At 54.3% G+C, this 67291-nt stretch overlaps 19 protein-coding genes across 25 annotated transcripts; 8 read left to right on the forward strand and 11 right to left on the reverse strand.

Annotated features, from left to right (window-relative positions):
* Positions 1 to 6009: 6009 nt before the first annotated feature.
* On the forward strand, positions 6010 to 7836 carry IUM83_02459 (uncharacterized protein; the record flags this gene model as incomplete). 2 transcript variants are annotated; one of them, XM_067926378.1, is made up of 2 exons in its annotated part: positions 6319 to 6739; positions 6796 to 6809. In XM_067926378.1, 2 exons carry the CDS (start codon positions 6319 to 6321, stop codon positions 6807 to 6809), a joined length of 435 nt encoding a protein of 144 aa, XP_067796471.1. The 2 variants fall into 2 exon arrangements, with proteins under 2 accessions (XP_067796470.1, XP_067796471.1); XM_067926377.1 differs by having other exon boundaries at positions 6010 to 7836.
* Positions 7837 to 7851: 15 nt separating this feature from the next.
* IUM83_02460 (DNA/RNA polymerase) lies at positions 7852 to 9064 on the forward strand (the record flags this gene model as incomplete). Its single annotated transcript, XM_067926379.1, has 2 exons — positions 7852 to 8978; positions 9052 to 9064. 2 exons carry the CDS (start codon positions 7852 to 7854, stop codon positions 9062 to 9064), a joined length of 1140 nt encoding a protein of 379 aa, XP_067796581.1.
* A 2457-nt stretch (positions 9065 to 11521) lies between these two features.
* IUM83_02461 lies at positions 11522 to 13621 on the forward strand (the record flags this gene model as incomplete). 2 transcript variants are annotated; one of them, XM_067926380.1, is made up of 1 exon in its annotated part: positions 11522 to 13621. In XM_067926380.1, the coding sequence occupies one exon, from the start codon at positions 11522 to 11524 to the stop codon at positions 13619 to 13621; it is 2100 nt and encodes a 699-aa protein (XP_067796544.1). The 2 variants fall into 2 exon arrangements, with proteins under 2 accessions (XP_067796544.1, XP_067796545.1); XM_067926381.1 differs by having other exon boundaries at positions 12035 to 13621.
* A 1677-nt stretch (positions 13622 to 15298) lies between these two features.
* IUM83_02462 (Sulfate Permease (SulP) Family) lies at positions 15299 to 17373 on the forward strand (the record flags this gene model as incomplete). Its single annotated transcript, XM_067926382.1, has 2 exons — positions 15299 to 15928; positions 16009 to 17373. 2 exons carry the CDS (start codon positions 15299 to 15301, stop codon positions 17371 to 17373), a joined length of 1995 nt encoding a protein of 664 aa, XP_067796732.1.
* Positions 17374 to 18230: 857 nt separating this feature from the next.
* IUM83_02463 lies at positions 18231 to 20279 on the forward strand (the record flags this gene model as incomplete). 3 transcript variants are annotated; one of them, XM_067926383.1, is made up of 1 exon in its annotated part: positions 18231 to 20279. In XM_067926383.1, one exon carries the CDS (start codon positions 18231 to 18233, stop codon positions 20277 to 20279), a length of 2049 nt encoding a protein of 682 aa, XP_067796543.1. The 3 variants fall into 3 exon arrangements, with proteins under 3 accessions (XP_067796543.1, XP_067796542.1, XP_067796541.1); XM_067926384.1 differs by having other exon boundaries at positions 19764 to 20279; XM_067926385.1 differs by having other exon boundaries at positions 19995 to 20279.
* Positions 20280 to 20569: 290 nt separating this feature from the next.
* On the reverse strand, positions 20570 to 21817 carry IUM83_02464 (CMGC/MAPK protein kinase; the record flags this gene model as incomplete). The annotated part of the gene is made up of 1 exon (XM_067926386.1): positions 20570 to 21817. One exon carries the CDS (start codon positions 21815 to 21817, stop codon positions 20570 to 20572), a length of 1248 nt encoding a protein of 415 aa, XP_067796546.1.
* Positions 21818 to 23252: 1435 nt separating this feature from the next.
* Positions 23253 to 24730, reverse strand: IUM83_02465 (CMGC/MAPK protein kinase; the record flags this gene model as incomplete). Its single annotated transcript, XM_067926387.1, has 4 exons — positions 23253 to 23259; positions 23334 to 23542; positions 23627 to 24456; positions 24508 to 24730. 4 exons carry the CDS (start codon positions 24728 to 24730, stop codon positions 23253 to 23255), a joined length of 1269 nt encoding a protein of 422 aa, XP_067796788.1.
* Positions 24731 to 25057: 327 nt separating this feature from the next.
* Positions 25058 to 26017, forward strand: IUM83_02466 (uncharacterized protein; the record flags this gene model as incomplete). The annotated part of the gene is made up of 2 exons (XM_067926388.1): positions 25058 to 25093; positions 25196 to 26017. The coding sequence occupies 2 exons, from the start codon at positions 25058 to 25060 to the stop codon at positions 26015 to 26017; spliced, it is 858 nt and encodes a 285-aa protein (XP_067796683.1).
* A 442-nt stretch (positions 26018 to 26459) lies between these two features.
* Positions 26460 to 27977, reverse strand: IUM83_02467 (Serine/arginine-rich-splicing factor SR34; the record flags this gene model as incomplete). The annotated part of the gene is made up of 1 exon (XM_067926389.1): positions 26460 to 27977. One exon carries the CDS (start codon positions 27975 to 27977, stop codon positions 26460 to 26462), a length of 1518 nt encoding a protein of 505 aa, XP_067796733.1.
* A 2490-nt stretch (positions 27978 to 30467) lies between these two features.
* Positions 30468 to 32576, forward strand: IUM83_02468 (Sulfate Permease (SulP) Family; the record flags this gene model as incomplete). Of its 2 annotated transcripts, none has more annotated exons than XM_067926390.1 (1): positions 30468 to 32576. In XM_067926390.1, one exon carries the CDS (start codon positions 30468 to 30470, stop codon positions 32574 to 32576), a length of 2109 nt encoding a protein of 702 aa, XP_067796540.1. The 2 variants fall into 2 exon arrangements, with proteins under 2 accessions (XP_067796540.1, XP_067796539.1); XM_067926391.1 differs by having other exon boundaries at positions 31326 to 32576.
* Positions 32577 to 33508: 932 nt separating this feature from the next.
* IUM83_02469 (Sulfate Permease (SulP) Family) lies at positions 33509 to 35626 on the reverse strand (the record flags this gene model as incomplete). Its single annotated transcript, XM_067926392.1, has 1 exon — positions 33509 to 35626. The coding sequence occupies one exon, from the start codon at positions 35624 to 35626 to the stop codon at positions 33509 to 33511; it is 2118 nt and encodes a 705-aa protein (XP_067796731.1).
* A 556-nt stretch (positions 35627 to 36182) lies between these two features.
* Positions 36183 to 36852, reverse strand: IUM83_02470 (Large Conductance Mechanosensitive Ion Channel (MscL) Family; the record flags this gene model as incomplete). 2 transcript variants are annotated; one of them, XM_067926393.1, is made up of 4 exons in its annotated part: positions 36183 to 36322; positions 36407 to 36508; positions 36576 to 36665; positions 36750 to 36852. In XM_067926393.1, the coding sequence occupies 4 exons, from the start codon at positions 36850 to 36852 to the stop codon at positions 36183 to 36185; spliced, it is 435 nt and encodes a 144-aa protein (XP_067796757.1). The 2 variants fall into 2 exon arrangements, with proteins under 2 accessions (XP_067796757.1, XP_067796756.1); XM_067926394.1 differs by having other exon boundaries at positions 36407 to 36511.
* A 437-nt stretch (positions 36853 to 37289) lies between these two features.
* IUM83_02471 (uncharacterized protein) lies at positions 37290 to 38958 on the reverse strand (the record flags this gene model as incomplete). The annotated part of the gene is made up of 2 exons (XM_067926395.1): positions 37290 to 38191; positions 38256 to 38958. The coding sequence occupies 2 exons, from the start codon at positions 38956 to 38958 to the stop codon at positions 37290 to 37292; spliced, it is 1605 nt and encodes a 534-aa protein (XP_067796487.1).
* A 233-nt stretch (positions 38959 to 39191) lies between these two features.
* Positions 39192 to 41306, reverse strand: IUM83_02472 (Sulfate transporter 4.1; the record flags this gene model as incomplete). The annotated part of the gene is made up of 1 exon (XM_067926396.1): positions 39192 to 41306. One exon carries the CDS (start codon positions 41304 to 41306, stop codon positions 39192 to 39194), a length of 2115 nt encoding a protein of 704 aa, XP_067796699.1.
* A 997-nt stretch (positions 41307 to 42303) lies between these two features.
* IUM83_02473 (Large Conductance Mechanosensitive Ion Channel (MscL) Family) lies at positions 42304 to 43140 on the reverse strand (the record flags this gene model as incomplete). The annotated part of the gene is made up of 4 exons (XM_067926397.1): positions 42304 to 42443; positions 42514 to 42615; positions 42689 to 42778; positions 42882 to 43140. The coding sequence occupies 4 exons, from the start codon at positions 43138 to 43140 to the stop codon at positions 42304 to 42306; spliced, it is 591 nt and encodes a 196-aa protein (XP_067796440.1).
* A 460-nt stretch (positions 43141 to 43600) lies between these two features.
* On the reverse strand, positions 43601 to 44838 carry IUM83_02474 (Large Conductance Mechanosensitive Ion Channel (MscL) Family; the record flags this gene model as incomplete). Its single annotated transcript, XM_067926398.1, has 5 exons — positions 43601 to 43734; positions 43798 to 43899; positions 43962 to 44051; positions 44112 to 44400; positions 44716 to 44838. 5 exons carry the CDS (start codon positions 44836 to 44838, stop codon positions 43601 to 43603), a joined length of 738 nt encoding a protein of 245 aa, XP_067796430.1.
* A 588-nt stretch (positions 44839 to 45426) lies between these two features.
* On the reverse strand, positions 45427 to 48231 carry IUM83_02475 (Sulfate Permease (SulP) Family; the record flags this gene model as incomplete). The annotated part of the gene is made up of 2 exons (XM_067926399.1): positions 45427 to 47834; positions 47895 to 48231. 2 exons carry the CDS (start codon positions 48229 to 48231, stop codon positions 45427 to 45429), a joined length of 2745 nt encoding a protein of 914 aa, XP_067796609.1.
* A 273-nt stretch (positions 48232 to 48504) lies between these two features.
* On the forward strand, positions 48505 to 48976 carry IUM83_02476 (histone acetyltransferase p300-like; the record flags this gene model as incomplete). The annotated part of the gene is made up of 2 exons (XM_067926400.1): positions 48505 to 48600; positions 48677 to 48976. 2 exons carry the CDS (start codon positions 48505 to 48507, stop codon positions 48974 to 48976), a joined length of 396 nt encoding a protein of 131 aa, XP_067796432.1.
* A 5574-nt stretch (positions 48977 to 54550) lies between these two features.
* Positions 54551 to 55896, reverse strand: IUM83_02477 (PHD Zn-finger protein; the record flags this gene model as incomplete). The annotated part of the gene is made up of 3 exons (XM_067926401.1): positions 54551 to 54835; positions 54911 to 55641; positions 55737 to 55896. 3 exons carry the CDS (start codon positions 55894 to 55896, stop codon positions 54551 to 54553), a joined length of 1176 nt encoding a protein of 391 aa, XP_067796755.1.
* Between the last annotated feature and the right edge of the window lie 11395 nt (positions 55897 to 67291).

Below are 67291 nucleotides of genomic sequence, written 5' to 3' on the forward strand. Positions count from 1 at the left end.
TCCAAAACGTAGCTTGATCCAAATATGCGACTTGCGTCCCATAATCAAAAGTTCGGCTCGAAAACTTGATTCTTGCACATCGCAAGGATTTATAACCAATGAGGTCGCATGGTATACCTTCATTTACGACGGAGCAGTCATTGACCAGAACATCTACAATCCTGAGAAGGATGTAGGCTACGAGTTGGCCCTCGTGTGGGCTGAATTTTCCCAGCGAATCAGCCCGGTACGTGCTGTTTTTCGATGGTGGCGCCAGGGGGAATCCAGGTCTGGGGGGTGGTGGCGCGGCTGTGGTCCGAGTCGGAGAATCACTGGCTGACGTCCAAGCCTGCTGGTTGGTTAGCATGTCGTACGCATCGAAACACACTACCAACAATTTAGCAGCGAATATCGGACCTCTTGCCAGATTGACGGCGTGCCTCGCCCATCAATGGGCACCTAGTCATGTGGTTGGTGATAGCTTCATGATCATCCGCCAGCATTCAAAGAGAAAGCCCCCATTGTTCAAACATCTGAAGGACATTTACTGGGCAAAGCAGGCGGGTCGCCGAACGCATTGCGTGCTCTCGTGGCAACATCATCTCACAGCGCACAACACAATGGCTGACACCCTTGCGAACATTGCGATGGATTCGAAAATTACCGCACAACGAGCGCCAAACTCAATGGAGGCTCTCCACTCCCAGTGAAAAGCTGCTGCAGCTCATACCCAGAATGATGTGGGGCATTGGAGGGAGGTGATATCCGCAGCGCGCCCACTTACTACCTGCAGCGCGGGTGTACTATCCCGATACACAGAAGGACAACAATTCCCAAAAGTTGTAGCTTTTGTGTGAATGGCTGTCACTGCACACTCAAAAAGCGCCGCCTCGTCTGCCAGTCTTCAACGACGACATGAACATGCTTGGAAGCAACCGTCGTACCGGTGGGGTTGTGTCTACTTCGTCGACCACGCAGCTCACCTCGGCTTCACCCGAACGGCAACTGCACCAAGGGCAATTCTTGCTCCCATACACGGCTACGACGTCTACAGCCTCGTCTCAATCGGAATGGCAACTACAACAGGGACAGTACGCCCTTCCAAGGTTTCCAGCTTCATCTTGCTCCCAGCCTGGGTCAAATCAGTTGAGTCAATTACAAAATTCGCCTCCGCAATTGCAGAACCAACACGAACCAAAACTTTCCCGTCTGCTACCCCTTTAACTCCTTTGAGCGCTGTGCAACATGTTACGCTCCAGTCTAATGAGCTTATACCGAGTAGAAGCAGTTTCGCCGTGTGTCCTGAACAGCTTTATCGTTTGCCTTGCGTCGAGGAACAAGCGTTTGCATCTCCGGCACTATCGCAAAGGGCTATGAATTTGTACGCGCGAGAATATGGCTATGCTGTCGTTTACAAGGGCACTAGCAACGACAAATTGGGTGGGAAGAGACTTATCCGCTACGGCTGTGGCCGACATGGGGTTTTACGTTGGGGGGGGCTACAATGTCGGCGCGTACGCCCTAATACAATGACTCGAAAGTGTGGGTGTCCAATGGAGGTGTATCTCGTACGAAAGAAGGACGGAGTCAGTAACGAGATATGGGAACTTCAACATCGTGGTCGCGCATTATTACACAACCACCTACCGTCTTCTCATGCAGGATCGCATCCAATCGATCGCAGGGCTTCGCGGACTGAAGCTGTTCAATTAGCAATTGCTGTGGATAGCGAAGCCGGTACTAGCGCTAGACAGACGATTGCCCGATTGATACTTGAGCATCCCAATTTGGTAATAGTACCAAGAGATGTGTACAACGAACGGGGTCGGGAGGGGTTTGCCATTGTGGGTGGTTCATCTCGCATTGAATTCATGCTACAGAATTTGAAGGAAGGACCATTTTTCGTTGCTCATAAGTATGACGAATCTAGGCGTCTAACGCACCTATTCTTTGCCTTTGAGGGGGCTATTGATGTGTACAAGTACAACTACGATTTGATCTTGATGGACTATAAATATCGTACCAATCGATTCAATGTGCCTTTGCTGAACATTGTTGGCGTGACGGGAATGAACACCACTATTCATATTGGCCAAGCCTTTCTCAGTGGAGAGCCGAAAGAGGACTATGACTGGGCTCTTACTCAGCTATTTAATCTACAGAGAGAACACAATATCCCTCCACCCCAAGTACTTCTTGTGGACAGAGATCGGGCATTACTGAATGCCCTCGAATTGATTTTCGTTCGCATTCCTGTATTACTGGGCTTGTGGTATATCATTAAGGATGTCCAGGCGCATGCTCGTCGGAGGTCATTTCCAAGGGAGGTCGACGCAACTACAGGTCAGCTGCAATATTCAATTGCACATAAAGAATTGTGTGATGCTTTTCTGCGTGTTGTATATGCAACAACGGAAGAAGACTACAACTTCCGCATACAAGAACTTTATGTTCTTTCTCCGGTTGAAGCTGCATATATTGATAATATCTAGCTTGACATTTGGAAGCGAGGAATTGTGCGTTGTTGGACAGATGGAGTTACACATTTTGACACGCACGCGACGTCGCGTGTAGAAGGATATCATGCTACGATGAAGTGTTGGCTAGGTTCTTCGACGGGAGACTTGTTGACCTTTTTTATACGCATTCAACATTGGTGGCGGCAGTCCATCGAAAGACATTGGATTCTTGTTTCTAATGCAGACATTTATGTACCAAGGCGACTTCAGGTTAGTATGTTTGCCTCGGTCGTCAAAGTTATTCATAGGAAAGCACTACTTCTATGACTGGATGCAATGAACCGAGTTGATCATTTAATCCGCCCATGTGGTGGATCATACGAACGGACATTTGGATTACCGTGTGCGCACACACTACACCGCAAGAAGCCACGTCATTTTCTCTCCATCCGGGTGATTTTCATCCACATTGGTGGATCCATCGAACTCAAGCTCCGCTTAAGTTACCAGCTAGGTTACTTGAACCAGAGCGCATACAAGATCGCAGAGCCTTGGAGCGTAGATCCAGACAACACACGGCAGGCTCGGGTCCACAGGGCGCGCGTCGTATTCCGTCCGGTTTTGAGTATTAGTCGATAACCAATATCACCTTGGATTGATGAATTATCACCAGAGATAGATGACTTCAAATCGGATTCGTAAATTTATCAATGCATATAGATGACTCAGAAGTCGAATAGATGACTTTATTTTGAGATAGATGATTAGTGTTACGGATAGATGATAGACGGCTACCGAGGTGTATAGTTGACTTTTTATCGGGATAAATGAGTAGAGCAGGATGGATTGATGATCCGAATAGGTTTGATAGATGAATAGCAAAACAGAATGCGAGGATATCTGTAACGGGGTTACACGCCCAAGTGGCTGCAAGCCACTTGTGAATTTAACAGATAGGTTATCTGTTAAAAGTTTCGGATGCTTCCTCACCTTGGTGTAAGACACACCAATGGATACATTGAAGTGGGCCACCACAGTGAGTGATCCACACCTACCTAAAGATCCTATTGGTAGAAAGCAGCATCTTTCTACCAATCAGAGTCATGCATATTAGCGGGGCTCTGACAGCCAGCCGCTGTCAACCCTTTCATAGATGATAAACAGTTTTTAGCAGATTTTAGAGGAAGATCAATTTACAAGCAATACAGTTCTCATTTTACATAATCTAAGTCACTTGGAATCCTTTCTCACTTAACTTATATTTGTGTATTCAAATATAATTAACCTAAGTAATTACTAAGGACTTACGCTTCCTCATACACGTTGCGCAATGTGTAAGCTAAAGTAGTGAGTCAAGTTAGACCCACTACAATATCATCTTTGTTAATCGTCACCTTCTGTATCGTTGTTGCGGCGATGTCCAGGACAATCGTGAGCATGGTAGGTATTCTTCTTTCCGAAATGATGCTTGCAGTGCTTGCAATAAGCACCTTTGTCATTGTTGCGTTTGCGTCTCTCAGCAATCATTTTCTTGTCGGGGTTGTCAGCACAGTATTGGACATGGTTTGACAAACCCCTTGAGCCATCGCAGCGTTTCAAGCAATGCTTGCACCGGTAGAACGCCCCACGACTGGCTCGACAACTCGATCATCAGGGTCAACTCCATCAACGTTTACATAGGTCTGTACACGGATGTTGCCATTCTGGTATGGCACATCGGCATGGGGAAGATCTCCCCGATAAACCACGAGAGACCCCCGTGATAAGGCCCCCAAATTGCTGCAATTCGTTTTGGTGAGGCACCAGCAAAACCACCGGGCACAAAGATCAGGTCTGTGTCCTCCTCAAGCACCAATAACAACGACGCTTGTACCCATTCCGGTGCAATCATTGCTGCAGCAGTCTCACAAGATTGGGAATCTCGGCGTAGCTGCTCGCCCTTGCTACTCGGGGTAGAGACTCCACAACAGTGAAACGCCCCAGCAAGCTCCATGCAAGGTGTACTCTAGAGACAAACGCTACGAGGTGCTGGTAGGCTAGGCGAAATGCCGGGTGCGCAAAATTTCTGTCCGCATCAATAACCGCTTGACGGTGAGTTGGGTTTCTCAGCTCTCGAAGCCACTTGCATATATGCAAGCCTTTGGTCTCACGCAGAATCATCTTCACCTCGTCAATTGCAAAAAAAATATCCAAAACAAAATATTCATGGTTTCAGAATTCCGCTCTCTCCCTTTAATTGTCCATTTTATCCCCGTAAAGCTAGTCCATCGTCTTCGGTGGAACTGATCGTGTCTCGATACGCCACAGTTTCTCCATCTTCAATATCCTCTGCGAGAGCAATTTCACTTTCCACTTCATGAGCGTTCATGTCTCCATCTTTATCACCAGCGGCAGCACCAGCAGCACTACCACCGGCATCGTAACGGTCGGCCCCAAAATCAGTATCCCGATTGGAACCTGTTTGGCCTTCTGTTGGTGGTGCGTCGGGGCTCTTTCGAGCCTTCTTGGCCGGGGCATAAGGGCGTGCGGGCGGTGCCGGCGACTCGGCGGCCAGCGCCGGGGCACTTTCGGGCCTTCTTGGTTGGTGATGAGGGCGTGCGGGGGGAGGGCATGTTGCTTGTGCGGTTGGAAGCTTGTCGACAAATCCGGTGTCGCCTTTCATTTGGTGCCAACTTCTGTTATATTTGAGGCGTGCGGCTCTGAACCAGAACAGCCGATTGCGTTACTCGAAATTTGTATGCACGCGCGCTGCAGGTAGCAAGTGGGCGCGCTGCGGATATCACGTCCCGGCATTGGATAGCCCAAACCTTATCTGAGGGATCTTCGGAACCCGCGACTGCCGCGGTGTAAGTAATGGCGCAACTCTAGGCTGAGCCGGGAGCTACGGCTAGAGTTTCGGTAGATAACGGAAGATATAGAGGCTTCTGCTGGTACGGATATAGGACGTCGTTAGCTAGAACTAAGTGACATCAATGTACCTCACTGAGAAATAAAACGAAACGAATGAGATCGCATGAAACTCCATGTTTATGCGTCCCATAATCATGATTATTCTTGCCAGTAGGTTAGCATGTAACGAACAAAAACAATGCAATATTTTATTACGCTGTACAGCGTACCGTAAACCACGGGTTCACCGCAACGCACAGCCTCAATACAATACGTAAAAATTGTAAGGTTTTCGGCAAAGACGGTGCAGAGATCAGATATATGGGGGTGACACAACATTTTTATCTTAATATTTGTATGGAAAAGGCTAAGCATTTCTTCAATCCGCAAATTATGCAATGTGTAGTGTGTGAATCATTTGGCCATCCGTTTCCTGCAACGAGCATCGGATCCTGTAGTTGCAAAACCTCCGCCTGGTGGCAAGAGGCACTAGACGGTGGTTACCTAGGGAGCACTAGGAACAAGCATGGTCGAGTAGCTGCAGGAAAGGCTAACTTTTAAATGACATCTGAATTTGCATTCCAGATCTCAAGTCGACTAACAAGCAAGGCTGTCGCCGACTCAAGCTCTAGTTCAGGCTGTCAAGACACTACAAAGTATACTTTAGCTGTGTTCAAGTAGCATGGCGGAGCCAAGTCCGCCAAAGCGAAGCCGTGCCAACACGGACGGCGACGCGGGAAGCAGCAGTGTGAGGCCCAAAGGGGTTACGCTGCAAGAACCACCGCTCATCACAAGCTTCGCGCATGAAGCCCTGGTGAAGTGGAAGCACGAGCGGGTCCTGTATGAAGATGCAGTGGAAAATCGCTGTGCGGAAACGGGAGAGGCTATCGCCGCCGTGCGAAGGCCCGTGCTGAAGAGCATAAACAAGAGGTTGTTGAAGTCGTTCTCGGAGTTCGAGTTACGAATTCCTGTTGAGAACATCACCGAGGAGATGCTGACTGCAGCAATTGATCACATCCTTGGCAGCGTGATGAATGATGCTACGCCGGACGTGATGGGGATCATGGCACAACACTTGAAGCTGGACCTGGGGCAGAAGGACGTGAAAGCACGCATCCTGGACTACTTCGACCGTATGGAGGAGGTAATTGAGGTGCACGGTCTGGGCAAGATCCTAAAAAGCAATACGAAGTTGAAGTGCAAGATCATAGTGGAGAATCTGAGACCCGGCACACTCAAAGATCAAGTCAAGCGGGTCATCGAATATGATCCTGCTCTCAAGGCAGACTTGCACCGCCTTTTTGATGTCGTGAAGCATGAGGCCATCAAGAACCAGCAGGCCTTCGACTTGTACCAGCGCATGGATAAGCGGGACAGTGGCAACAAGGACAACAGACACAAGAAGCAGCTTGGTCATGACAAGAAGCAGTTCAACTATGACAAGAAGCAGGTCATCAATGACAAAAAGCAGGGCCACCATGACGATCGAAGACCAGCACAGAGGCCAGCGCACAGGAAGCGCGAAGGTCCACCGCAGAATGGTTGCCTGCACTGCCGACGTGGTGATCACTGGCTGGAGGACTGCCCGACTGCCGACGAAACGCAGAAGAGGGAAGCATTGAGGGCATACTTGGAGAAGAAGAAGGGTGGTCCTGAAAAAACGACGGTGAAGCGCCTAGCAACGAGTGAATGTATCGGTGATCGAGAGGTCATTTTCAACGATCTGGTTGTAATGCATTATTGTTTGGACAACGGCACGACCTACAACATCATTCCGCGAAACATCGTCCAAGAGTTGCAAATCCTGGACCCTACTGTGGAGCCTCTGAAACTTGACACTCCAGTTGAAGGAGTAGCTGTCGGAGGAGCTCTGATTACATGCACAGAGTTTGTAGATCTGGATATTGGACTGCAAACTGTTGCTGGACGCGTGAATTTGCGTGGGCTGACCTGCATTATCACCGAGACCCCTGAAGAAGAATTCCTACTGGGCAAGAGGACGTTGAAGGCTCTCGGCATCGACGTCGACGAACTTCTGGCAGGACTGGTCACCCGGGGAGTTGCTGATATTGATCCGTTCGATGATGAGCGGGACTACAAGCCTATTTCTGGACCTGATGCTGATGCCATCAAAGTGCGTCTTCGTGAGATGGTTACAGAGGCAGTGAACAATGGGTTTCCGGCTGAAAGGAGTGAAGAGCTGTATGCAATTGCATCAAAAAGGGACATTTGGCGTCTACAAATTAGCGATGACCCCCCAGCTCGACTTACACCGTTCACGATTCGACTTAAGGATGGAGCGGAGCCCTATCGCTGCAAGCCCAGGAAATATGCCCCTGCGCAACGAGATTTCCTGCGTCAGTTCAACGAAAAGCTAATTGCCATCGGCTGGGCCTACAAAAATCCTGAGAGTCATTGGGCATGCCCAGCACTGCCTGTGCGCAAGCCCGGCAAGGAGAACGAGTGGAGACAGACGATTGACTTCAGACCGGTTAACGCTCTCACGTAGCCACTCGCAGGTGGCATGACTAACAATGAGACTCATCTGGAGGATGTAAGGGGCAAGGAGCACAAGCAAACAGCGGATTTCATCAAGAGTTTTTTTCAGATGGCCCTTGCTGCTGAGAGTCAAGAATGCCAGTCATACATGGCTGCTGATGGTGAAGTCATCACGCCAACTCGCCTGCAGCAAGGATCTGTCGACTCCTCCCTGCATTTTCAGCAGTCTATTGAGAAGGTGATGCGTGAGAAAAATCTTCTGTTCGAGCACGTACTTGTTTGGGTGGACGACCTACTCATATACGCACGAACAATTGATGAATTTCTCGAGACTATTGATTTGATTTACTCGCAGTTGGAGAAGTATGGCCTGTTCCTAGGAATGGACAAGACTTGTTTGTACACCAGAACCGCGAAGTGGTGTGGCCGTGTGCTGACCAAGGATGGTGTGTCGTACGACTCGAGCAAGATTCAAGCACTGATTGACATGCCCGTGCCCACCACTGCTGGGGCACTGCAACAATTCTTGTGTGCTGCCGGTTGGATGCGCAGCAGTTTGGTTGATTTTGCCCGGATGTGCAAGCCCCTGCAAGAACGACTGGACAAGGAGCTGGCTGGCACCCGTCGAACCAAACGTGTAGCTGGCAACATCTCTATAGAGCTGACCCCAGATGAAATTGAAAGCTTTCAACACGTGAAGAACCTGTTACAAAATGCTGCCACCCTTGCGCTACCAGACTCAGCAGGCACCATCTGCATGTACAGTGATGCGAGTGACGAGGGCTGGAGCATCATCTTGACGCAAGTGAAGGACTGGGATAACCGCACACCGGTCAGAGACCAGCACCATGACCTCTTGCACTGCATGAGCGGGACCTTCCATGGCGCCTCCCGGTACTGGAGCGTCATTGAAAAGGAGGGCTACCCGATTGTGCGGGCATGCTCCGAGCTGGACTACCTACTGATCAGAGACAAGGGCTTCAAGATGTTCACAGATCATAGAAATCTCATCTACATATTTGCACCGGGCTCTGAAATCGAGAAGCACATTCGTGGCAAACTGCTTCGCTGGAGTTTGAAGCTCAATGAGTACAACTATGAAATCGAGCACATTGCTGGCGAGGACAATGTCTGGGCTGACATGTTCTCCAGGTGGGCAGGAGAGAAATCGGCTGAAACTCACACTAGCTCGATGAAGCGATGGAATACTACAATGTCGCACCAGCTACGACCTCTAGTAGACATGGAATGGCCCAGTATCGCGGACATACAAGCAGCTCAGAGGGGCAAAGTAGCGCCCATATCACATCAGCTTGACGACCAAGATGTGTACGTCGACTCTTGTTCGAGGCCGTGGATTCCAGAGAAAGCTGATGACCTGCTTCTACGCCTCATGATTGTAGCCCACTGTGGAGCTCAGGGACATCGTGGAGTCAACGCGATGGTGCAACAACTTGAGCGGTTCTTTGACATCCCCAATGTGCACATCAAGGCAAGAGCATTCTGCGCTGACTGTCTATTGTGTCGCCATGTCAAGGGGGGCAACATTGTCCCTAGACCGTATGGCGAGCTGTTTCGATCCAAGGAGCGCAATGAAGGACTACACATGGATTTTCTCTACATTGGAAACTACGACAACACTAACGACTACATCTTGGTGCTGAAGGACGACTACTCTCACTTCTGCGAACTAGTGGCGTGCAAGCAGGCCGATGCAGCAACAGCAGCCCATGCTATCCTGGAATGGAACATGCGCTTTGGACCACCACAAGTACTGATCAGTGATACGGCGACCCACTTCAAAAACGAGCTGATAGCCGAGCTTGCTCACCGCATGCAGAGTCGCCAAAGTTTCACTGTAGCATACTGCCCATGGATCAATGGCAGCGTCGAGCGGATCAACAGGGACATCTTGCAAGTATTCCGTGTCATGATACTAGAGTTTCGGCTCCGACAAGAACAGTGGGTCGATCTTCTCCCCCTAGTTCAAGCAAATCTCAATCAGACTGCTGTGCCATCACTTGCCAACTTGTCGCCCATTGAAGTATTCACGGGTCTGGCGTGCCCATCTCCACTACAAAGCATAGTCGTGCAGACAGCCAAGGGCAACGCACAAGTGGTGAGCATTGAGGACATACCAGCCAGCATCAAGGTGAAGGTGGACGCGCTCCGTCAACATTTGCACCGCATGCACCAAAAGTTGGAACAAGCCAAGAGCGCACAAACCCGTCGAAACAAGCGCAACCAACGCAGCGCTACGCCTGTCAACTTTCACATCGGCGATTTCGTACTGTGGTCGCGAATTGAGTCGCGTCTGAAGACCAACAAGCTATCTGTGAAGTGGGTTGGACCCTACCGTGTCGTAGGCGCCAAACCCAACTCCTTCACTGTAGAACACCTTCTGACTGGTGCCACAAGAGAAGTGCATGGCTCTCGTCTCAAGATGTATGCAGATCGCTCTTTTGACGTCACGGAAGAAGTGATAGAGCACATCACCAATCAAGATGTATACCTGACAGTGCGAAACCTTGTCGATCATCGTCCCAGCTTGGATCATGGCTATGAAGTCCTTGTCGCCTGGGAAGGACTCGAAGACATCGAGAACTCATGGGAGCCTATAAAGCAACTACACGAGGACGTCAGAATCAAACTGCAGCACTACATTGATGAGGTCGCCGATGACGACCTTACTGCGTACATGGCAACGCTAACGCCGAACAACAACACCAAACCCAATTCTTCAACAACGCCATCGACAGCACTGAGTCGACCGCAGGCCAATCAAAAACGTGGATCAGGCACTGCTCGAGGTAACAAGACTCGACAACGCAACTACGGATAGCCTGCATTGGTGGGCTGTGTAGTGTGTGAATCATTTGGCCATCCGTTTCCTGCAACGAGCATCGGATCCTGTAGTTGCAAAACCTCCGCCTGGTGGCAAGAGGCACTAGACGGTGGTTACCTAGGGAGCACTAGGAACAAGCATGGTCGAGTAGCTGCAGGAAAGGCTAACTTTTAAATGACATCTGAATTTGCATTCCAGAGCTCAAGTCGACTAACAAGTAAGGCTGTCGCCGACTCAAGCTCTAGTTCAGGCTGTCAAGACACTACACAATGACAGGTTTAGTTTTTACGCCGTAAAAACTCATAATTTGCCAACAAATTATATAGGACAGGAACATTTTACGAGTGTCGCAATGAACCCGTGGTTTTACGGTAAACAGAAAGGTATGCTTTAGCAATTGACGTGGGAGTCCTCTGCCATCTCATTGGCAGACGGACGTCCAAGTCACACCCTTACATGCATAAAAGCAAAACGGTGAAGCACGCGACTGATAGACGCGAAAAATGCATTAGGGTTTAGCTGGTCTCAGCATTTAAAACGCGTGTTCGCCTTCCTCTCCATAATCGATGCTGCGGGCCATCGAACTGTCCCGATGTACTGTCGTGCTGCTTGACCCAAGCGACTTACCTTTTTGGTTGTTAATCGCCTGCGCACTACTCTCGAGACCCAATGCAGCCTACCTTCCGATCCAGCACATTTGGTGTACGGTCAAAACTCGAACCCAAGCTACGGCCAGCAACCGAGACACACTCCGACATTTTCCGCCTTGAGTTCAAGTGGCCACCAGCCCTCCACTTTTCAACTTGTTCAACAACCTCGCCTCCCCTTCAACGTAACTCGGTACTGTATAATGAGTTGGCTGCGCTCGCTCGTAGGCGGTCACCGCGCCACCAACGAACGCTACCTCGCGCCCAAGAAGACACCCTTCGAACTCGCACAGCACTACGTCCCCATTCTCAAATGGCTCCCCAACTACAAAATCGGACAAGACCTCAAGTTCGACCTCGTCGCAGGCATCACCGTCGCCATGATGCTCATCCCGCAAGAAGTATCGCTCTCCACCATCATGCACGTACCCGCGCACCACGGACTCTACACGGCCGCCACGGCGCCGCTCATCTACGCGCTCTTCGGCTCCAGCACCGTGCTCTCCGTCGCCAGCGGATCCGAGGTCGCGCTGCTCACCGGATCCATCCTCGAGCCCATCAAGGACGAGAAGGAGCGCGTCGCCACCGGCATCATGATCGCCTTCCTCAGCGGAGTCATCCTGCTGCTCGTCCGCGTCCTCAACCTCAGCCAGGTCGCAGACTTCTTCTCCAGACCTGTCATGGGCGGATTCATCTCGGCCGGCGGACTGCTCATCATGCTATCGCAGTTCCAGAACGTGCTCGGCGTCAAGTTCAACTCGCAGGACTACCCCGTGCAGACGCTCTACCAGAACTTGAAGCTCATCGGACACTCGAACAAGAACGCGTTGGCAGTGGGTTTGATCTCCATCGCGTATTTGATCGCAGGGAAGATTATCAAGAAGCGCTTCTTCCCGTCGCCTGTGCTATCCCAGTTATTCGACGAGCCATCCAAGACGAACTCGGCCAACGACCAACAGCAGACACAAGGAAACTCCGCCGACAGTCATGGATTCTCCATCACTGACGAGCAATACGTCGGTCTCGCTACCGCCCGCGCTCAAGCAGACGAGAACCAGGCCAAGTCGCTCAACCGCAAATCCATCGATTCCTCGCAGCATCGGTCAAAGCCCGTGCTGATTGCCATCTTCCTCGCTCGCACACTTTGCGACCTCGGACCCCTCGTCGTATGCATCTTCGGCGGCATCGTCGGATACAGCCTCGGACCCAAGGCCCTCAAACTCACCGGCACCGTGCCCGGGGGGTTCCCTGCACCCGTCCTGCCATGGTACGGATTCGACGACGACCTTATCAGCGGCGGACGCTTCGGCACCATCCTCGTCAACTCCCTCACCGTCTCGCTCGTCGTCTTCCTGTCCAGCATCGCCATGGCCAAGCGCCTCGCCATCCAGCGGGGAGAGGATATCAACACCGAGCAGGAGCTCACGGGTATCGGTGCCGCCAGCGTCGTCTGCGGCATCTTCCAGGCCATGCCCCCCACCGGCGGTATGTCGCGCACCGCTGTCAACATGCAGAACGCGCACACGCAGCTCGCCTCCATCGTCACCACGCTCATCGTCATCATCGCGCTATACACGCTCACGGGAACGCTCTACTACCTGCCCCGGGCCACACTCGCCTCCATCATTATCGTCGCGGGGTACACGCTCGTCGAGTTCAAGGAGGCCAAGTGGCTCTTCCGCGTCAAGCGCGACGAGTTCTTCGTCTGGGCCGCCTCCTTCATCCTCACGCTCGGACTGGGTGTGCTCGAGGGTCTGATCGCGTCGATCATCTGCTCCGTGCTGGCGCTCATGATCAAGACGAAGCGTTCACCCGTCGTGATTCTGGGTGAGCTGGACAACGGAACCCTGGTCGACCGCGACCTGTTCCCTGAAGCGCAAGATCTCAATGACATCATCATCATCCGCGCCGAGAGTTCGCTGTATTTCGCCAACTGCGAGCGCGTAGCCAAAGCTATCGAACGCGAGATGGCTCGACTTCGGAAGAAGGGTATCACCATTCACGGCGTGGTGCTGGACGCGTACCACATGAACGACCTGGACGCTACTACGATCCAGGTGCTGTCGGACACGCAGGAGAAGTTGGCGGTGCGCAAAGTTCGCTTCGCTATTGCGAACGCCAAGGGCCGTCTCCACGACATTTTAGCGGCGACGAACCTTCCCAAGCGCATTTTTGGAGGTGGCCCTCGTGTGTCTGTGGATGATGCTTTACGCTTGTTCCGCGCTTTGCCGGTGTCGGGTAATACGTCGCCGTCATCGTTGGGTGCTACCGCCGACCAGGGCTCCCGAGTATTGCATTTATGATTGAGCAAACAAGACTAGCAAAATAAATAACGCACTGCAACATCCACAGCCTACAGTAAATAATTGCAATGCCAAGTGATGAACATCCATTACGGCGCCATTAGTCCACATGCACCCTAGGGCAGGCATGAGGGACTCCCGCATCCCAGTATGTCTTGTTCGCACGGAGAAACAACATAATCTTCAACGTGAAGGGCAGCAGCGACTGGCGCTGCGTGTCCAGTCTCGCGAAGGCAACGCTGGCTCGTGAACATGGCAAGAATGGATTTGAACTCAGTGGAGGGAAAGCAACGAGAGTTTTTTGACGCGGTGCGAGCGTATGGTCATAGTTCAGCATCAATAAGTTATTTATGTAATATATAGCGTGGCCAAAATAAATTATGTTCGTACTATTACTGCAAATATTTTGAGCGCAATTGAATTTTTCGGGAGCCCTGCCGCCGACGTGGTGGTGTAGGCTTTTCGGCTTTCTGTGCGTATGCGTTATGCTACACACTGGGAGCTATTGTACCGCAGTGCACACGTTTCGAAGTAGGTAAGAAACTTGTTTTAACGAACTTTCCTTGTTTGCACATGTGCAGTTTGAATAGTACTACAAAGTGCACAGTAGCGATTGTAGTCATTGTTACTGCCTTTTTTTGTGCAAATAACAGTTTTCGTTTTGTAATAGTCGAAACGAATACTCCTCGGTCATATTTTGCCAAAAAAAAAGATATTCCCTGCACGCTGTGTAGGCTGAAGCGTATTTCATAAATATCAACAACACAATGCCAGGCTGTATGTGACGACGCTTAGCTACAGCTCTACGATAGTCGATGGTAAATTGATGTCTGCTGGTTTATGTTGGGCTGTAGTAGTCGGTGTTCAGGAGGGTACAAATGTTTCGTTTTAATAATGACCGAGTAGTTTTATATTTGTAGCTAGGAAAAATATTATTCAGACTTCGAGCTTCAATTAGTACTATTGTATCAATAGTAATATATATATGATTGAAGAACTATGTTAATATAAATGAAAATGATATGTCGAACGCATTTTACTACCCGCAGACTTGACGCTCACGCTGCTCGTGCCGTGCAATGAGTTAGAATGTAGTGTTGTTGTTACTTGTTAAGTAGTAGGTGGGATAATCACTGGTCTAGTTAAAACCAACAGCAGAATACTACGAACATGGTGGTTGTAGTCGAACAGAGCTCCGTTGTTCGAGCCTTGAAACCATAGTTTGAGGACATCACTACTGAAACCATCGTTGGGATGGAGGATCCAATGATAGCCCTTAACAGCTCCAGCAATGTCGTCTGCAGTCGCGTGGCACCAATACTGAGCTCCAACTGGTGGACGCCCGCTGAAGGCATCTGGACTGAGTCCGTTTCATTCCCTAACATGTCGGTATCCGTTGCGCCTTGCAAGTAAACGAATGAGCAGTAAAGATCGCTCTCTCGTCGCATCGCCGCCATTACCGCATGATCTCAGTGGTCTCTATAATCGCCAACCTAGCGTCCTCACCATCTCGTACTCTCTATTGAGAGTACGTGATCCAGGGAATGCTTAGTTCACTGCAGCCAGCTCTCAAGTCGGAGGTTTCACCAAGACAAGTACGTATATATAAGCTTCTTAACGCCCTCGCGCAGCACTACCATCGACTTCATTCCAACTTTTGCGAAATCGATAGCAACCATGGATTGGCTACGCTCCCTCGTAGGCGGTCACCGCGCCGCCAACGAACGCTACCTCGCGCCCAAGAAGACACCCTTCGAACTCGCACAGCACTACGTCCCCATTCTCAAATGGCTCCCCAACTACAAAATCGGACAAGACCTCAAGTTCGACCTCGTCGCAGGCATCACCGTCGCCATGATGCTCATCCCGCAAGAAGTATCGCTCTCCACCATCATGCACGTACCCGCGCACCACGGACTCTACACGGCCGCCACGGCGCCGCTCATCTACGCGCTCTTCGGCTCCAGCACCGTGCTCTCCGTCGCCAGCGGATCCGAGGTCGCGCTGCTCACCGGATCCATCCTCGAGCCCATCAAGGACGAGAAGGAGCGCGTCGCCACCGGCATCATGATCGCCTTCCTCAGCGGAGTCATCCTGCTGCTCGTCCGCGTCCTCAACCTCAGCCAGGTCGCAGACTTCTTCTCCAGACCTGTCATGGGCGGATTCATCTCGGCCGGCGGACTGCTCATCATGCTATCGCAGTTCCAGAACGTGCTCGGCGTCAAGTTCAACTCGCAGGACTACCCCGTGCAGACGCTCTACCAGAACTTGAAGCTCATCGGACACTCGAACAAGAACGCGTTGGCAGTGGGTTTGATCTCCATCGCGTATTTGATCGCAGGAAGATTATCAAGAAGCGCTTCTTCCCGTCGCCTGTGCTATCCCAGTTATTCGACGAGCCATCCAAGACGAACTCGGCCAACGACCAACAGCAGACACAAGGAAACTCCGCCGACAGTCATGGATTCTCCATCACTGACGAGCAATACGTCGGTCTCGCTACCGCCCGCGCTCAAGCAGACGAGAACCAGGCCAAGTCGCTCAACCGCAAATCCATCGATTCCTCGCAGCATCGGTCAAAGCCCGTGCTGATTGCCATCTTCCTCGCTCGCACACTTTGCGACCTCGGACCCCTCGTCGTATGCATCTTCGGCGGCATCGTCGGATACAGCCTCGGACCCAAGGCCCTCAAACTCACCGGCACCGTGCCCGGGGGGTTCCCTGCACCCGTCCTGCCATGGTACGGATTCGACGACGACCTTATCAGCGGCGGACGCTTCGGCACCATCCTCGTCAACTCCCTCACCGTCTCGCTCGTCGTCTTCCTGTCCAGCATCGCCATGGCCAAGCGCCTCGCCATCCAGCGGGGAGAGGATATCAACACCGAGCAGGAGCTCACGGGTATCGGTGCCGCCAGCGTCGTCTGCGGCATCTTCCAGGCCATGCCCCCCACCGGCGGTATGTCGCGCACCGCTGTCAACATGCAGAACGCGCACACGCAGCTCGCCTCCATCGTCACCACGCTCATCGTCATCATCGCGCTATACACGCTCACGGGAACGCTCTACTACCTGCCCCGGGCCACACTCGCCTCCATCATTATCGTCGCGGGGTACACGCTCGTCGAGTTCAAGGAGGCCAAGTGGCTCTTCCGCGTCAAGCGCGACGAGTTCTTCGTCTGGGCCGCCTCCTTCATCCTCACGCTCGGACTGGGTGTGCTCGAGGGTCTGATCGCGTCGATCATCTGCTCCGTGCTGGCGCTCATGATCAAGACGAAGCGTTCACCCGTCGTGATTTTGGGTGAGCTGAATAACGGCAGCCTTGTAGACCGCAACCTGTTTCCGGACGCGCGTCACCTTGAGGGCATTGTTGTCGTTCGTGTCGAAAGCTCACTTTACTTCGCGAACTGTGAGCGCGTCTCCCAAGCCATCGAGCGTGAGATGGCGTATCTCTCGAAACAGGGTAGCGCGACGACCGGGGTCGTTCTTGATGCGTATCACATGAACGACATGGACGCTACTACGATCCAGGTGTTGTCGGACACGCAGGAGAAGTTGGCGGTGCGCGGCGTGCGCTTCGTTATCGCGAACGCCAAGGGCCACCTGCGCGATTTGCTGTCGACAACGAATCTGCCAGCTCGCCTCCTTGGTGGAAATCCAAGCATCTCTGTCGAGGATGCCATACGCTTGCTCCGTGCAGCAACTCCTTCGGGGATCAAGTCGCCGTCTGGAGCTGAAGCCGAGCACGTCTAGGGCGTACGTAGTAGACCACGAAGTGACACGGCTTGATCTCGTTCTGCACCTCCATTTTCACCATCTCCCGTCTCACTGAATAATAAAACCTTTCGCGACAAAGTCGTTGCATATTCACAGTCCGGTGTTGCACTTCTACAGAACCTCTTCCATGTACAGAGACGCTCAATCTTGGCGATCGTTACATGTAAGAAATCATCGTTAGTGAAAAAGTTCAGCAAAGTTGGTCGAATTGGTAATAGGGTAAACGCGACAAAGTACCATTCGAGATGAAACTGCACGCGAGTGAGCTAAAGTGGGGTGCAAATAGAGCCACAAAATGATCCCAGCGTAAATGACACACCATCCCTCAATTCCGCACCTATATCCGCTCAAGATATTACCAGCAGTACGGTGCACTGAAATGAACTAACGCTCTACTTGCCACACAACTCGAGCAAAGCGTTGTGTGCCCAGAAGATAGATTGCTCCAAGAGTCTCCATTTCGACACGCGAGTTTCATGCCAAGCTATTGGTCCAAGTGCAGCCAACTAAATGGTCTAGGCCTGGGGCTTCACGTCACGTACTACAGGCGCTGCTTTCTCAGAGGTCGGCATCGCCTCCAGCCATCTGAAACGATGCTACATGCCGCTACCGCTTTAGCAGATACGCATCCAGGTCGTAAATCGTCCCAAGGCGTCGTTCAAACATCCAAGATCTACTAGGACTTATCGACCTCAAGTCAACACCTACTCGAATAAACCTCCACCCAACTCACTCCGACATTTCCCGCCTTGAGCTCAAGTCGCCACCACTCCTCCACTCTTCAACCCGTTCAACAACCTCGCCTCCCCTTCAACGTAACTCGGTACTGTATAATGAGTTGGCTGCGCTCGCTCGTAGGCGGTCACCGCGCCACCAACGAACGCTACCTCGCGCCCAAGAAGACACCCTTCGAACTCGCACAGCACTACGTCCCCATTCTCAAATGGCTCCCCAACTACAAAATCGGACAAGACCTCAAGTTCGACCTCGTCGCAGGCATCACCGTCGCCATGATGCTCATCCCGCAAGAAGTATCGCTCTCCACCATCATGCACGTACCCGCGCACCACGGACTCTACACGGCCGCCACGGCGCCGCTCATCTACGCGCTCTTCGGCTCCAGCACCGTGCTCTCCGTCGCCAGCGGATCCGAGGTCGCGCTGCTCACCGGATCCATCCTCGAGCCCATCAAGGACGAGAAGGAGCGCGTCGCCACCGGCATCATGATCGCCTTCCTCAGCGGAGTCATCCTGCTGCTCGTCCGCGTCCTCAACCTCAGCCAGGTCGCAGACTTCTTCTCCAGACCTGTCATGGGCGGATTCATCTCGGCCGGCGGACTGCTCATCATGCTATCGCAGTTCCAGAACGTGCTCGGCGTCAAGTTCAACTCGCAGGACTACCCCGTGCAGACGCTCTACCAGAACTTGAAGCTCATCGGACACTCGAACAAGAACGCGTTGGCAGTGGGTTTGATCTCCATCGCGTATTTGATCGCAGTGAAGATTATCAAGAAGCGCTTCTTCCCGTCGCCTGTGCTATCCCAGTTATTCGACGAGCCATCCAAGACGAACTCGGCCAACGACCAACAGCAGACACAAGGAAACTCCGCTGACAGTCATGGATTCTCCATCACTGACGAGCAATACGTCGGTCTCGCTACCGCCCGCGCTCAAGCAGACGAGAACCAGGCCAAGTCGCTCAACCGCAAATCCATCGATTCCTCGCAGCATCGGTCAAAGCCCGTGCTGATTGCCATCTTCCTCGCTCGCACACTTTGCGACCTCGGACCCCTCGTCGTATGCATCTTCGGCGGCATCGTCGGATACAGCCTCGGACCCAAGGCCCTCAAACTCACCGGCACCGTGCCCGGGGGGTTCCCTGCACCCGTCCTGCCATGGTACGGATTCGACGACGACCTTATCAGCGGCGGACGCTTCGGCACCATCCTCGTCAACTCCCTCACCGTCTCGCTCGTCGTCTTCCTGTCCAGCATCGCCATGGCCAAGCGCCTCGCCATCCAGCGAGGAGAGGATATCAACACCGAGCAGGAGCTCACGGGTATCGGTGCCGCCAGCGTCGTCTGCGGCATCTTCCAGGCCATGCCCCCCACCGGCGGTATGTCGCGCACCGCTGTCAACATGCAGAACGCGCACACGCAGCTCGCCTCCATCGTCACCACGCTCATCGTCATCATCGCGCTATACACGCTCACGGGAACGCTCTACTACCTGCCCCGGGCCACACTCGCCTCCATCATTATCGTCGCGGGGTACACGCTCGTCGAGTTCAAGGAGGCCAAGTGGCTCTTCCGCGTCAAGCGCGACGAGTTCTTCGTCTGGGCCGCCTCCTTCATCCTCACGCTCGGACTGGGTGTGCTCGAGGGTCTGATCGCGTCGATCATCTGCTCCGTGCTGGCGCTCATGATCAAGACGAAGCGTTCACCCGTCGTGATTCTGGGTGAGCTGGACAACGGAACCCTGGTCGACCGCGACCTGTTCCCTGAAGCGCATGATCTCAATGACATCATCATCGTCCGCGCCGAGAGTTCGCTGTACTTCGCGAACTGTGAGCGCGTAGCCAAAGCTATCGAACGCGAGATGGCTCGACTTCGGAAGAAGGGTATCACCATTCACGGCGTGGTGTTGGACGCGTACCACATGAACGACCTGGACGCCACTACGATCCAGGTGCTGTCGGACACGCAGGAGAAGTTGGCGGTGCGCAAAGTTCGCTTCGCTATTGCGAACGCCAAGGGCCGTCTCCACGACATTTTGGCGGCGACGAACCTTCCCAAGCGCCTGCTGAGTGGGAATCCGAGCATCTCTCTGGATGACGCTGTTCGTTTGTTCCGCGCGCCTCCACGCTCGGACAATGCTGCGTAATTGTCAGCGCGGACGTCGCTGAGAACCCGCTCCCGAGGCTAAGACGGCAGCGTTCCGGCTGTCTCCTACAACGCAAAAAATGTGCAACTAGTCAGTGGCGATAGCAGCAACGCTAGACAGTAGGAGCACTTACCATCATCTGGGCGTCTGGGCTGTCGAGGAAAACCTGCATTTAACGAAACAACAATTCATGCCCTAACAATGTGAGCTTTGTCCACACTGCGGCCCGGTGAGATTCGAATCTTTCTGTGGCATTCGATCCTTTATTTTCGCAGTCAGCAGTAGTAGTTTCAATTCTTGAGGGGCACCAGTTTGCCAGTTGTCGGGTCTACGCAGTACTTCTCGTCGTGTTTCTTTAGCCATTCTTCGTACTCCCTTGCCTCCGGGTGAAATTTGCAAACTTGCTCAAACACCGCTTCCTGCATCGCAAGCTTCGACTCGGGGACATATTCGTTTGAATCATCTATTTTCCCCTCGAATTTGTCCTCTGCCTGCTCTGCTTCGTCGTAAAAAAAAGTTTCATCCCCTTCGGGGTTGTCGGTCATCACGGATCGAAACGCTTCTCGGAGGTACGGGTGGTGAAGGGCTTCCACCGCAGTGATGCGCTTTTTCGGATCATAAACAAGCAGTTTCTCCAGGAGATCTAGTGCCTGTTGGTTCGCGTTCGGGTATAGCTCTCCAAACGGAATCTTGGATCTCCGACGCTGACGGTGCACCCACTTTTGCGCGGCCTCTTTGTGAATATAGGCGGTGTACGAGATATCTGGCGTGCCAAGAACATTGAATATCTTGTTCAGCTGGTTGGTTGTGCTGGAGCCGGGAAATAACGGCTTGCGGCCTAATAGCTCTCCCAAAATACAGCCAGCAGACCACAAGTCCGAAGGTTTGTCGTAGCGGCAGCCATCCAACAGAATTTCAGGGGCACGATACCACCGCGTTACCACGTATTCGGTCAGCTCTACGAACATGTCTTCAGGGGAAGCGCCCTTTATCCTTTTCGCCTTTGAGTAATCAACGTATCGTGCAAGTCCGAGGTCGCAGATCTTGGCCTCGCACGTGCTCGTCACCAGGATATTCGATGGCTTCAGATCCCGGTGAAGAACATCCGCCGAGTGCAAATAGGCTAGTGCTCGCAGAATTTGCCGCATGAAGTGCGCTACGTGTTCATCCGTGAGAGTTTGAGTCGAGTGAATCACGCGGTGTAAGTCCGTCTCCATGAGATCCGTTACCAGATAAATGTCTTCCAAGTACGACAACCGCTCTGGTCTAGGCACATCGTACAGTGTGATAAGGTTTGGGTGGTTCAGCTGCCCAAGTAGACACAGCTCCCGAAGTATCCGCTTCGTATCGGGCAAATCTTGAAATGCGTTGGTAACCTTCTTGATAGCAACAGTCGTGCCTGACTCAATGTCACTCGCAGCAACCACTTCGCCGTACGTTCCAGCACCCACCACCTTAATCAGCTGGTACTTTTTCGGAACATCGAATTTTGTTGTCTTCCCCGTGAAATTGTGGTTATCTCGAGTCAAACGTGCCAGCTCACGTTTGTCTTCGTTGTCTGATGATACATTTCCCGCGTTGACTATGCCTTTCGCGTGCTTTCCTGATGAATTTGTTCTACTCCGAATCTCACGAGATATATACCGTCCTTCCCCTCCTGTTGGAAGATTAAATGCTCCAGTGGAGGCGCGTTTGTCGGATCGGATAAATTCGCGAAGATTGTAGCTGGATAAACTCTGAAGTAGTGCCTCGTCACCAGACCCTCTTCTGGATTCCACTAATCTGCCATCACTTGCCATGCGCCGGAGCCCTTGAGACTGGGGAAAGTCCTCCGCAGACGTAACAGAGGGAGCAAAAATGATACCAAGCTGAATTCGACCACGAAAAACAGTCGGTGGTGCCCACGATTCTTTGCAATCGTTGTACTGGTCGCATAGATTGTGCCAACGAGGAAGCGCTCCGTTAGCCTTTGCATCGGCGGATCCATTCACAAGTGACAGATGAGGTGTAACGTTAATCTTGCAGACACCCAACAGCTCATCAGGTAGCATAAAGCGGCTCTGAAACACCTCGACCTTCAGGAAGTACGTAAAGCCTCGTGCGCAGCCCGGAAACTCTAAACGCAGGTTGCTGGACCAGTCTGGATTGAGTGTACCAACTTTATGGTGGCCATCTGGAGCCGTCACCGGCATGCACTTACAGATATTCGTGACACATCCACTCGGATCACCGATTTTCGCCACGGCTCGTTCTCCAGATATTCCAGCAGCACGCTTTAACCCACGGAAAAATCGAGTCCCCTTGGAAGGACGACGGTTCTCTTTATGAGAACCACCTATCGACGAGTTCGCCAACTCGTCGGGCTTATTTTCACCCTCCTTCAAGTTTAGTCCACGCAAAGTCTGCTCCATATGCTTCCCTTCCTCCAGGATGCATCGAGCGTACACCGGGTACCCCTTCTTGGGAGCAGGAGCGGACAACGAGTGCTGTGAGCCTCCCTTGGAAGAACTCTCACCTCCATTTTCAGATGCATGTAACTGTTGCGCCTGTAAAATCTGGACGTAAAATGTTCCCGGAGGAATTGAGTGCGAGATAGCAGAGGCTTCCCCAGGCAGGACAAGTCGGATATTTTCTCCACGCGGGGCGTCATCGAATGCAACAGAGAGTGCAACTGCATCTCCGTTCAAATGCCAGCGCACTAAGCGGTCTTTGTGATCCAGCCACAGTTCATGCACAAACAGTTGCGTGACCCGCCGGTTGTCTGTGTCGAGCAAATTGTACGTTTCTTTTCCGGTGACCACAAGGCGCCTTGTCCATTGCGATGATGGTGTCGATGCGCTACCAGGGGTCGACTTCGGTGCTTCTACCGTTTTAGGTGACAGAACGTACGAGTTGACTGGGATCGGGGAAGGCGCGAGACCATCATGGTGGGCACCTGTTTCGTCTACACAGTCGGCGTCTCCTCGCACCAGCTCAATGACTTCCAATAGCGAGAAATTATCCACAGTGACAGAGTCCAGAAGCGTGGAGATAAATAACAAAACTCCGTCGTACCGGCGATACTGACCCCAGAACGGCACAATCGGCGGAAAGTTGGATGTCACGACGACATCCGGGTGCATACTCCGGAAGAGTAATGGAAAATCGCCAATCTCTTGGCGCAACAGTGCTCCAAGCAGCCGGTAAAACTTGTGAGGCTCCAAGGGCTGCGACGCGAATGCTACGTACGGGCGCGTCACCTCAGGGGCCTTAGAAATTGCGATCTGTCAAGCAGCATTCACACAACAAAGAGAGTCAGCCGCCCAATTTACCCAGATCGCCTTCTGCAACATCAAAGCAACACTAACGCTGATAGCACGCTTCCACTGTTCCTTCTCAAAAGCTGTCCGCGAGCTCAGGTGGTTGATGTGGTTGCCTTCCGCAATCACGCGGAAGCCATTGGGCTTTCCCATGTCTTCGTCTTGAATACCCTGCAGTTGAATCCGTCCAATAAGTTTCGTATTCGAGATAAAATCCTCTCGCGTTTCATAGAACGCAAGAGTGTCCTCCTCCAAAACGCAGTACGTCGCCTTCCAGCTCATGAGCACGTCGCTCTTCTTGCTCAGGTAGCCTTCAAACGCAATATCGCGGTCCGTGCGGTACCGAATAGTGTGTGACCTGCCTCGTTCCACTGGTCGGGGCACCGTAAGAGGTTTTGCTACAGGTGCCGACGCCTGAGTAGACACCTTCCGTCTCGGCGGAGTCTCAACCGAAGCCGAGGACAAAGACCTCAACGGCGGCGTCGACGGAGCCACAGACGATGTGTCCGAGTCCGTGGCTCCTTCATGGTCGCTCTCCTCCAGGAACAGCTTGCTCGTGTCGCCCATCCTCGGGTGCGGCCGCTTCGGCGCGCTGCCCGGTTGGATCCGCTGCTGCAAGATGCCCAGGAACGCCGCCATCCTGGTGCGGTGCACCGGGTCGGTGTTCTTGACCGTAATGCCGATCTGCTCCGAGTCGTGGAGCTGCTCCATCCTGACCAGCAGCACCGTCTTGAGCCCGTAGTTGTCCGCCACGCTGGCGTACGCCAACACCACGAACGGGCCCTTCTGTCCTGATTTCTGCGGGAAGACGACCAGATCCTTCCCCACTGTCCTGACAAACTGCTCCTGGAAGCCGTCGGCCTTCCCCGCTGCTACAACTGCTGCAGCAGCATTGATGCTACCTGTATTGTGCACTGCAGCTGCTGTGCCTGAGCTCTGGGCCTTGTCCTCCTCCTCCTCCTTGGCAGCTCGGAGCTTGTACCGCGTGAAGGTGCAGCTGGAGCTCACGTGTTGCGTGGCGTTCTGCCACAGCGAGTGGAACAGCTCCAGCGCCATCCAGGGCTGCTCGATGCGCTCGATCTGCACGGCCACGTCGTCCTCCTCGTCCAGCGTCAGGTTGCTCTCCCGGCGGCGCATCATGGTGCTGCGCATAATTGTACCACAAAACGGGTACCTCTACTTGGCGGCGGGCGCGCGGGCGCTACAGGGCGCGGTGGCGGGCGGCGAGCGCACCGGCGGTTGGAGACGGATGTGGGGAACCGCGCGCGAGAGGAATGCGGACTGCGCGTGCGCTGGGCGGCACGCGGCGAGCGGATGAAGTAGCCCGATCGTCGGCGGGGGTAGAGGGGCGACCCTGGATGAGAAACAGGTGGTAATGACAGGTGTAGCCATCGCAAATGACAGGGGAAAGATGTAGCCATCTGACGGACACTCACTTGGCTACATTGTAACGGCCCTTTGTGTGTCGCTTCGTGCGCAATGCTGAGTGTGGAGACGAACAGGATGAAGCGCGAGGTGGGGAGTTGTGGTGTTATACTGCAGAACTTATAGCTTGTGTGGTGGTGGTGACCGTGGCATGGTGGTATTTGTACTTACACTGTATGGTTGGTTGGGCAGTGCGAGTCGTGCGCTACTCTTCGGGACGAATTGGTGAGCCTGCGAGATGCGAGTCAGCGGAGAGCTCAGGGGGACCACGACCAGTGCGTCGCCATGTTCCAGAAGATGCAGCAGCTAGTGCGGATGAACGAGGCGATGGCACCCCGCAGCAGTCGAATTGACGTGGGTGAGAGCAGGTCGACTCGGAGCAGCGATGGTGAAGTTGAAGCATTGGAACGGCCCGACGTTGAAGTCGGGGAGGATCGGGAACAGGTGCAAGCGCAAGTCCAGCGCCTGCAGGCCATCGTCGTGCAGCAGGCGAAAGAGATTGAGACGCTGCGAAGAAGACAGCGAGATACCATGGCGGATGGTCGGGTTTGGCCTGCAGCTACTAGCTGTGTGGACAATCAGGTTGAAGGAAGGGATTCGATTTCAGTCGGGGACGGTGATACAACTGGTAACGACTGTGATGATGGCAGTGTCGAGGCCCAAACCGATTATCGGTCAGCAGCAAAGAAGCATGTGAACCAACTGCGCAAGCTTCCCTTGACGTCACTGCGCGCAGAACTCAAGCGGAAGGATCTCCAGCTACTGCACTTTCAGCAGCTGGTTGCGAAGCTGGAGACGCGACTTGGACAGATCATCGACAGGAAACGATCGATGGCGCAGAGCTACCAGCAGACAGCTCGAACGCAACAAGCGCATCTAAAGAAGTATCTAGCGTACATTCGACAGCAGACCGCGGAGAAGAAGGACCTGGAGCGGCAAGTGCGCGAGCTGAAACAGTATGCCGACGTACTGGAGAAAAAAGTGGTTAGCACTTCGGCCAAATTCATTAATTAAAACGGGCGCTAGACTACGAGCGGTAGTTTACTGGGTAGAGCTGGGTAAACTTTAAACTTTACCCAGCTCGATCGAAGATTATGTAGCAAGTCGTAATAAATAACTAGGAGATCGGCTTTGCTCAGAAACTTTGAAAGATGCACGGCTATAGCAGATTCTTCATGCTACCTTTGGGGGAGAAAAAACATTACGTTTGTATTATCTAAAGTCCAGGCTTCGTACGAGCCCTATCATGTGCAGTGAGACCCAAGGCGAATGTCACCCGATGGCTGCTTCAAGCAGACGTGAACGCAGCTTACTTTGCCAAGTAGATTTGCTACCGTGATCACTACGGTAGGGTGTCTCACTGAGACTCTCAGAGCACTGCCACGCCGTGCCGTGGACGAACGCAATAGGGCTTCATAAGGAACTTCATGTGAATGGATTAATACTATGAGATGGCCTAGGCTTCGAGTCCAAGTCGCTTGAGCACTTCCTCCATCGTGTCGTTCTTCTGGATGTTGCTGGCGTTCTCGCAGATCTTGACGTAGGCGTTGAAGAGAGCGTTGCCGACCTGCTCGTCGACCTTGTGGGCCAGCGAGTAGTTGAACGAGTTAACCGTCGACAACCAGATCGTGGACGAAGTGGCCACGAATGGGATGGCGCAGAAGGCGAACATGTCGTCCACTGTGAGCTCACCGTTGGAAGCCAGGATGTGCTTGGTCTTGTAGATGTAGCGTCCGAGGTTGGAGATGGTGGCGTCGCCCGTGCATGAGCTGGGAATCTTGAAGTCGCCGAGCAGGTCGCCGACCTTGGGCTTGATCAGCATGCGGTCCATGAGGAAGCACGGCATCGCCATCTCCAGGAGCTTGTCGCCCTGCGCAGCCATCTGTTGCTTGGATGTCCGGGCCAAATCCCAGAACTTCTCCGTCTTCATATTCACCCCGTCGGCAGCCAGCCACTGCAGGGGCGTGTTTGTCACGTAGAGCCCCACCTGCCTCTCCTCCGCGGGCTCCGGCACACGCTGGCGCATGTTGTAGCAAATGTCCGCCACAAAGCGGAACGGGCCATCAGTCTCCTCCGTGCCGTTGAGCTTCTTGTCGACCTTGCTCGCGTGGTAGAAGGCCAGCACCAGCATCGGGATCAGAGCTCCGCCAAGCGTGACACCCTCGTCCTTGCACTTGCGCAGGGTATCGCGCATGTTGGTCGGGTTACCCGCCTTACTGAGCAGCGTGGTGCTGTTTTGCTTGAACGGGATGCCAAAGTCCTGCTGGTCCCCGCGAGGGGTCAGCACCGGCTTGAACACCTTCATGAAGTTGACGAAGGCCGAGCCGCCGACAAAGGCGAGCATGGTCTTGGCCACGGGCTTGAGCCACCAGGGGCTGGTGAACCACATGTCGTAGAGCGATGGCCGCAGCGGGAGCTCCTTGACGGGCTTCACCGCTTCGATCGATAGCAGCGCCACATCCTCGAGGGTGTCGTTGACGAAGATCATGCCGGAGTCGCCGTCCGACATGATGTGGTCCGAGAAGAGGAAGAAGCGGGCTTTGCTCTCCGCGCGGTTCACCCACACCGTGAGGTAGAACATGAATTGCGTGAAGCGGTCGAACGGCACGTGGGTCTCACTCTGCACGAACTGGTTCCAGTTCTCCCAGGCGGCCACGTCCTCCTCCGAGTCCGAGACTTCGCGCACGCGTAGTAGGTTCTTGGTGGCCACGTCGTCCAGCTTGATCTGCGGCTGCACCTCGGCCATGAATTCCTCGTCCTTGAGCACCAGCGAGCGCAGACGCGGGTGGCGGTTGAAGGTGCGCATGACCGCCGTCGGCAGGTAGCGCACCAGTTGGTCCATGTCGCCGCTGATGGCGATGGCGTGGCAGCACTTGACGGACACATCGGGCTCGGCGATGCCGAAGCGCTCGATGGCCCGCAGCGGGAAACGGCGCTTGGTGGGGAACTCGCGCTCGGCCGACATGCAGCTCATGGCCAAGGTCGAGTCGAGTTTTCTTCGGTCGGGCGAGGACTTGCGCGGTGCTAGGCAGATTCGAGTGTGGCCGAGCCGAGAGAGATTTAAGGCTGATCAAAGGCTGTGACGCAGCGCCGTCCAGGCTGGCCCGACACAGCTGGGCGGGACCGGAGACCTCGACACCTCAATGCTGCAACATGGACTTCCCGTGGTGGTGCTGGCGGGATTGGGTCGTGCACGAGATGGTGTCGGGCTCAGATACGTGGAGGTCCGTGGGTTCCGCGCCTCCGCCGGCTTTTCTGCTGCGGACTCGTGCTCGTCACGAGGACAAACCCAAGAAATCGGTCATAAACAAGAAAACGAACTTGAGAAGAGATGATGGGGTAAGAAGGTCGAGGTGCTGTCAGGCTCGACTTGGTTCGGTACCATACAAAGCGCCGATCAGTGGTGACAGCGAACTCGAATAGGACAGTATTGAAGTGCAGCGCGTCTGCAAGCAGTCCCGATGGATAGGCGATGCAAACGAGGCTACTGCTTGCTGTAGATCCGCAGCCATGAGGAGTCATCATTGAGGGCTCATCGTGGTGAGACCATGAAGATACTTTTTGCAATTTTCGAGCAATGGTGCGGCGCTCCAACTTATTGTTACATGTGGAGTCTCCACTGGAGCACCAAGGACTCACTGCAGAACTGAGAGTGTATGGCGGTCCGTGCAAGTTCCAATGTGCACCTTGCGCGTCGACGGAGGAATCGTCAATTTGTGTAGCCAAGTGTCACAAGTACCTTGCAGAGCCGCGGCACCGCAATGCAAAGTTGACGGGTTGCGCGCGAATAAAATCTGATCTAGAGCCTGCAAGAACCCCGCATATTCGAGTTTGAGAGTAGACAGCGACTTGGATCGGTTGCGCTCTTGGAAACCGTGAATGTGGGATTCCTTCCCCCACGGTGCGGAAATGCTCTTAGCTGCGTGTATTAATACATGACGTGTACCTGGCGACAGTAACCTTCGGTTTTGGCGACTAAACCTGCCACCTGTCGACGGATGGTACAGTACACGTATTTGGCGTTGACAATTGCGCGCACGGACCCGGTGGCACTGTCGTGTCACCGACAGGGACTGAGGTTAGCAATACACAGCAAGCAGTGTGGTCTGTTTAAAGCAACAGTAACTTAAAAATTACTGCACCTCTAAGTAGGCGTCAATTCAACTCGGGTGGCCAATTCAATGCCCCCCCCCCCCTCTTTCCTCCCTTGACGTCGCCTCAAATGACCATTAAATGAAATAAATGTGAAAAGAGTCGACCTGCAAGTTTTTTTCGTGGAGAAACAATACCTTGATGATATCATGTGGGGGCTCCTAGTGTCCCTGTGGGTAAGGCCCACAAAGTTCAAGCATTCCACTTAGGATCCGAGTCTCGCGCAGAGTGACACCCGATACAAACGCCATGCAAGTTTGTTTCCGACCTCCGGCGACCTCCACTATACCCCTGGAAACCCCGAAGTCACGCCCACAATGGAACTCCGATTAACCTTTGCGCATCACCTCAAGCCGCCGTCGCAACGATCTCAGGAAGGAATACATCACTAGGAATAGTTTAGGGTAACTCGCTTAGACGTCAAAGCGCCAACTTCCAACACGCTTCGAAATAAGTGCCAAAATATACGCCACCAGGGCAAGTACCTGGGGCCTTCACGAAGATATCGTGATAGTGCAGGTTGCACTGCATCGGTCAACGATAAAGTGCAGCCACCACTGTACCGTTTCTAAAAATAATCATTGCAAAAGCATTTCAATTATATAATTCAGGAATTATTACCTGCTTTTGGGATCGTAAAAATTGTATTGAGCTCGTTGATGTTACAATTATCGCGCAAGCCTCGAGCAGCGCTCGATCCGCAGTCGCACTCCGCTATGTGGACGCAGGGCTTCGCGCGTGCGCAGCTGGAATATTGCTTAAAAAGTAGTTATCCCATTTAATATGATATAATAATGTATTATACGTTTTAGTTATTTAAAATATATTAAATAATGATTGCATTGTACAGCTGAAAGGCGTACAGTAAACGGCGTCAATAATCAACGCGTAAGCTTGCACCCGCGCGAGCAGCCCCCCCCCCCCCCGCGCTGCGTCTACATCAGCGCGGACCATGCGCAGACAGAAATGATCATTCGCAAATTTGCTGTAGGTTATCGTCTTTAAGTTCGCAAGCGGGCAGGTATCCAAGGAATCTTCGCAAAAGGACATTATAGGATACTGTATACATGTAACGCTAGGCAACTCGATTGAGGTCAAATGCATGTAACGCTAGGCAATTTGATTTAGATGTACTTATGAATGTTTGCGGTTCCTACTCACCCACTAATCAAGTCTCCTTGCGGGCAATTTGTGATCCCTGAATCTATGTCGAACATTGTTTTTGACGCGCTCGTTTCCCGATTGAGACAGTCGCCAATCAACCACGCAGTGCCCACGTGCGCTCTGCTTTCTGCTGTGGTTAATAACGATCATGGTGAGCATTCCCGACGCAGAGCATCGCGACGTTGAGGAAAGTCTAACGCCTCGGCTCAGTGATACGTCCTCTTGCTCCATCTACTTCCCACCCGAGAATACAAACAAGTCGTCCATCTACACTGCACTGCAGTCAAGTGAGACGAAGCACTCATTCCGCGAGCAATGGGACGAGAGCGTGGGCCACGGCGTCCGCCGACTCGTGCGCACCGTACGCCAGCATGCAACGGCGCCCTCCGTCTCGGTCGCCGACATGACCGACAAGCTCCGACACGACGTCAAGGACTCCGCGCGCTTCTACTGGCAGAACCTGCTCGTGTTCCAGCGCGAGATGCTCTGCGGCGTGGCGGCCATGCTGCTCATGATCCCGGAGACCGTGGCCTTCAGCTACGCGGCCAACCTGGACCCGCTCAACGGCCTGTACGCCACGGGCTTCCTCGGCCTGGCCGTGAGTCTGTTCGGCGGCGTGCCGGCCACGGTGGCGGGCGCGGCGGGCGCCGTGGCCATGGTCATGCCGACCATCACGAGCGGCACGGGCTCGCTGGCCTACCTGACGTACGAGGAGCGGCTGCAGCACCTGTTCGTCGCCGTGACCATCGCGGGCGTGCTGGAACTGCTGTTCGGGCTGCTGGGTCTGTCCAAGCTCTTCTCGATGATCCCTCGCACGGCGCACATCGGCTTCTTGAACGGCCTGGCGCTCATGATGTTCATCTCGCAGAAGACGACGATCGAGGTGTGCAAGAACGACTCGATGCGCTTCGGAGAGTGCGAGATTGCGGGCGACCTCGAGTGGATGAGCGCGTCGTCCCCCACGACGTGGGTCACCGTCGCGCTGGTGCTGGTCACGATGGCCATCATGCACTACTTCCCCCGGGTGCCGTACATTGGCCACTTGATCCCGCCCACGCTGGTGGCGGCGCTGATTGGCGTCGGCTTCGAGTTCGGCATCAACCGCCCGTTGCTCGGTTATGACGTGCGCACCATCGGGGACACGTCTCCTCTGAACGGCGGACTGCCGACGTTTGCTCTCCCCAAGTTCGGAGACGTGCAGGATTGGGGCGTGGTGCTGTCCACTGCGGCGAGTATCATGGCGGTGGGGCTGTTCGAGTCGCTCATGACCCTGCAGTCGGTGGTGGACCTGAAGAAGGAGCAGCTCTCTCAGACGGCCACGCGCAAGGAGTGCATCGCGCAGGGTATCGGCAATGTGTTGTGCGGGTTCTTTTCGGGCATGGGTGGCTGCTCCATGATCGCTCAGTCCAACGGCAACATTTTGAACGGAGCTCGGCATCGATTGTCGTCGTTTATGGGCGGCGTTTGCACGTTCCTGGTTGTGTTTTTCGCCAGCTCGGTGATCGAGCGTGTGCCCGTGGCGTGTCTGACCGGCATCCTGTTCGTGATCGTGATCCACACGTTCTACTGGCCGTCGCTCAAGCTCATTTTCCGCGTCAAGATCACGGACGCCATCGCCATCGTGCTCGTGACGGTGCTCGCGGCGGCGATGAACCTGGCCATTGCCGTGATTGTCGGCGTCATTTGGCAGTGCCTGGTGAACGGCTGGCAGAGTGGCCACCTCCTCACGTTCCGCACAGGAATGGAGGTGGTGCCCGTTGTGAATGCTCAGGACCGCGCCGTAGAGCACGAATTGCTCACGAATCACGAGGAGGCCAAGATCTACTACATCAAGGGGCAGCTTCTCTTCTCGTCGGTGGCTTCGTTCCGCGAGTTCTTTGACGTCCTCCACGACCCGAGTGTGGTCATTTTGGACATGCGCGACTGCGTGTTCGCCGACTTTTCAGCTGCTGCGGCGCTGCGTGAAGCTGCTATGCGGTACCGTGACGCAGGCAAGACGTTGGTGGCTCGCAACCTCGACCCGCGGTCGCTGGAAATGCTGAACCATGACTTCGGTTGGGACTCTGTAGAGCACATCCAGATCGCGACGCCAGCCACAGCCACGAACGGTGACGACCTCACCAAGAGTACGGTCGACAAGGAGCGTGCGTCTCGTTATTCGCACGGTTCTCAGGTGTCTCGTGGTTCGTTGCACCAGCTTCACATTCCGTCGCCTTGCGAGGCGTCGACGCCGTACCGCCCTGCTACCAGGTCGTAAGTGTTTTATTACCTCGTGGAGGCCGTGATAATTCTGTCGTAATTCTAATCCCTTCCCGGACCTAATTATGCCTTGGGTTATCTAATTCTCGTGTTAATTCCGGGTTGTCCGATAGATGCTGAATTAGGGATGGTGATTCACCATTGGTGAAAGAAACTGAGGCGGAATAACCGTGTTCGAGGAAAAAACGGTTAGCTACCCACTACTCCACCCCCCGTAGTCCATCAGAATTAGCTTTTGGCCGACATTTTCCGACCGAAATGATCACCAAATTTGTTATGGTCAGCGGGCAACATTTTGCGAAATGGTTCAGCTGTTTGGGTGAACCATTTCCGAAAGGACCAACCATTTCTGAAATGGTCGAAATGGACAACCATCCGCAACGGCATGCTTCCCCTCAGTCTTGAATCATCCACCGCAGCACACACTCGGAGGCCAAGACAACCGCGGCAACTTACCTTTCGACCGCGTGCAACAAGTGCGGACGTTGATGTAGCCTGCCACTCGTGTTCCTTTGATGATCCATGCCTGCGGTGGGAGACGCGAGCCACGGCTGTTGCACTCGAGTGTTGCCTCGAGCGGGCTTGTTGTCAGATAGAAATGACCAGTCATCTCATATCGGATCGGGTGATATTTTAGAAACGGTTTGGTCATCCAAGTGGTGATATTTTTCACACTATTTGCCAATTCTGACACACCCAATTATAAAAATTAAAATATATGTATTTAATATACATTCCATCTTTTTATTTATGGAATGATCATTTTTAGCAAATGACGTTTCAAATAATACAAATTTCAGACACGCTTTTATATCGTTGGTTATTGCGGATTTCATAAAGTAAAATCGTTTTTTCTCTCTCGATACATCTAACCAAATAAACTCTTTTACAAAATAGGCACGCATGTGTTAAAACGATAGGGCATGCTGCTTACGACCTGGTAGCAGGGCGGTACGGCGTCGACGCCTCGCAAGGCGACGGAATGTGAAGCTGGTGCAACGAACCACGAGACACCTGAGAACCGTGCGAATAACGAGACGCACGCTCCTTGTCGACCGTACTCTTGGTGAGGTCGTCACCGTTCGTGGCTGTGGCTGGCGTCGCGATCTGGATGTGCTCTACAGAGTCCCAACCGAAGTCATGGTTCAGCATTTCCAGCGACCGCGGGTCGAGGTTGCGAGCCACCAACGTCTTGCCTGCGTCACGGTACCGCATAGCAGCTTCACGCAGCGCCGCAGCAGCTGAAAAGTCGGCGAACACGCAGTCGCGCATGTCCAAAATGACCACACTCGGGTCGTGGAGGACGTCAAAGAACTCGCGGAACGAAGCCACCGACGAGAAGAGAAGCTGCCCCTTGATGTAGTAGATCTTGGCCTCCTCGTGATTCGTGAGCAATTCGTGCTCTACGGCGCGGTCCTGAGCATTCACAACGGGCACCACCTCCATTCCTGTGCGGAACGTGAGGAGGTGGCCACTCTGCCAGCCGTTCACCAGGCACTGCCAAATGACGCCGACAATCACGGCAATGGCCAGGTTCATCGCCGCCGCGAGCACCGTCACGAGCACGATGGCGATGGCGTCCGTGATCTTGACGCGGAAAATGAGCTTGAGCGACGGCCAGTAGAACGTGTGGATCACGATCACGAACAGGATGCCGGTCAGACACGCCACGGGCACACGCTCGATCACCGAGCTGGCGAAAAACACAACCAGGAACGTGCAAACGCCGCCCATAAACGACGACAATCGATGCCGAGCTCCGTTCAAAATGTTGCCGTTGGACTGAGCGATCATGGAGCAGCCACCCATGCCCGAAAAGAACCCGCACAACACATTGCCGATACCCTGCGCGATGCACTCCTTGCGCGTGGCCGTCTGAGAGAGCTGCTCCTTCTTCAGGTCCACCACCGACTGCAGGGTCATGAGCGACTCGAACAGACCCACCGCCATGATACTCGCCGCAGTGGACAGCACCACGCCCCAATCCTGCACGTCTCCGAACTTGGGGAGAGCAAACGTCGGCAGTCCGCCGTTCAGAGGAGACGTGTCCCCGATGGTGCGCACGTCATAGCCGAGCAGCGGGCGGTTGATGCCGAACTCGAAGCCGACGCCAATCAGCGCCGCCACCAGCGTGGGCGGGATCAAGTGGCCAATGTACGGCACCCGGGGGAAGTAGTGCATGATGGCCATCGTGACCAGCACCAGCGCGACGGTGACCCACGTCGTGGGGGACGACGCGCTCATCCACTCGAGGTCGCCCGCAATCTCGCACTCTCCGAAGCGCATCGAGTCGTTCTTGCACACCTCGATCGTCGTCTTCTGCGAGATGAACATCATGAGCGCCAGGCCGTTCAAGAAGCCGATGTGCGCCGTGCGAGGGATCATCGAGAAGAGCTTGGACAGACCTAGCAGCCCGAACAGCAGCTCCAGCACGCCCGCGATGGTCACGGCGACGAACAGGTGCTGCAGCCGCTCCTCGTACGTCAGGTAGGCCAGCGAGCCCGTGCCGCTCGTGATGGTCGGCATTACCATGGCCACGGCGCCCGCCGCGCCCGCCACCGTGGCCGGCACGCCGCCGAACAGACTCACGGCCAGGCCGAGGAAGCCCGTGGCGTACAGGCCGTTGAGCGGGTCCAGGTTGGCCGCGTAGCTGAAGGCCACGGTCTCCGGGATCATGAGCAGCATGGCCGCCACGCCGCAGAGCATCTCACGCTGGAACACGAGCAGGTTCTGCCAGTAGAAGCGCGCGGAGTCCTTGACGTCGTGTCGGAGCTTGTCGGTCATGTCGGCGACCGAGACGGAGGGAGCCGTTGCATGCTGGCGTACGGTGCGCACGAGTCGGCGGACGCCGTGGCCCACGCTTTCGTCCCATTGGGAACGCAGCGAGTGCTTGGCGTCCACGGGCTCCAGAGCCGTGTACTGCTTGGAGCCAGCATTGGTATTGACATTGGTGTTATTGTTTGTGGGAGGGAAGTAAATGGAGGCCGCGGAGGCATTGCTGAGGCGCGGGGTGAGTCCCCGCTCGACGTCACAAGGAGACTTGACCATTGTGCGGGGTATGAGCTGAATGGAGACTGACCGTCGAATTGCCGAAAAATAACGGCTGTTCAAACCGGGTGAGTGTCCGGAGTCTAACGCCCCAATTGATGGATGATTATGCGACTAATGGGACTTTTGGAAAGGGACATAGCGGTGTATAAGTCGGGCTGGTACTTCAATGACACGACCGCCAGAAAACGCGTTCTTGTGCACCACTCGTTACTTCAGAAACAGCTCGTGAAGTCGTTGTGCGGCCGAGGCAATGGAGGCGAGGCAACGTGGCGCTTAGTGGGCAAGACAAGTATTAATACATGGAAGCTTTTAGTAGCAAACTTGCGTTGTTGCGTCTTCACTGGAGCAAGCGCTCCGAGGCTGATAGTGGGTGGAGTGGCAGCGCATAAGGCCGGGGGACGCATCCCCGACCGTCGATCATTGCGACAGTGTGGGAAAGCCCTGTAATTTCGCTTCACGCTAAGGACGGTGAGCTACTGTACGGCGGCATCGTGTACTTTTAACATTTTCTGGTAGGCGTGACTTTTGTTCGTCGTCAGGTTGCTAGACGCCATCATCTTCCCCTCGAGCTCGGAGGAAAATCGATGTTGGAGCAGCAGTCCTTGCACCGTGTTGCGTTGCCCTTCACAAACTCTTTGCAGTAGGGGCACTGTTTCTTGACCAAGAAGTTGCGCTTGAACACCATCTCAAACACTGCACCACGGAGCAACAATCCTCGTATGAGCCTTTCCTGTCCATTTTACCGCTCGCAAAATATATTATGAACGTTGAGCTCACCTTTCTTGACCGCAAAAAAGAGGAAGATAGCATTGATAAGGAAATCCATGACGTTCTCCGCAAACAAGCCGTAATTGATAGTTACTGCGCCAGCATCACGCGCTACTAACCCCAACGGCGCCGTCAGTACAACACTCTTGCGAGTCACAGCCTGTGAAGTAGTTGTTACCTTGCTTCCAAGTCTGCCAGGTCTGGTTGGTGCACCCAATTGCGCTGGCAGGACATCTCAGGGGCCAGTAGTAGTTGGCAAGACTTCGTTCTGCAGCAGGAAATCTACCGTTAGAATGCACTCATCGACGCATACACGTACTGCGAGTTGGCTGCTCCAAATCGGATACTGTACCAGATAAAAGACTCGTGATTGGCGACACGATGTCTACAACAAACGAGTTAAGGATGGCTGAGAACCGTGCGCCGAGCATGAGGCCCACCGCCATGTCAAGCATGTTGCCCTGCTGAATGAAGTCTTGGAAATCAGAGAGCAACGCGCGGGACGACTCGAGCTCATGGGTTGCGATATCTTGCATCCGACCGAGTAGCGACGTGCTTTCAGGCGGTGGTGGTGGCGGCGCGAAAGGATTCCAGCGTGTGATAGCAGTTAACTGCATCTTGGAGACCGAATAGTTTCAAAAGTGAGAGCTCAAGAGCTACCGGGAGGGCGCCGAACGGGAGAGAGGTATTGAACATTCGCACGTGTAGCCGTTGCGAGTCACTCTCAAATACTTGAGGCAGGAAGTAGCGTCGACGATGCGAGTACAATTGAGCAGAGTCGCCTCAAACAATTCGACGAAGATGCACAGCAATTGATTTTGAAATTATGCAAATGAGATCACGGCAGCTTCAAGCATACCTCACTCACCCTTTGTCCTTTCCACCAGCAAGCCTATGCCACAGCGGTTGCCGACCCTCCGTCGGAGTCCGAGTCCGAGTCCGAGTTCGAGTCCGAGTCCGAGTCCGAGTCCGAACTTCCATCTTGCAAAGGGCAGGGCAAGAATCGACTCGTGATTTCCCGCCACATCGGAATGCCGATGATGCGTGTGCCGTCCGCGATGTCCTGGAGGATGGAGAAGCACCGCGTGTGGCCTTTGACGCCGAAGTTGGTGCGAAACAGGTTGGTGTAGTCGTCGACAGGGCCGATGCACTCGCCGTGATGCACGCACGCGATCATCTCCATTTGATCTCTCGCAGCCCAGTCCTGGAAGCCGACAATTTGGGCAGCCTCAAACAGGGCAATGTGCCAGAGTCGCACTGAGTCATCGTCCTCGGTGCCCTCGGAAATCGTCGGGAGCAGCGGATCATTTTTCTTCTTGTGGGACTGTGGAGAATCCGCGAGGAGCGAAATCACACTGAATGTGTTGGAATCCTTGCAATTCTGGTACATGTTGGCCAGCCCGCCGCTGATGTCGTAGGTGTAGCTGTAGCTATTGAGGTCCTTGGCGTCCACGTAGTCGGCGTACTGGTACGGCAGATCTTTGAAAAACGGGTACAAGATGTTGTTCGGGTCCTGCCACACGTTCACGTACGTCTTGCCGTCGTTCGCCAATGCTCGCATGGTGATGTTGTCCGAGCCGCTGAAGTACCCGCCATTTGATCGGGTACAGGACGTCCAGACCCGCGGATCGCTACTCTTGTTCTCTGCAGACAAAAAAGTTGTTGCATCTCCGATTTGACACTTGAAGTAGATGGTTTGGAGCAAGTCGATGAGCGAGTGGTGCGAGTAGAACACTGGATCGACCGGAGCTTGCAAGTACGTCATCACCCCTCCCGCTGCGTTGTGAATCGTATCTGAAGATGACAAAACTCAATCAGTTAGAGCTGACAATAAAATAAAAACACAGGGGCTGCGTACTGTGAATGCCTCTCTCGACCGCAGACGTGAAGCTTCCCGAGTCGCTGTACGTGAATACTTGCTGGTACACCGACCCGAAAGACGCTTCGTTCGGATACGTAGTAGCGCTCAGGTACTTGCTGCGGGTCCGAAGAATGCAGTGAGCGCAGCCCGTGTTGTTGCCGCAAAAGCGATAGGCGGGGCCTTGAGTCACGCAGACCGTCCTGATTGAGTAGGGGATATAGACCCCGTAGACCGACAGCGTTTTGCTCACTCCGATTGACGTTCCGCCGAAGTCTGCAATGATGGGGGAGCAGCCTTCAAGGCTGGAGCAGTTGTTGCTTGCCTGGCGAGCGGACCCCGAGAGGTGGTCCCAGTAGGGCAACGTGATGCATTGGTACGCGGCGTTGAGGCTGCGCAGCATGTTCTCGTAGCCCAGCAGCAGCATCCGGTGCCAGTAGATGAACACGCACGACTGATGCGCTTCCAGTCCCGTGAGCTGCTCCGTGTGGATCTGCACGAACTTCTGGTGGAACCCTCGATCCATCGCGAGTCCGACAGCCTCAATATACAGCGACTTCTCCGAGGCATTGAACGAGTCCCACGACTTGCGGATGCGAGGCAGCGAGCAGGACGTTCCGACTTGCTGTCCATTGACATCAAAGCCACCAAGACAAAGCAGCGTGGCTACCAGCCACAGAGCGATCGACTGGGAGGATGGCATGCTTGTCAACGATGCCAAAAGGATAATGACACGCAAAAAATGACACGCCTAGGGATCCTCGTGGCCGTTCGATCCTGGATCGCGCGACGGGTGGCGTCGAAAAGGATCGTCGAAAGATCGACGGGTGTGAAAAGGATTTGGCAGTGGGGTCATCTCGAAATGCAACGCACGGAATGGCTTACTCATCCACATGACATGGAAAACTACATTGAATTTTGAGTTAGTTGATTCACTTACACCTTGGTCTGCACCGTCGACAGTCGAGACATCGAGGATGGAGAGGTTTGGCCCGAATACGGCAGATCGCGCAGCAGGCGCACAGCCTCCTCGACCGAGATGCTCGGGTCGTTGGCCAAAATGCGCTTGATGATGTTCGTGGAGGCCACGATGTCGTGCAGCCGGCTCTTGGCATTCGCGATGGCGAAGCGCACGCCGCGCACCGCCAGCTTCTCCTGCATGTCCGACAGTACCTGGATCGTCGTAGCGTCCAGGTCGTTCATGTTGCACATGTCCAGCACAACCCCGCGCGTGGTGATACCGTGCGCCTGGAGACGAACCATCTCGCGTTCCGCGAAGAGGGCCACGCGCTCGCAGTTGGCGAAGTACAGCGAGCTGTCGACACGAATGGCGATGACGTCGCCCAGGTCGTGCGCCTCCGAGAAGAGCTCGCGGTCGACAAAGCGGCCGTTGTCCAGCTCACCGAGGATCACCACGGGCGACGTCTTGGTCTTCCACATGAGCGCCAGCACGGAGCAGATGATGGAGGCGATAAGACCGTCAAGCACGCCCAGACCCAGCGTAAGGATGAACGACGCAGTCCACACCACGAACTCGTCGCGCTTGACGCGGTAGAGCCACTTGGCCTCCTTGAACTCGACCAGCGAGTAGCCAGCAACAATAATAATCGATGCAAGCGTCGCGCTCGGCAGGTAGTACATCGCACCGGTCAGCGTGTACAGCGCAAGAATCACAATCAGCGTCGTGATGATCGACGAGAGCTGCGTGTGCGCGTTCAGCAGGTTCACGGCTGTACGGGACATACCGCCCGTGGGGGGCATGGCCTGGAAGAAGCCGCACACGACGCTGGCGATACCGAGACCCGTAAGTTCCTGGTCACAGTTGATGTCTTCGCCACGCTGAATAGCTAGACGCTTGGCCATGGCGATACTCGACATGAACACTACCACGACCACAGTCAGCGAGTTGTACAAGATCGTTCCGAAGCGGTCACCAGCGATGAGACCCGAGTCGAAACCATACCAGGGCACCTTGGGGTCGGGGAACCCGCCGGGGATCGTGCCCGTGAGTTTCAGGCGCGACGAGCCAAGCGTCCAGCCGATAATGCCGCCGACGATGCACACCACGAGCGGGCCGAGGTCACAAATCGTACGCACGATGAATATTCCCAGGAGCTTGGCGGTGGACTTCTTCGGAGGTTCTTCCGCCAGGTTCTTCTCCGCAGCTTCGCTGATAGGAGTGTAGCTGCGCCGCTGCCGCGAAGTCTCCATGCTCACATATTGTTGATCTGTAAGCGAGAAGCCATGGCTGTGGGAGACCTCGGCGTTGTTCACCACGGGCGTCTGGATCTGCTCCATCTCCTCGGCCTTGGTGTGGGTCTCCGGCTTATCCGGTTCGAAGAGCTGCATGAGCACGGGCGACGGGAAGAAGCGCTTCTTGAAAATCTTGACACCGAACAGGTACGCGATGGAGATGGCCGCCACCGCGAACGCAGTCAAGTTGGTCTTCCCAATGTGGTTGAAGATCTGGTACACCGTCTGCGGCGGGTAGTCCTGTGACGCGAACTTGATGCCCAGCGCGTTGGAGAACTGCGACAGCATGATGAGGATGCCACCAGCCGACACGAAGCCGCCCATAACCGGCCGCGAGAAGAAGTCGGCGAGCTGGCTCAGGTTCAGGATGCGCACGATGAGCAGAATGCAGCCACTCAGGAAGGCCATCATGATGCCGGTGGCCACGCGCTCGTCCTCGTCGTCGATGTCTTCCAGGATGGTTCCGACCAGCAGCGACACCTCGGACCCGCTGGAGACCGACAGCACCGTGCTCGAGCCGAAGATGGCGTACACCAGCGGGGCCGTGGCGGCCGTGTACAGGCCGTGGTGGGCCGGCACGTTCATGATCGTGGACAGCGACACCTCCTGCGGGATGAGCATCATGGCCACCGTGATGCCGGCCACGATGTCGAACTTGAGGTCCTTGGCCATGTTGTAGTGCGGCAGCCAGCGGAAGATCGGCGCGTAGTGCTGCAGCTGCTGCGTCCACGTTTTCTTGGGCAGCGCGAAGCGCTCGCTCTCGCGGTGGCCCGTCAGTTGGCGCACGCACGCCGCCATCTTGCTAAGGAGTCTCGACTTCGACTTGAGCTGCGCGCCGCAAAAGCTGGAATGGCATGGCATGTGACTGCAGGATCGATGTGCTCGGTCTCAGCTCCGCTTCAGCTTGGCGCGGAGAGACGTGGCCACCGCAGACGACTAACGCGACTGGGACACGCGCCGCCGATGTTCGGGAGGGATCAATTCGGTTTGACGTGTCATGCTCGCCAATGGCGGCGGCGGATGCGGTCGAGGTGGCGGGGTGGGATCCGTGCGTGGGTGCCTGACGGAGGTTGACCGTCAACTTGACGGGGGACCAGCAGTGCAAAGGCGGAGAAGCATTTGTCATGCGGCAGCCTGCAGACCTGTCCTCGAGCAAGCAACCGCTCACTGCTGCTTGGTCCGCAGTGCGCTCGCAAGCGCGGATGACCGGTACATGTACCTCGCTTGTCGATTGCATGTGAAAGTCGCCGAGGTCTCCACCGCCGGACATGCAGGTGCAGTCGGCGGTAATAGAATCGAAAGTGCAGTCCGTCAAAGTTTGGCATGCTTCTGATCATCAAACGATGCCAATCCGGACTGCGATGCCAAGCGGGACCCGACGAGCAACGCTGCAGTTTGCAGACAAACACGCGTCCGCGGGCGCTTCTCAGCCGACGCCTCCATTCGTTGGGGCTTCACCTCAAGTCAAGTTGTCGGCACATGACTCGCCTTCAACGGAGACTGTCGGACTGCAGTCGGCAGTGATGGACAGATGGTGCGGACGGTCTCAGCTGGTCTTTTCAACGCCGGAATACGGCAGCGTGTGTCAACGCTGTCGCGGGGTGTCATTGGCGTGCGCTGTCGCCAATGCGGGCGCCCGAACGCGGCACGTCGATTTGCGTGGGGCCAGTCTCAGCCTCCGGCTCACAGAAGCTGCCTACAACTCAGCACGGAAATCCTTCATCTGGCAGAACGAGGAAGCAAGTGGCAAGTCCTTCGTTGCAGCACTTGTTACCGCCGCCGTCATCCACCCTTCCTATCCACCGCGCGCATTGCGCGGCGAGTCAATATCCGAGCCGCACTCCTTGCACCGTGTGGCGTCTCCCTTGACGAACTCCTTGCAGTACGGACACTGTTTCTTGACTAGCACGTTGCGCTTGAACACCACCTCAAACACTGCAAAAAAGAAGTATAACATCAACCTCCGAAACATCTACAAAACCCCAGGTTCTTCTACGGCACCCACCTTTCTTCACCGCGAAGAAGAGGAAGACGGCGTTGATGAGGAAGTTCATGACGTTCTCCACGAACAGCCCGTAGTTGATGGTCACCGCCCCGGCGTCCCGCGCTTTTCAATTCCACAATAAAACATAACGTCACCATTTAGAGTACTGTCCTCAACGCACAAAATGGTACAGTACCTTGCTTCCACGTCTCCCACGTCTTGCCCGTGCACCCGACGGCACTCGCGGGACACCGTGCGGGCCAATAGTAGTTGGCGAGGCTGCGCTCTGCATCAGAGCAACAACAATGAAAATATACTTTTGTCATTGGTACACTGTTGCACCTACACCGAATCTACCCTCTATATACTGCTCGTCCTATTGAAGCTACCCGAGAAGAGGCTGATGACTGGGGACAGGATGTCCACCACGAACGAGTTGAGGATGGCGGAGAAGCTCGAGCCCAGGATGAGGCCCACAGCCAGGTCGATCATGTTGCCCTGCTGGATGAAGTCCTGGAAGTCGCCCAGCATGGCGCGCACTCCCTCCACGTGAGGCATCGAGTACTCTTGCACGCGGCCCAAGAGCGACGTGTTCTCGGGCGGAGGTGCGGGCCGCGGCGCGGAGAAGTGGAAGGGATTCCAGCGCATGCTTGTCAACTGTAGCGCTGGAAGGTCGCAATGCTATGTGGACCCTCAAGCGACAACGGAGATGTTGCAGAAACAGGGTCCGAATCAGATCGTACTTTGACTGGACTAGTTGAAGTGTGAAAAAGTAGGATAATTATCATCTTTTATTTATTTATTTTTTAGATAGCCGCTACGTCAGGTCGCCAAACCAAGCACTCAAGCCACAGTATATGGAGTGGCTGGACGGAAGGGTTTGGATCGTGGAGTGTACGAGTAGTGTCTGCTCCCTTAGTGCTGGGGAGTTCATTGCAGCGATGGTTCTCTCGACGGAAAATCAATGCAGTCATCCGTTTACAAGTAGAGTGACAAGCGCGATCCCTTCACTAAACTTGTAGGAGATTAACTTTCGTATCCGCAGCAGCAAACTGATGGATAATTGATCACGTGTCCGCATAGCTGATCCTCTGATGGTATGCAGGTGCTATCCTGCGCTGGGTGGAGTGCTGATATCTGAACCGCAGTTCTTGCATCTCGTGGCGGCTCCCTTCACGAACTCCTTGCAGTAAGGACACGGCTTCTTCACCCCCACCTTGAGCTTGAACACGAATTCGAGAGCTATCACCACGATGCTGGTTAGTTATTTGACACGGTGCTGCAAATTCACAGCAGTTCACGAACCTTTCTTCACAGCGAAGAAGAGGAAGAGAGCGTTGATAACGAAGTTCATGATGTTCTCGATAAACAGTCCGTAGTTGATGGTAACGGCCCCTGCGTCTCGAGCTGCAAGCCAACAGCGAAGTCAGAAGTCGATTCCGTTGTGCCAAATAGAGCTGTCACCGTACCTTCCTTCCAGGTTTGCCACGAGTCACTTGAGCATGTAGGTGTCGTCGACGGGCACCGCAACGGCCAGTAATGGTTTGCGATTCCTCGTGCTACACAACCATCAACCCAGTCAATGCTACGCCATCAACGCTGCCCTCGCACTCGTTTACCTGTGAAGAGGCTGATAATCGGCGATAGAATGTCCACGACGAGAGAGTTGAGGATGGCAGAGAACGACGAGCCGAGGATGAGACCAACCGCCATGTTGAGCATGTTGCCCTGCTGGACGAACTCCTGGAAGTCGGTGAGCAACGCGCGAGTCGTCACAAGCTCCCTGTTCGCCAGCTCTTGCACCATACCGATGCCACCTTGCATTCGATCGAGCAGCGAGAGGTTCTCGGGCGGCGGAGGCGGCGGAGCAGCGAACGGGTTCCAGCGCATGGTACTAGTAGTTGGTAACTAAGGTATGGGCTCAAAGGAGAGAGAGAGAGTATGAAAGTGAGGCGGCAGACTGTGTGGTCTCCACAATTGAATCGTTACACGGCAGAGGATCAAATTCGTCGACAGATGTCGAACTTAACCCCTTTAATCGAGCAGTACCAGGAGCCATGTTATCGTGTTAGGTCTAGCTAGGTGTTGTTGCACCGGGAGATTCAGTATGTACTATTATACTTTGAGTCTTTTCTTGGCAAAATCCGCCTTCATCAGCTTATTTAGGCCTTGCACCACGTATAGGTTGCATTTGTCATTGGCTAAGTTCAATGCCACGTTTACCTTAGACGGGGACGTATCTGGTTTGACCGCAAAGTAGAGGAAAACGGCGTTGATGAAGAAGCGCACAACGTTCTCGATGAAGAGTCCGTAGTTGACGGTGATGGATCCGTGGTCTCGAGCCATTTGTGGGGTCTCCCACGTCTTCACTGCCGCAGTCCTTGCGGTCGTTGGGGGTACCTCGCCATGGCGTAAGGACGTAACCGTAGTAGTTGAGAGTCTCATCTTGAGACTGAGAATCTGCGAGAGAATGTCCACCACCAGCGACAAGAGATTCGCTGTGAACGACATGCCCATGATCATACCGATGGCCAGGTCCACGATGTTGCCGCGCTGGATGAACCCCTTGAAGTCAAGCCAGTCACGAGCGCGTGCAGTTGGACTTGCGGCGAGATTGACTGGATGTGGTTCGTCACTTTGTCCAGCAACTTCTCCATGTCATCTACCGATATGGAGACGCGCTTGGCATCATCCGACGCAGCGCCATTCTGCCTGCGTCGATTTAGGGGCGGGAGGTGAAGGCGGCGCAGTCTCCAACGAAGACTGAAGACTCTTCATTCCGTCAGCAAATTCTGTTAACTGGGGACGTCTACCCTTCGCCTCACACTCGCTACTTCCAGGCCCAGCTCAATTTGGCACCAACTCTGTACAACTTCCGCACACTTGATCATTACAACAACATTTATCTATGTAGACTGCCTTGGTGCCCCCCTGCTAGATGCTGTGTAATCGGGTGGCACGCGCTAACACTTGATTTTCATCCGATGGCATTTCTTCCTCACGAATGGCGGTGATGGCTTCGGTGAACCCGATGCGAGCATCGCTGTGCACGATGCCCACGAGGAACTCCGACGTCTCAAGCAAATGCTGGAGACGGTCTCGCGCGTTCACGATAGCCAGCATGATTCCTTGTCCCCGAAGTTCCGCCTTCAAATGCTTCATCATCTGGATGGTCGTGGTATCCCAGTCCATGATGGAGCCTGCGTCAATCACCACGCCACGAACCAGGACGCCTTCCGTCTCGTGGCGCTTGCGCACCTCACGCTCCACGACCCGCTCAATGTATTCGCAGTTCGCGAAGTACAGAGCGCCTTCCACGCGAATCGCCACGACATCCGACAATGGACGCGCCGTATCTGGGAACAACTCTAACTCCACAATCCGCTTCTCGCCAGTTTCCTCGTCAGTAACCTCGCCTAGCATGGACACGGTCGGACGACGAGTCTTGTAGATCACAGCAATGAGCGAGCAAAAGATGGAGGACAGAAGCCCAGGAAGTACACCCAGCAGACACGACAGCACAAATGATGCCAGCCACACGTAAAACTCGTCGCGCTTGACACGATACAGCCACTTCGCTTCCTTCAGCTCGATGAGCGAGTAGCCTGCGACAATGATGATGGAAGCTAGACTTGTCTTGGGCAGGTACGCGAGAGCTGAAGTGGATGTGTACAGCACAAACACCACAACCAGCACTGCGATGACACTTGCGAGTTGCGTACGCGCGTTCTGCATGTTCACCGCAGTGCGGGAGAGACCACCGGTGGAAGGCATACCTTGAAAAAAAGATCCAACAAGGTTGGAAAAACCCAGCGCGATAAGTTCCTGGTTCGGTCGGATCCTGTAGCCTTCTTTAATTGCGAGACGCTTTGCCATAGCAACACTGCACATGTACGAGATGATGGCAATCGACAGTGTGTCGATGAAGAGGTGATACAGACGATCAGCCTCGATAATGTTCGTACTCAATCCGTACCAAGGCCTCGTAGGCGATGGGTATCCACCGGGAACATCTCCAGCCAGTGCAAGGGAACCCTCCGGAGCCAAATAGCCCACGATTCCACCCAGCAGACACACCATAAATGCACCCAAATCACACACCAACCGCAGTGCAATCAGCACAGCCATCTTCGAGCGCAATAGGCGAATCGACGTCGACGACGCAGCCAGCATGCGTCCAGTAAGCGCAGTAGTCGAGGTCGCCGATTCCGATCCGGTTTCTGACTTCGCAGGCGATGCAAGTGCCTTCACTCGTCTTTTCATTTCAGCTTCCGCCTTGGCCTCTGCCTCATCATCGTCAGGATTAGTGTCTCCGTCACGGTTGCGTCTTGGTCTCTCCACCTTAGGATGCGTTGGATTCACTCTGGGTAAAGTTCGCGCGCCTGTTTCATCTGAGCTAGAGCGGTGCATTCCAGTAGCCGAGGCACCATCAGGGCGGGTGCCAAAGTCCAGCGGTCTCTCAATAGTAATGTAATCTTCATCCGAAAGCGAAAAGCCCACGCCTTCGTCGTCCATACGTCCGTGTCGCGTACTACGCGTAATCGCATCCAGGTCTCTCTGACGATTCGAGCGCGCAAGATCTAGGTCATTGTTGCCAAGATCTCGGCTGTTGCGGGACGACGACCCCCACGGAGACGACAGCATGTAGTCCCGACGTCGCAGCGAGCCCGTCGTGAACACAGCGGGCAAGTCGGCCCACCTTGACCCCCTTGGCGACACCGTCACATCTTCCACACCCAAGTCGGCCTCGTCCTCGCTTCTCTTGGGCTGTCGTTTCTTGTTGGGCTTGGGGACGTCACCCAGCTCAATATCCCCGCCGAAACTTCCCACCGCTTGTCGGTCGTCCTTGGCGTCCTGACTGTCCTCGGCTTCATCCTCACTCATGTCACTCTGCTCTCCATTGGAGCTCATGCTCATGGACAGTTGGTTCAGCGCCCTAGACGTCTCGATGGCGAACTGGTCCTCGAACTCCTCCTCGACGCTGGCCAGCTCTCTAACTACGCGTCTTTTGAGCTCGTGCATGCCCACCAGCACCAGAATCGAAAAGGTGCCGAGCGCGAAGCTCAGCGTATTGAGATGTGGTAATTGCTCCATCAGATCCAGCACCGTCAGCACCGGGAGGTCCTTGCTCTTGATCTCGAGCCCCAGCCATAAAGACACCTGGGACAGCATGATGAGCACACCCCCAGCAGAGATAAATCCACCCATAACGGGCCTGGAGAAAAAGTCTGCAATGACCCCCAGTCGGAACATGCCCATGAAGAGCAGCACTACTCCACTGAGGAAGCTCAACAGGATGCCCGTGGCGATGCGTTCCTCCTCGCTCTCGACCTTCTTGATGGCTGAACCCACCAGGAGACTCACCTCGGCACCGTTGGCTACACTCAGTACCCTCGAGGTACCGAAGAGCGGGTAGATCATGGGTACAACCGCGGCCGTGTATAACCCGTAGATCGGGGGTACGCCCATGATGGCTGCTAGGGATACCTCCTGGGGTACGAGCATGAGCCCGACCGTAACCCCGGACACCACGTCGAACTGCAGGTCCTCGCTCAGGTCGTAGGCCGGCAGCCACTCCAAGATGGGTACATGCTGCTTGAGGAAGAAGAGGAACCGCTGCCGGGTTACGTTCTGCCGGGCCTCGCAAGCGGACGCCCAGAGCGCCGCCAGCGCCGAGGTTACGCACGCGAGCGACAGCTCGCTGGGGTCGGGAGACGGCGGGGAAGACGACGACGCCATCGCGAGGCCTGCAGAGGAGCCCCACTAGCTGAGAAGCGAGCGCGAAGGGCGGAGCGAGCCTTCAGCTGTTAAAGGACTGACAACGTGTCTGCTGTCTCTTTCGGATGTGCGGAAAGAATGTAGCCATATTGCTCCAAAAGAGGGTACACTGTGCCAGTATGGTACAGCGTACCAGTAGCCATCGTCCAACATGGGTACACACTCTTCATATCGGTAACGAGTCATCGAGCAGACCAGACCATCAAGGCCGCCCAGGCAAGCGTCCGAGCGCCCATGTCCAACGTCAGCATCAAGCAGGAGCGGGTGGTCTCCAACGGCAGCAGCACAGCAACCGCCGCGGCTGCTGCAGTTGATGTCGTGGCTCAAGAGGTGAGGTCACGGCATTTAGCGTTAGTACTTTGCTACGTTCGACATGGCTTCACTGAACTACTATCCTGCCGTCTAGTTGTCGGCCGCGTACCAGGCCGCCGTGCCCGAGGACGAGAAGGAGAAGACGAACCTGCTGTTGACCCACGCGTGCAGCTGCGACGACGCGCAGTGCCGCGACCCGGAGTTCCGCCTGCTGTGCGCGCACATGAAGCGCTTCCTGCGGGCGGCCTGCTGGGCCTCGCACAGCGAGCGCTGGCGGTCGTACCCCATCGCCACGGCCGTGGTCGAGCTCTTCACGCACCACGCGCTGCACTGCCAGGCGCTGCAGTGCAACGTGCCCATGTGCCGGCAGCTCCGGGGCCAAGTGCTGCTTTAATACTTGTTGCTCGCGGTGAAATGGCTACATGTATGGATGAGATGGCTACACGGTCTAACTCGGCGCACACGCGCAAGGAGATCGAGAACAAGCGGCGCATAACTCGGTGCGACCGACTGTGGCTAATTGTAATAGTGGGTGCCTTTTATTATTGTTGTGTTGTGGATCACCTCCTGTTGGCATTTCTGCAGCATAAAAATACTTGTTGCGCTTTGACCAGGAACGAGTATCGGTGCAAGTTGCTTTCAGTCACGTTGTCAAGCGCGAGATGAATCCCCACGTTCCCACTGCGACAGGCCCGAAAGCCAAAAAGTGGTCGAAGAACCCGGGGTCATCGCATCTGCTGCGAGGTGTCAAGAGTATCGCCTTGGAGGTGGATGAAGAGGTGAGCCGACCGCAAACATGCCCCACTCCGACGTTAACGCCGCACCTTCATTGGAATTTGAACAACTCAGCCCTCGATATGCTGCCGAAGAACCAAGTTGAAGAGCTGTACGGCTTGTTCCAGTTTTACGACTCCTCTACGACTGGAGACGCGTTGCCGTCGATTAACTGCACGCGATTCTTGGAGATCCTGCGAGACGCTCGACTGCTGAGCGACACGCGCGGCAATAATGACGGCAACTCCAGTGACGTTGAGCCGCTGATGGAAGGCCTTCAGATTGAGAGCGCTGAGAGGGTGTTCGCACAGGCTGTCATGGGAAAAATGCGCGTTTACTTGGACGCTGACGATCAGCCAGCGCTGACGTTCTCGCTCTTTTGCGGTGCAATCATGAACTGCGCGATGCTGCTGCTTCCGTCAGAGCACCCTGCTGCTGCGCTACATCAGATTCTCCCGACGCTACTCGCGTGTTCCATCAGAAACGAGAATCACACACCAACGGTAAAGGGGTTACTCGGACACCTCCCTGCCGATGGATCACTGTCATTTTGGGTGCCCGAGGAAGCACATGCTCCGCTTTCACAGCCAGAAGACGCTGACCAAGACTTCCGAGACCTGCCATGTTTCCAACAGGTGATTGCAGAGTGTGAGAGCGACATGGTTGTTGAGGGGCTCAGGCAGGAGAAAGTGGCAAAACTCTATGAAATTCCTGATCGCCTCCGCGCAAGCTTTGAGCAAGACACGATCGAACTCATCGCAGACAAGTTCCGTGTGTATGACGTTTCTGAAAGCGGTGTATTGCCACGCCACGAAATTTTTGCTCTCCTTTCGGGCTTGGGTAACCGTGCTGACCTTCCTGATCCTTTCTCGGTGCTGCCAAGGTTACTTGCTTCTAATAATCCCATTGGTAGCGATCGCAGCGGCGGAACCAGTAGTGGGGGTGACATGACACTAGCAGAACTTCTCCTAGCTATCGAGATTAGTCGAGAGGCCAAACGACATTCATCCGCAGCACGACTTGCATCGATGAAAATCCTTTTGAGCCGGGCAGCTACAACAGCCAGGCGCAGTCTGTTGGCGGTTGGAAACGCGGACAATAACAGCCAAAGTGTGCTCGATGTTCCTACACAAAACAAACGCGGCAGCACCGACAGCTCCAAGGATGTAAAAGGGCGCGGACGGAGGCGTGGTGCCTTGAAACCGCGCAAATCAACGCTAAGCCAAGCCTCCGAGTGTTCAGGCGCAGATGGTCCAATCCGTGCGTCACTTAGTAAACCCGTTCGCGGTTCCAAGGCGTACCTTACACCTTCGAACAGAAAGAAAACGTTGCTTCCCAGAAGGTCGTCATCAATAAACAGCAAACAATCCGAAGTCATGGAAACCATAGCTGCTGATTTGCGTAACGAAGATCCTGAACTCCAGAAACAATCAGTGCTCAGTGAAGGCGATCCCCCGTTGAACGTTGCTAATTCCAATACTAACGATGGCACGAGCACTCTAGAGGCAGATTCTGAAGCGCCCCCGTCGAGTATCATTACTGTTGCAATGTATGAACCCCCAAGTTTGATCAACCGAAAAACAATCCGGATTTTCTTGCTGCTGGGTGGTGAGCACGATGGTGCCATTTGCTGCACCATCTCACTCGTGCTCGCCACCAAGGAAATCACTGAGAACGAGGGGATTTTTTACGCAACAAGGCCAAGCGAGACTACTCGAACAATGACAGTGTTGCCGATACAGAAAACTTTGATGACCGCGCTGCGGATGCTCAAGAAGCGTGTGTTAATCCGAATGGAGAGTGGTTTTGAGCAGCGCCCCGCAGATCAGCTTGACGTCGTGGATAAAATGCTGCGAGATCTGAACAAGCGCCAACCACACTACAGTAGCCCCATTATCAAAACTGTGCGAGAAGCTGCAGTGATGCCATTTAAACAAAGCGTTGGTGTTACTCCCAGTGCTCGTCCATCCGAGATTGCACGTCGTATTTCCTCGGCTCCCTCAGGACATACCCGCATGCTACCAATGAAACTTCCACCCCATGCAAAGCGTGCCCACCTGAAGAACAAACTCCCAGACAACTACAGAGATCTCCTTGCAACGTGGCAGGTGTCTCGAGACAAGTACAAGTGGATCCACAATGTGAATGCGGCGTCACCTCTTAAGCCGGCTTTGTACTCTCATAACCAAGCGATGCCCTGTCGTAGCGGGCATCTAAGCCCTCTCCGCTTCCCTTCGAGGCAGTCTGGCCAATTCAAAAACACCGACGAACCCTGAGTTTAATCACTGGTCAGCACCCTCGATATTTGCCAGGGTGTTGAGGCGAGTTAAATTCTCCGCTGCAATGGTTGCACCGACTGCTTGATGCCTCAATACTACAGTTCGACACTGGAGTGGAGTGATCCCTGTCTTCGATACAACGAACACTCGGTGTGCGCAGCCTGTAAAAATACTCTCGGCTGTCTTCCAAGAATGGCATTCCTTGCAGAGTATGGATAGCTCCATTGCGAGCTCATGAACGACTGACGAGCGGGAGAATGGATCCTCGAGTCGCCACGGCCCCCGCTCCGGGAGGCAAAAAGGGTTTCACGAAGAATAATATCGACAGCTCGTCGTGTCTGCTGCGTCAACTTTCCAACAAAACTGTCCATAGACCCTGTCCCGAGCCCACCGCAGCGGCTCCAACACACCGACCGAATACATGCCCGGTGCCTACTTTGACGCCGCAGTTCCACTGGAACTTGAACAATTCGGCTCTCAATACATTGACTCGCAACCAGGTCAACCAGCTCTACGGGTTGTTCAAGTTCTACGACTCCTCCACAATCGGAGACGACCTGCCTTCGATTAACTGCGCTCGACTCGTTGAAATCCTACGCGATGCCCGATTGATCAACGAAAGCAGCACTACAAACTCGGCGATGCCGCATTCAACTAGAGGGCTCCAGGTCGAAAGCGTTGAACGCATATTCGCACAGGCTGTTATGGGCAAAATGCGCGTGTATTTGGACGCGGACGGCCAGCCGGCACTCACGTTTCCACTATTTTGCGGCGCGCTCATGAATTGTGCGATGCTGTTGACTCCGCTGTCTCACCCTGAGGCTGCGTTGCGTCAAATTCTCCCGATTCTGCTTGAAGGTTCAGTCGTGAGTGGACATCACGTTTCAGCCGACAAAGGCATACTCGGCCTCATCCCTACAGACGGCACGATCTCGTTGTGGATGTCTGGACAGCAAGGCTTGCATAAATCGACTAGTGACTTCCGAGAAACGCTTCCATTCCAGCAGGTGATTGCAGACTGTATGCGCGATAAAGTGCTTGAGGAAATGAATCAGGAGAAGCTGGCGCGGTGCTATGAGATTCCTGATCGTCTTAACGCAAGTTTTCACCACAACACGATTGCACTCATTTCGAACCATTTCCGCATGTTTGACGTGTTTGATCGTGGTACAGTGCCGCGACAGGAGGTCTTCCCTCTGCTTTCAAGTGTGGGTAAACGGCCAGACCTCCCCGATCCGTACGCAGTTCTGGCAAAATTGTCTGCTTCCAATGGTGTTTCATCGCAGTCATCAGAGATGAGTGGTGGGGGAGAACTGACACTAGCTCAGCTGCTCCTAGTCATCGAAGCGGCTCGAGACTCGAAGCGACATTCAATCACGGCTCGACTTGCTGCGATGAAGATGAACAACCATCCCCAAGCAGAAACCAAGGGTGACACCAATTCGGCTGAGCCGTTGCCTTCCGCCAAGGAGAATGCGGACGATGAGACTGCGCTTGAACTCGTCGCCAATTCACACATCGCCTTTCCTCACAGCAACCATGCCGACACTGGTGGTTCCATCAGCAAAGAGCGGAAAAAGATGGGAGTATCTCGCTCTCAATCGCGAAAATCGATAACATCGCAAACTCCAGGGGCTGGTCTGACTAGCTCCTCGAGCAGCTCGCTGCTAAGTAGTAAGCATCGTGGTGGTTCCAAGAATCGTTTAGCCCACCTTGTCTCCAGCACAAGCAAGAAGAAGGTAGAATTACGAAAAACCGTATCAAAAGCCCGAAATCTTGGCGTAGCGACTACCGATTCGGATAGCCATGGGTCAGTGATACAGTCCATGGAATCAGGCTCGCATTCGCAACGCTCGAACAACACCGCCGGCAGCAAGAACAGCTCGGAATATGACCATGACGTTACGGAGACGACGGACTCCTTTACTCCCCGTAGTGATGACTTCAGTGTTGATCGGCGGGGCAGCAGGCAACTGGAGCACAATAGACAATCGAGTGCAGTGTCGACGCGAACAACCCATGAACCGTCGAAGAATGGTAAGAGCATCCGCATTTTCTTGCTGCTCGGCGGTGACCATGATGGAGCCATCTGCTGCACGCTGTCTCTGAAGCTATCAACCCGGAATATTGTGGAGAGTGAGGGGACATATTACTCGGCCGCACCGAGCGAAACCACGCGAGTTACACCCGTACTGCCAACGCAAAACACTCTCGCCAACGCGCTACTGCTGCTGAAGAAATGCGTCTCGATCAAGCAAGAACGCGGATTTGAGCTTCGCCCCACTAACCAACTGGCGGTCGTGGATGAAATGCTGCTTGAGCTCAAAAAGCGAGAGCCTCGCTTCAGCATCGCTCTGAAGCCGGGCGCCAGAGCATCACAAATCGCCGCGTCGACAGGAAATTTGGGTTCAGCTAATCTGGTGAACACCACAGAGGACGAGGGAAGAATGGTTGCTTCGTCTTCTCTCGGTTTGATTCCACCTTTAAGGATTGAATCCCACCTGATTTCGGCATCCCCGTTACAACGACGTAAGCCTCTCTCTCTCCCCAAGCCTGCGTATCACCACCACTACGAACTTCCGAGCAATTACAGAAATGTAGTGGCATCGTGGGGGGTCTCACAGAGCGACAGCTACGCGTGGGTCCACGCTGTAAATGCGGCATCGCCCCTAAAGCCAGCGTCACCGCTGCGCTCCAAAACGAAGCCCAATCCAAATGGCCACCTAAGTCCTCTTCGCCTTCCGTATAGACAGGATTATTAGAGCACCTCCACCCAAGCATTTTGTCGCTCAAACCCAAAAGTGCACCTTTCATCGAAAATCTTCGTTCTGCTTCACACATAAAAATCGGGACTCCTCAAAACCCTCAGATCAGTTACTTATTAATGCCCTCGGGATAATTTGCCGCCCACAGCTTTAGACGATTTCTTCTTCACGGATTTTGACGCAGAGCGGGACATTGCACTGTTCCAGCTTGCAATTCATTGCGTGGTACGCAAACAGCTCGGCCGTGATACGCGCGAGCCGGTACGAGCGCCACTTGTCGCTGTGCGACGCCCAGCACACACTGCGCAGAAATCGCTTCATGTGAGGACAGAACACGTGGAACTCCGGGTCTGCGCACTTGACGTCATCGCAATTACACGCGTGAATGAGCAGCGAATTGCTCGACTCGGGGTTTTCTTCCAGCGCCTGGATGATCTGCACACAAAAACAGCAAACCGGGCCCAATTAAAACACAATCTCCAATGCCACCCTCCACAAGCAAGTGCGTACCGGGATCGAGGCCGGGCCGTCTGCTCCTCCATTGGCCGCTTCACTTTCTCCACTTGGCGCCGGTGCTGTCGTAGTCCCCGCCACCTCTCCAGCATTCGTCGCCTCATTAGCCTGCGCCGTGCCAGCACTCTCCGTCGCTGCACCTCCAGCTCTGGCTGTCCGCAGCTTCTCTGCCTTCACCCGGACACCAGCAGCAGCAGCCTCAAAGTCGGGGTACTTGACCCGGCACTTGGGGCAGTACCACGTGCCCTCGGGCACCTCCGGCAGCGGCGGGCTCAGGCAGAAGACGTGGTACTCGGCGTCGCAGTCGTCGCACAGCACGATGTCGCGCTCGCGCTCCGAGCTCCTGCACACCTCGCACACCGTCTGGTTCTTGTCCACGTCCGCCTCCTCCTGCTCTGCGTCCGCGTCCATCTCCACGTCCATTGGCTCCTGATCCTGATCCTGATCCTGATCCTGTTGTTGCTGCTGCTCTAGTTCTTCTTGTTGCTCTTGTTGCTGCTGCTGCTGGGACGCGTCCGACTCGAAGTCGCTGAGCTCGTCCATGGGGTTCACCTCGCGCATGTCCACTTCGCTGGAGGACTCGCTCATGTAGTCGCGCGGGTTGATGAACTGCGGGCTGCCGCTGGTGTCGGCATGGGAATTGGAATTGCTGCTGCTGCTGGTCCTCCTTGTGCTCACCATGGCAGGTGTACCGGTACTTGCTGTGCTTGCTGTTGACGAGTCTGGGCCTGCGGCGGTTGGACCAAAAAAGGTGGTTAGCAAATTTAGAAATGTGGTTTTGTGATATAGAAACGGTTTCCGGAGTTAGAAATGGAGTACGCACGCTCGGATTTGAGTGGCGGCGCGTAGCGGGAGCCGCGGCCGGCGCCGGAGGACGGCGGCGCTGCGCCCGGGAGCTTGGCGATCGTGCGCTGCACGAACGCGTCGATGCGCTGCAGGTCGGGGTCGCGCGCAACCGCCGTCTCCCAGTTGAACCGCTGCATCGACGGGCTCGAAGTGCGGGCCATTCTGTGTTGGCTAAAAAAAAGCAAAAGTGTCAAAATAGGACAAGGATCTAGTCCGAATCAAATAAGAAATGGATCTGGTCGAAACCAAGGGTGAGGTTGAAGTGGGCGTCAAATGGCAATTGGGGGTCCATCCGCAGCCATTTTCAGAGCGTGTTGCCGCCGGCAGCACGGAGCAGCCTGCCGGATACGTATAATTAATAAATTACACCGCATTTCGAGCGAGTTGAACTTTAAACGAAGGGCAAATCGTCACCATCAATAATGGACACATCAGCGCTTGCATCCTCGAGTTGACTTCACCGTGGCACGCTGTGACCCTTACCAAAACTGTACTTCGTACTAACCTTTTGGTTAGTTTTAATCACCCGACTTTCACGAGCGGAGCTCAGAGATGACGACCTTTTTGGGCGATGGCACTGCTCCAGAGCGACTGAAGACAAAACTACCTCGTGCTAGTGCTGTAGAGCCTAGCTGTACTATTAGTGGGCACCAACCACTACACCAAAATACGGGATTGGTACAGATAGAGCTGGACCACTTCGCTCCTCTCGACTTGCAATAACCATTTCCGTTCGTAAGGCCGTCATCTGTCTGCGAGAAGCAACTTGTTCGGGTGGCTCCTCCATCCAGCTTGCTTCGGCATGAAAATAGGTACTCAGACGACAAGTGCTACGTAGAAGCCTGAACGTTGCCACAGAAGGCCCTTCAAAAACACGCGTAGATTCAACGTACGGTATTTTGTTAAAATGACACGTCCACCCAGTCACTGAGTCAGTGCACTGCACTCTCACGCGAGCTCTGCATACCGGCGCCGTATGTGTTCCGATCGTTGGTACATCTGGGTACCAAACGAAGCAACCATTCCTGTGGTTCCCCTCTCTCAAACAAACCAAGAAGCGCCCAACACGAAAACGCCCTCCAACGCCGCAATGCGTCAGGTCTACTTGCTCCTGATAGTTGTCGTTTTCGCTGTCACCAACAGCCAAAGTTTCACTACAGCCGAAACGATCTTTACCTCAATGGAAAGTAGCCTTAACATGGACACCGTAGATGCTGAGAGCGAAGAGCGAATGAAGCCGCTGAGTCTCGGCACAGCCACCTCGTTTTCCAAGAAGGAGGCCGACGTTGTCAAGAATCTGAAGGAGAATCCAGCCTTGGCCAAGACACTGAGCAGCAGTCCCTCACTTCTCAAGTCTTTCCAGAACAACCCTCAGGTTGTCAAAACCGTCCAGAGCTTGCAAAAGAACACGGCTCTAATGGAGAGGGTGGAGACTTTGGCAAAGAGCCCTTCGATTAACAATCTCAAGATTGCGAGCAGGAGGAATCCTAGTGCGCTCACAGAGAGAAGCGTGGAGAAACTCGGTGGAGCCGTGCTGAAACGTTCCGGCAGGTTGCCTTTTTTGCGGTTCTTATTCAGAACAGGTCTCGAATTTGATCATGCCTATTCTGTGACCAGATATCAAGACCTGAACGAAACAGTCATAGAAGTGGGTCTTGACATCGCATTTCTTCTTGTTAGTGCTTCATTCTCCTTCATGCTCTAACCACAGCTCGTAGTGCTTATTGTACGAATGACAGGGCTCATTGCTACCGGTAAGATTGAACATACACAAGCTCTAGTTTCCACTGGCTCCACTTTATTGACCTTAGTTTCTACACATCCATGTTACTTGCTAAGAAGTGATACCTTCGCCGAGAGAGTGTACGTTTCACGACGGCGTGGTGATTTAGCACGGTTACCTGAAATGTCGTGAAGCATTTGCACGTTGCGTCGTGAAAGAGCTTCAATTCCGGCCACAAATATAGGAAGGCTTGGGTGGGTGGGTGGGGGCGGGGGCAAATGCCCCATTCAGCTCTCTGTTAAAGCGCACGAGCGGGTTGTTGGTACGAGCAACGACTTGCTTACTCATCCCATCAACATTCCACAAGTCAGGGCTGTATCGACGCACCAACCGTCGATTAAAGTAGGCCCAGAAGCATTCCCACTTATAATGGAAATACGTAACACCCCGTGCTACACACTTCTCACGAATCAGTTTGCGAACATAAGCGGTTCCCTGAACAGCCACCTTTTCCTTTTCGACGACAGCCAAAACGTCTAACCCTCCCGATGCCATCGCGATCTGAATTTCCGGGGGCGAAATACGAAGTTTCTTCATCTGCCGACCTAGTGTTTGTTTAAAATGGAAGTAACATCCACTCACCTTGGCATCGGGGAATTGGGTCAACACGGCCATGATTAATCCTACCTCAAAGTCGCATATTACAGTGGAGGGGTTGAGCTTTTGATCGGTGGCTTGAATCACGTGGTCAATCACATTCCAGTATATGTCAGACTCTTTCGAGCTGCATAGCACGTAGAAGGCCGGTAGAAAGCAGTCCGAGGCTTGGTCGTGGACCATAATCACAACGCATTAGTAAAACGGTTGTGGAACGCATCCAGATGTGCCATCCACAAACATACTGACGCCCTTGTATTTCAGCTTGTCAATAATCTCAAGATGGTCCCAGCCGATGAGGCGCTCAATCTTCGTGCCGCTGCTCCCTTTATGAGCATATACACGGTGAAATTGAAAGAAGCTCATAGTTGACCCTTGAACCAATGCCAAAGGTGGCACTTCGACGAGACCATGCATTGACCCACCAAAGTACTCACGCCGTGTTCTGTACACGCGCCAGCGTACCTCAGGCTTTGCACAGCAACATTGTCGGCAGCGTAAAAAGTATCACGTACACTTTCCCACGCACGCTCGGCTGGCATCGCAAGGTTTCGGAGAACCAGCTCGTCGACGGCGTCCTTCATCTCTTTTTCCACGTTACGAACGTTATGTACAACATTGCCCTGGTGGCAAACATGAGCTCGAAAATTCCTAAACGCCATGTGCTCCACAGTGAAATCCACTCTACCCTTGCATTTTTCCTTGCGCCGATGAAAATTACAACGATAGGTAACCTTCCTAGATGATGTTCCAGCTTTTGTGTACTGAAAACCATTCAATCGGATGACGGACTTAAATTTCGTGCGCTGTGGCTCGCCAGAAACCAACAAGCCGGCCAAGCAGGATGTTTGGCTGTCAGGTGAAGTATCTACCAGAGGCAAGCTTGACTGGGATGACTGCATGCTGCCATCAGCTGCGCAAGTCGACGAAGTTGGTGACACGGGCAGAAATGGCGAGAGGGACGGTGGAGTCGACGCCTGTACCATAGCGGTAGCTTGTGGAGTCGTAGTCTTGGAGTGCGATTGTGGCGATGACCACACAGGCAGCGGTCGGTGCGATGACGGTCCTGGTGGTGAATGAACCGGAAGATAATGACGGTGATGACGCCGGCGATGATGGAGGCAATGGTGTGGGGGCAGCCGTGAACCATGAAGAATGCGGTTGTGCAGCTGGGCTGGCAACTACCGGTGATGCCGAGGCTGATGCATTCGACGCTTGTGGTCTACCCACTCCCAAGCTAAGCTGTCGCTTGGTGTAGTGGGTCTAACTTGACTCACTACTTTAGCTTACACGTTGCGCAACGTGTATGAGGAAGCGTAAGTACTTAGTAATTACTTAGGTTAATTATATTTGAATACACAAATATAAGTTAAGTAAGATAGGATTCCAAGTGACTTAGATTGGGTAAAATGAGAACTGTATTGCTTGTAAATTGATCTTCCTCTAAAATCTGCTAAAAACTGTTTATCATCTATGAAAGAGTTGGCAGCGGCTGGCTGTCAGAGCCCCGCTAATATGCATGTCTCTGATTGGTAGAAAGATGCTGCTTTCTACCAATAGGATCTTTGGGTATGTGTGGACCACTCATTGTGGTGGCCCACTTCAATGTATCCATTGGTGTGTCTTACACCAAAGTGAGGAAGTATCCAAAACTTATAACAGATAACCTATCTGTTAAATTCACAAGTGGTTTGCAGCCACTTGTACGTGTAACCCCGTTACACCATCCCCCCATAAGGTTAGACGTGCGGGGTCTCCGCACGTCAATCTTCGGAATTGACCATTCGTCAATTCTCCGCGTTTGGAGAAGAAATCCGCGCTCATTCAACGATGAGCGCGCCTTAGAAGAAGACCTCGAAGTCGATGGGGAGTCATCTCTCCATCGACAACTACTTCGAACGCCAGAAGGCGAAGTATGGGGACGTCGTCGACTTCGACGACGACGATGAAGACATGGAGGGCGAGGAGGACTCGCCCTCAAAACGTAAAGACTCAGTGTCGAGCGAATCGCTCGACCCTCATGCCAAGAACATTCGCCCGCGTGAAGGGGACGAATCGGACGCTTCGAGCTCGAAGCGTTCGCGAACTGAGAGCGATACCCCACTCGCTTCCGCTGGGGCTCTCAGTTCTCCGCGCGCTGCAACTGCAGCGCGTGATTCAAAAGCTGAAGGCTCTTCGCGCGCTGCGCCTGCAGCACGCGATCCGTGGATACCGTCCGCGTCAGAGATCGCGGACCGATTTGGGAACTCGGTACCTCCGAATGAGGTGCCGCTGTACGTATGCAGCGCCATCAAAGATGACGCCGTGGCCGCCGAGCTGCACTTTGATGCGGAGACGCATCAAAGGCGCGATTGTTACATCGGACTTGCAACGGGGTTACACGTACAAGTGGCTGCAAGCCACTTGTGAATTTAACAGATAGGTTATCTGTTAAACGTTTTGGATACTTCCTCACATTGGTGTAAGACACACCAATGGATACATTGAAGTGGGCCACCACAATGAGTGGTCCACACATACCCAAAGATCCTATTGGTAGAAAGCAGCATCTTTCTACCAATCAGAGACATGCATATTAGCGGGGCTCTGACAGCCAGCCGCTGCCAACTCTTTCATAGATGATAAACAGTTTTTAGCAGATTTTAGAGGAAGATCAATTTACAAACAATACAGTTCTCATTTTACCCAATCTAAGTCACTTGGAATCCTATCTTACTTAACTTATATTTGTGTGTTCAAATATAATTAATCTAAGTAATTACTAAGTATTTACGCTTCCTCATACACGTTGCGCAACGTGTAAGCTAAAGTAGTGAGTCAAGTTAGACCCACTACACCTGGTAGCACTTTGTAGTCCGTCCAACGACCGACGGCTTGACGTTCGTACGCGGTGTACGAACGCGGAGTCGAGAACCACATGAGCACGGAGGTGCCCATGGAGAGCTCCAACACGCCTGCAACGCATGTTGCACGCGCTGACTGCCCCCACCTGTCTGACCCAGAGTGGGAGGCCCTCCAACGACTGTCAACAGTCATTGGAGAAGCGGCGATAGCCACGATGCTGCGTACGCTATCGCCGACGGAGCAACATGGGGTTGCTCTGGGGTTCATCATGAAGGAGCAGCGCGATGCTGCTTCCTCAGTGACGGCGTCGTCAGGGACGACACCGCGTGCTCAACCATTAAAGTTGAGCGTAAGCAATTACGTGGGAAGAGAGGGCGAGCCTCTCCTCCGATGGCTTGTCGAACTCGACACAGCCATTGCGGCTCGACGTATCGTCGACCCGTTGTCAAAGGTTGCGTTCGCCATGTCGTGTCTTGGCGGACGAGCGAGGAGTTGGGCGTACGGACGCCGACTCTCAGATCCTACGTGCTTTAGCACGTACGAAGTATTCGAAGAGGAGCTCAAATAAGCGTTTGAGCCCCCGCAAAACGAGTTCCGGTCGAGGGCGGAGTTCCTCGACCTTCAGCAGGGCAAGCATGACGTCCATGCTTACGCGCAGCGCGCACGATATTTGGTATCAAATATCGTGACTAACCCGATTGACGAGGCGACCAAGGTCGTCACGTTCATGAAGGGGCTTAGAGATGGACCTGTGAAGACCTATCTCTTCCGAGAGTACCCGAGTACTCTCGAAGCTGCAATCACTCTTGCCATGCAAGAAGAGTTTAGCCTGCGGCAGGCTAAACTGCATGTGAACGTGCCGAGGCCGCAACCGCGCCCGGTAGCGAGGCCGGGAGGTCCAGAACCAATGGACCTCTCGAATGCAACAACTGCTGGTTACCAGCAGCAGGGATGTAACGTGCGATGCTTCCGTTGCGGAAGGATCGGTCACTTTGCACGGGAGTGCACAGCTCCCATGCCCCCTGGAGGTGGCCGTCGTGGCGATGTTAGGCATCGCCGCGGACCAACAAAAAACGCGAACATCCAGTAGGCGCGGGGCGCCCTACTGGTAATGCAGTCGCGCGTGCCGACATCGGGCACGCGACACTGAGGACTGCAGCCCCCAGTGAGACCAGCTCTCACTGCAAGAAACAAGATGACAGGCCGAACCTAGTCATCTTGAAGGTTTACTCGAAGAGAGCGAGTGACTCTCTTCGAGCTTTGGTAGATTCAGGCGCGTCGAACAAGTTTGTTCGACTACGAAGCCTGTCGAGACTTGACTTCGAGGAGGTAGATACACCTCGAAGTCTTCTGGAGGTACGACTGGCAACAGGTGCCATCGTAAAGACCGAGAAACGCGTCGTGAACGTGCGCTTCTCGTACAAACAACGAGTGTTTGTCGAACACTTTATCGTCCTGGACCTGGACGATAAGTTCGACGTAGTAATGGGCATGCCGTGGCTTGCACGGCATGATCCGGTGATAGACTGGAAGAAGCGCACGCTCGTGCGCTTCGGACGCGACAGCGGAACAGAGAGCGATGGCCCTGTTACCGCAGCGCGCGCACCAGCAGGTGCGCGCGGCTCACCAGTCGAGACAGCGTTTTATGCTGCTGTCCCGGAGTGCCCAAGAAGTGCGCGAGGGCGTGCACAAAAGTGAGATCCACGTCGGCAATGCTGCCGACGTCGGAAGAAAAAGATGTGTTGGTTCCGGGAACCAACACCCACGTTCAAGCGTGTAAGGGACAGTCCCTGACCCGAAGAGGTCAGGTCGACAACGACGCGTCGACTCCGGGAGCCGACGCACCCTCGGTCATGAGGGGCTCCGCCAATGAATGGCGTCGAGGTGACGAAGGCGTGTCAACTCCGGGAGTTGACGCTGCAAACAGTGCGGACGGTTGCAAACGTACCGCACTGACGCAATTTGCATGCTGTCGTGCAGCCGGGCTGCACGACGAAGCGCCATGCGATCAAGCCGGGCTTGATATCGCGCGCCCGCAGACAGGGTCTGCCGGCGAAGGGACACACACATTACCGTGCAGCCGGGCTGCACGAAGGAAAATGCGGTCAAGCCGGGCTTGATACCGCGCGCCCGAGGACAGGGTCCGCCGGCGAACGACTGTCCACGGCCGGGCCTGGACCAGAAGAACAACTGTGCGGAGCCGGGCTCCGCACAACAAGAAGACGGCGCAAACGGAAAACGCTGCGCAAGTCTCGGTCCGGGACCGAGACGCAACAAGAGCAGTCTGCTGGGCAGACTGCGGCGGTGACGCCGAATGTCAAGACGCTAAGCGTCTTGACGCGCACCGATACTGGATTCCAGTATCGTGACATGGAACTCGCTAGTCCTCCGACGACGGCGTCGGAGTTGACTTCGCTTCCAGGCATGAGCTGGAATCGCTTGACACGCGACTTGCACGATGGACGCATCGAGCAAGTGTGCGTTCTTTCGGACAGCGAAAGAACGGCGAGCGAGAGCGAAGAGCTGAGGCAGCTCTTCATGGGAAGTACCACTGAGAGTGAAGACACTCTCAGTGCGAAGACGAAGCGAGAGCGCTTCGAGGAACAAGGTTGGGACTCGCTGAGGTCGAGTCCCTATTACGAATTGTTGAGGGAGTACGAAGACGTACTCCCAGAAGACATTCCTGCGGAGCTTCCGCAGGATAAGGGCATTCAGCACGAGATTGATCTCGTGCCGGGCACGAAGTACTGTGTCACGCGGCAGTGGCCACTGCCGCGAGAGCAAGTAAAAGCGATCGACGACTTCTTTGAAAGTGGTCGCAAAGCAGGACAAGTGCGGGAATCAAAGTCCCCGCACAGTGCCCCGACGTTCTGTGTCAAGAAGCCACAGGGCGGATGGCGCATCGTTCATGCCTACAACAAGCTGAACGATGCGACGGTACCGGCGCAGACGCCGATACCGCGAAAAGATGTTATCATCGATTCGATGGCCGGGAGCACCGTTTACAGTGCTCTCGACTTGCGAGACGGATTTTATCAAATCCTAATGCGTGAGAGCGATATCCCTCTCACGGCAGTGAGCACGCCAAGCGGCATGCTCTGGGAATGGCTAGTAATGCCACAGGGGCTTAAGAATGCCCCTGCGACTTTCAACAGGTGCGTGACGCACTTGTTGCGCTTGGTGCGCGACTTCGCACCGAGCTACTTCGATGATGTATTCATCCACAGCCGGGCTGTGGGCGGAAGAGCCGACGTAGAGATGCACAGGGTGCATCTCCGGAAGCTACTTGAGCTTATGCGAAAGCATAAGCTCTACGCGAACCTGAAGAAGTGTATCTTCGGGGCAAGCGAGATACCCGTCCTCGGGTCTCTCGTAGGGAAGAATGGTGTTCGCCCTGACCCGGAAAAGGTCAGAGTGATCAATGAATGGCCAACGCCTTCAAGTGTCAAGGAACTGAGGCAGTTCCTTATTTGGCCACGTACTTGTGCAAGTACGTGGAGGATTATGCGGGCAAGATCCGCTTCGCTGTCACAGCTTCTTAAGAAGGAAGCTGTGTGGAATTGGACACCCGATTGCCAAAAGGCATTCGATGCAGTCAAGCGGGACTTGACTGAGGCGCCGATCTTGGCAGTGGCTGACCAAGATCGCCCATTTCACGTAGTGTGTGACGCATCCGATTTCGCGATCGGATGCGCGTTATGCAGCACGATCACGAGGGCCGTGATCGTGTCGTCTACTACCAATCGCGTCAGCTGAAGCCAGCTGAGCGCAACTATCCGGTGCATGACAAGGAACTCCTTGCCATGAAGTATGCACTCGCAAAGTTCCGAGTGTACTTGCTTGGGAGTAGACCATTTGTGGTCTACACCGACCATGCTTCACTGCGCACCGCAGTGAAGTCGCCACATTTCACAAAGAATGGCGAGATGGCTCTCATTCTTTGCGGAGTATAACTTCCGGGTCGAATACAAACCCGGAAGATTGAACGTGGTGGCCGACGCGTTATCACGTCGGCCGGACTATGCAGAAGCTGTTGACGTCAATGCCATTGACGCCATGCGATCGAGCAAACCCACATCATCTCTGTTGGATAATGTGAAGGCCGCGTACGCGCACGACGCGGACGCGAAGCTCTTGCTGGCCTATGGCACAGCGCCTTCTGACAAGTCCCGTCAGAAGCTGCCCAAGCACCTTCGAGCGCGTGCACACCGCTTTCGTGTGCACGAAGGACTGCTACTTTACAATAAGTCGACGACAACGCGGATCGCGTTGTCGTGCCAAATGACCATGACCTGCGACTCAGGATCATGTACGAGTATCACGATGCCCCGACTGCGGGATATCTCGGACGTGAGAAGACATACGTCCTTCTCACGCGTGACTTCTACCGGCACCACCAGTACAGGGTGCGCAAGTACATCCGTGCTTGCGAGGTATGTCAACGCGTAAAGCCTGCGCCATTCGCGCAGGCTCCACTGTAATCACTACCGACTCCGTCGGAGTGTTGGAAGTCCATGTCTTTGGATCTCATCTTTGGTCTTCCCCGGACAGCGGAGGGAACACCGGTGTTGTGGTCTTTGTAGACCGTTTCAGCAAGATGGTACATCTTGCTGCGGTGCCAGCAGAGGTGACCGCGAAGCAGACGGCCCGTCTGCTCGTCGACATGGTGTTCAAACACCATGGCATGCCGTCCGACATCGTGTCGGACAGAGACCCGCGCTTCACAGCGCACCTATGGCAAGAAGTGCTTACACTTCTTGGGAGCCAGCTTTCCATGTCGACTGCGGACCATCCGCAGACGGACGGTCAAACCGAGCGCGTGAATCGCGTGCTCGTCGATATGTTGAAGAGCTACGCTCACTCGTTCCAATACTGGAGCGAGTGCTTATCGATGGCAGAGTTTGCCATCAACAACTCAGTGCATGCCTCGACCGGGCATACACCGTTCTACGTGAATGCCATGCGGCATCCACGCCTACCGAGTTTACTCGGAGTGATGGCTCCCACTTTAAGTGGGGGAGGATCTACGACTGCAATACAGCAGCCGCAGAAAACCGCTGACACTTGCACAGTGTCAGCTGCAACAATGGACAAACCACATGAGTCTGCGCCCTGCGCAGACTCCCCCAACAACATGGCCAACGACCACGGGTCTGCGCAGGGCGCAGACACCGCAAAGAACCACGCAGAGGCCGGGCCTCTAGCGGAGAGCGAGCTGAATGACTTCAGCTCGGATGCAATCAGTTTCATCACCAAAAGACAAGCCGTGATTCGGTTTGTCCAAGACACAATAGCAGCTTCTGTTGATCAACAGACGCTGAACGCAGACAATGCGGGCAGAGGCAACACAAATGAATTTAAAGTTGGTTCATTAGTTTTGTTAGCTACACAAAACCTGCCTAGACATGCAGTTTGGGATTTCGGAGCAAGCAAGCTTGCTCCGCGCTTCATCGGGCCGTTCACTGTGTTGGCACGGCACGGCAACGCATACACGCTAGACATACCGTCTAGCATGCGCCTCCATCCGACCTTTTACGTCGGACGGCTGAAGCCATACCGGCAGCACGAGCCATCTAGCTCGGCTGACCCGAAGCCTCGGCAGGAGCCGAGGCAGAAGCGGAGGACTTGGCCTCGGCGACGAGCAGCCTCTCCTCCAGCGCGCGGACACGCTGGAGCAACCCCTTCATCTGGGTCCCCAGCTCGACCTGGATATTCGAGGCGGTCTGCGAGACCGCCGCGACTTGGGCCTTCTGGTTCGCCAGCTCCTGCTTCAGGGCGGCGAACTCAGCGCCCTGTAGACGCTCCACGACGGTCACCCGGTCGTGGAGAGGCGCATACTGATCAGCCCGGGGCTGATCATACCCGGGGCGTGTTCCCACCCCCGCCACCGCCGATCCGTGACGCCCGCGGCTCAACCCGCTGGATTGTTGAGCGGATTGTTGACCATAGTATCCCGAAAACGAACCCTCAAGGGGCTCGTTTTCGTATTCGTTGGAGAGGATTTCCTCCCCATCGAGATACATAGAGCCGCGGAACGTCTTGCTGGAGGACGTTCCGGAAATGGTGAGGGCGTACGAGGAGCAGTACGCGCTGGCGCAGCGGAAGTAACACGAGCGCTGCGATCATCGCTAGCGCCCGAACCCTCACGTGCTAAGAACTTAGCACGGAGCTCTTTGAGACTCTCGGGCACACGGAACGACGTGTACCCGTTCAGGTCGCGGTCGCTCAAGCGGACCGCGCCTGGAAAGCACTTCGTGCACTGAAAGCCCTCGGGCACAGCGCACGGCACATGTGCCTCCTCAGCAGCA

This window comes from Phytophthora cinnamomi, assembly GCF_018691715.1.
Source record: "Phytophthora cinnamomi strain GKB4 chromosome Unknown Contig16, whole genome shotgun sequence".
Classification (NCBI taxonomy): Eukaryota; Oomycota; class Peronosporomycetes; order Peronosporales; family Peronosporaceae; genus Phytophthora; species Phytophthora cinnamomi.